General features: G+C 35.0%; 4 protein-coding genes across 5 annotated transcripts; all 4 read right to left on the reverse strand.

The window, feature by feature from the left end:
• Nucleotides 1-15,742: 15,742 nt before the first annotated feature.
• LOC111396398 lies at nt 15,743-21,549 on the reverse strand. Its single transcript, XM_023022835.1, has 15 exons — nt 21,390-21,549; nt 21,149-21,308; nt 21,002-21,053; nt 20,868-20,907; nt 19,983-20,066; nt 19,468-19,580; nt 19,312-19,377; nt 19,066-19,208; nt 18,753-18,846; nt 18,599-18,660; nt 18,021-18,125; nt 16,799-16,874; nt 16,363-16,475; nt 16,120-16,179; nt 15,743-16,030 (listed from the first exon to the last, which is right to left on the reverse strand). The coding sequence occupies exons 1-15, from the start codon at nt 21,475-21,477 to the stop codon at nt 15,925-15,927; spliced, it is 1,362 nt and encodes a 453-aa protein (XP_022878603.1). The 5' UTR covers nt 21,478-21,549; the 3' UTR covers nt 15,743-15,924.
• An 8,750-nt stretch (nt 21,550-30,299) lies between these two features.
• LOC111396399 lies at nt 30,300-31,154 on the reverse strand. 2 transcript variants are annotated; one of them, XR_002702998.1, is made up of 2 exons: nt 30,781-31,152; nt 30,300-30,564 (listed from the first exon to the last, which is right to left on the reverse strand). XR_002702998.1 is itself a non-coding variant. In XM_023022836.1 (2 exons), exon 1 carries the CDS (start codon nt 31,037-31,039, stop codon nt 30,866-30,868), a length of 174 nt encoding a protein of 57 aa, XP_022878604.1. In that variant the 5' UTR covers nt 31,040-31,154; the 3' UTR covers nt 30,300-30,564; nt 30,839-30,865. The 2 variants fall into 2 exon arrangements, 1 of the variants encoding a protein (XP_022878604.1); XM_023022836.1 differs by having other exon boundaries at nt 30,839-31,154.
• A 7,424-nt stretch (nt 31,155-38,578) lies between these two features.
• Nucleotides 38,579-41,863, reverse strand: LOC111396401 (autophagy-related protein 8f). The gene is made up of 6 exons (XM_023022838.1): nt 41,727-41,863; nt 41,210-41,267; nt 41,045-41,100; nt 40,618-40,670; nt 39,280-39,398; nt 38,579-38,898 (listed from the first exon to the last, which is right to left on the reverse strand). Exons 2-6 carry the CDS (start codon nt 41,244-41,246, stop codon nt 38,795-38,797), a joined length of 369 nt encoding a protein of 122 aa, XP_022878606.1. The 5' UTR covers nt 41,247-41,267; nt 41,727-41,863; the 3' UTR covers nt 38,579-38,794.
• A 15,835-nt stretch (nt 41,864-57,698) lies between these two features.
• On the reverse strand, nt 57,699-59,428 carry LOC111396402 (ankyrin repeat-containing protein BDA1-like). Its single transcript, XM_023022839.1, has 2 exons — nt 58,767-59,428; nt 57,699-58,645 (listed from the first exon to the last, which is right to left on the reverse strand). The coding sequence occupies exons 1-2, from the start codon at nt 59,349-59,351 to the stop codon at nt 57,824-57,826; spliced, it is 1,407 nt and encodes a 468-aa protein (XP_022878607.1). The 5' UTR covers nt 59,352-59,428; the 3' UTR covers nt 57,699-57,823.
• Nucleotides 59,429-61,653: the final 2,225 nt, after the last annotated feature.

The raw sequence follows: 61,653 nt of genomic DNA on the forward strand, positions 1-61,653 counted from the left end.
TGCATTCATAAGCTTCAATCAAAAGGTCTTTGATCGACCTTTGAATCTCTCTGATGTATAGATTCCTCACGAGCTCACGTTTGAAGTAGAATCTGATGACTAGTTGGAGACCATAGTGCATAACATCTGACTTTTCAATGTTGTATTCCATTTTTTTATTCCATGTCGGGTTCAACTTGCCGTGCTTGTCTGCTCGAGTGCGTTGCTTGGTCTTCCTGTCACTTCCTAAAGAAACTTTGCATACACTTTTGGTTTGGAAACTTTGGGGTCATTTGGAAGTTTTTTTGTAGAAACAATTGTAACAGCGAACGTACTTATGCTTGGCCATGCTTCTCTCTATCGTGTTATTTCTACAATTGTTAAAAACTTGGTGAATACCAACTTGTTACGTAAAATAACCCAAATTGCACATCAGAAACGCCAATGAACAAGTAATTAATGCAGAAAATTAAAGGAATGAGAACACAGCCAGAGACTTACAAGGATTGATCACTATGAAGACGACAGCCACAGAGGAAGGCAGAGAAAGATAGGAAACGCGCTTCAGAACCGTGTTACAAAATATAGAAGTGCTATAAATACAAAACTTTTGACAACTCTCTCACATGTATGGGTGGAGCCCACAATTATTTTAATTGTGGACCCCAAGTTTTTGTAAGAGGACTGTTAGCATTTCCTTACAAAATAATTGAAGAATGTAATACTGTTGAATACGCTATCTGATGTGTACTGAGACAAACCATACATGAATTAATAACATGAAATTAATTAGAAGGGAAGAATTAGCAAACCATGGCATGTGTAAACATTGCCCTTTGTTGAAAATTTGTTTATGAAATTGGTTTTGACTAATTTTTAATTATTTAAGTGGAAATCATCATTTGGTGAATGGAAAATTAAGTCAAATTTAAGCCACTTAAATATGTGAATTGTTGGAAATTACGTAGAATATTATGGAATATTCTGAAAAGTATTTGGCTGAAGGTATGCTTTTCTATAAGAAAGATTGTGACTTTTAGTATTACTAGTCAAAATTGAATGTACATTAAACGTTATTCTAAAAAACTTTATAAGTGATATAATAGTAATATTTGGTACCAATTTACTGGAGGTTTGATGAGTCTATGACGAATTAAAGAAAATAAAATTTAGCATAGAAATTTAAAAGAATAAAATTATACTCAAATTAAACTTTCAAAACTCAATTTTTATGATTCAATTTTTTGTAACGATGAAATACTATAAATGAGCAATATTTTTATATATTGCATTTGATTCATAAAAATTAATTGTCAATACACAAATTTAAACATTCATAAAATTTTTAAATACGTGAATATGAATAAATTTATCTATAATAAATCTAGATTCATGTAATTCAAGATTCACCACGTAAAAATCCATTGAATTAAGATTAGTGTGAATTTTAATTAATTGAGAATTAATGATACAAATTTCATAAATGACAATAATTATGTGGTATTTATTACATATCAAAAAACAGAAAAGTAAGGTATAATTGAAATAATTGAATTGTAGGGAGGTTAAAATCATCCAAAAAAATGATTTTCCCATGATGTGATATTTTAATAAATATTATAGATTATTTTTCAATAGATTCATCTCTTCAAATATAGAGACCAATTCCAATGGTAGTGTCTCTTTCATATATTGTATCTTTTGAGATAAATCTTTTCAATATCTATATATAAACCTCATTTGTTTGCTTTCATTCATTTATGTTATATTGTATTATCATATTAATGCATATTCACTTCAAAATTTGGCATTTATTTGGAGTCAAGTTTCATATAAAGATGGGTCAAAACATAAGTAGGTTCATTGGTCTACGTAATTTTGAGTGCTTCTATTGCGTGACGTGATCATTGTATTTTGGGAGACAAATGCCGAAAAATCATTAACACCCGTGTGAAACATTATCGTCTTAAGGAAAAAGAGTCGAAATCTTGCCTCACCAAATTCACATTCTTGCATTTCTCGTTTCTACTTTACGTATTCGATTTTGGTAAGTCAAAATTATGTCCGATTTTATGCATATAAAAAGTATATTATTTGAATATTATTTATGCACTTCTATTTTTCCCAACAATCTTAGGACGATAATTTCTCGTGCTAATTATATTCTATTAAATTTGCCAAACTTTAGTTCTTCCAAAGCAATTTTTATGCTTCTATCCACATATTCTCTAAGGAGAAAGGTTGTGAGTTTTCGAGAAATCATTTCACTAAAATGGTGGCTGTTCATAGAATTTTAAATGTCGAGTCTCCTTAATGAACAGGTTTAATCCATCACAGTCTATATTCTGTAGAAAATTTCTACATTATGCGATTCTCAACTTCATTTGGTGCCATGACGTTTTATTCATGTCTTTTTTAGGAAAAAGGGATGAGTTCGATTGCCTTCCTGTCATTTAGTGTAAGGCAATTTATATGTTCTGCAATGTCTACCCACTATTATTAAAAAGGTTGAACCCCAACCTTAAGGGTCCCCCACCGCCCGTTTCCTGGAGTATCGTGAGGGAGGTAAATCGCAGGTTATGCCTCCAAGGGTACAGGGTGGAAGGCTGCTTGTACACTTGCACTTACCCAAGAGCCAAATCCATATTTTAAGATTTAAACCCTTGACACGACAGCCTCAAGTAAAGCTGGATTTCTCCATCCTCCCCTTTTACCACTTGGAGATGTGCCATGGGTGCATGTCCACCCACTATTATTATTATTATTATTATTATTATTATTATTATTATTATTTTATTTTATTTTATTTTAATATCCAGGTATCCCAGCTTACATCAGACTAAATCCTGGACCCCCAAGACCCTTGCCCCTAGAACCTTGGAGGGGGTAAATCGCGGGTTATGCCTCAACTGGATCACAGGTTCCCCCCATTTCCTGTACACTTCAGCGCACAAGAGACTCTCCTCCACAGTGATTGCTCCATACCAAATTTTTGACCGCAGGTTTCCACCAGGAATCGAACTCTCCACACTGCCGCTGGAAGCAAGACAATATTGATTAATCCACCAGTTGAGTTGTGAACCGGGGGGCTGTCCACCCACTATTATTGTATGTATGCTTGATAGCATGTGCATATAATTTGTTTGAATAATTGAGGAACATGTTTCGGTGACACAAGAACCTATATTCTATTCATTTGGATATAGCTGGGTTTCGAAGCGCATGGTACTGGTTGGTACTTTATCTTACAATTTTCAAATTTTGTTTAATTTAATAGTTGTAGTATAACTATCTTTTGTTCATGGATTTTTACAGCGCGGACTTTTTTTCTTGCACATGAAGAACATATTGTTGGGCTATACTAGTTGTGCCATTTCTTCTTCATGGTAATTACCAACGGGTACATACATTCATTTTAAGTTGTTCATTTTTCATGAAATGTATGCTCACTTATCTCGTTGAATATTACACTAACTTTGATTGACATAATTCCTGCTTAATCAGGATAGCCTAAATTAATTTGATGATATTAAGTGAGATAATTTGTGCAAAGTGAAGATAATATTATATTATCACGTTATTAACATTGCACAATTGGAGTGTGTTTACGTACTATGACAATATATGATTTTGGTCCATGAATTTCGAAATGCAATTGCCATATAAAACTTGGATTCCAAACAGTTAAGTTATTTGGTGTTTATTCATTTCAAAATTATTTGATAAATAAGGTGAAGAGAAGCCTTTATTGTCTGAAATTAAATGATGCAGTATCTTGTTAAATGTCACTAGATTAATAAGTTGCATGAATTCAAAAAAGTTGCAATTGTTAGCCTTCTTCAATTATGCTTTGAAAGCATTGTTGGTCTATGTTCTAACTTTGGTCAATTTGTATTATCAAATTAAAGATATTTTGATTGAAGAACATGATGGGATGCAGTTTCAAATGAAAGTGTCTTTTCATTTGTGTTGATGCCAACAAATTTGAAAGTATTTGGACTTTGACGAATCATTTGATATGAATGAATTGAGCTTTAAAGAGTTGATGAACTCTAAGCTCAAGAATAAACTAGGTCCTGTTTGTCACCTATTATTTGAATATTAAAAAGTTTCGAATATCATTTTTTGGAAAATGTGAGGCTAAAAGTTAGAAAACTTTATTTGTTTATGTGTAGAATATTTTATTATGTAAATGTGTGATGGAGAATAATACTATAGCAAACAATTTAAAATTTTAAAAGTTAACAAACAAGCTTAAATATGGAGGAGTTTTTATTAATGCTTGTGACTTATATTAAAAGTTCAAGATTTGTGGATACAACATTACCAGTTGCACATACACTCCTAATTGCGGAACTGTGATGATAACTTATTCTAAAAGTTACATTTCTTTATACCTTATAAGTCATAGAAATTTAGCGTGTGTTTGGGAACAATTGTCAAAAATCCACAAGTGATTTTCTTATCAAATCATCATGAAATCCTTGAGTAGGGTGCATTCATTACTCAAATATATTCTCATATTTACCCTCAAATTGGTTTAGCCATCACGTGAATGCACAGAAGAATTCAATAATTCGTTGACCATTCAATGCAAAAAAGAGAGTGTGCCAACAATAGGGGGTCCCACGGTTGTGAATTTTTTAAACAAAATAAACATGTGAATACTTGGAAAAAAAATGGAAAAGAGACGTTTCTTCTTGGAAACAAACTCACTTACAAAAGATATTCATCCCTTCATTCCAATTCGATTACCACATTCAAAAATTACATGCACCCAAATAAAAGATTTACTAAAAAAAATTGAGTGAGTACTCGTAGAACATCGAACGAACCGTGAATGTCACGGTTGTTGTGCCAAATAATCTCTGAAACGATCCCACTAGTTCCATTGGATTTCTAGCTCATGTATTTTAGCAGAAAGTTCTTCACGTTCATCCGGTAGCTCGACCTCTGCTACGTCGGGGTCCGTCTCAGCTCTCGTGAATGCTTCGTCAACTACGCCCACCCGTCAAAGAAAGTTGTGAATACCCATAGTTGCTATTACAACAGCTGTTGTACTTGGAAATTATAGCTCAGCATACGATCGAGTATTTTCCAACGGTTTTTCCAAACTTCGAATGCACGTTCTATAACGTTTCTGCATGACGAGTGCCTGAAATTGAATTTCTCATGTGCATTTCGAAAGTTACGCCTGCGTCCTGTCTCTCCATCATACAATTGCTGAAAATGATACAATATATTGGCACCGTTATACGAGGCCATGTACCCAGGTCGATGGGCGAATCCTAAGACTACCAAATAATATTTTTCATTCGTCGGTTGTGTAAAGTGAATCTCAGGGTTATGTATAGCCCTAACTAAGATTCTAGCATCATGAGAAGTGCCAGTTGTACCAGCTAGCACAAATGCGAAATACAAATTGAAATCACATGCTGTTAGCACGTTCTGTGTAGGAATTCCTTTGCATTCGATGAAACTCGCTGGTCCCGTGGGAGGACGGCTCTTACGTGAGTGCCGTCAATTGCTCTTATGCAATCCTGAAACAGCGGATGCTTGTTTCAATTCGGTACGTGATGTTCGGCACCATGATTATAGTTTGAATTCGGTCGAAGTAAGCACCTCGAGAACTACTTCGAGGACGAGTTTGAAGTGCTGTTCGATAGTTTCTAATGAATGGTTGAATAACGTCTGCACTTTCTTATAGCCTTTTTCGTGTGCCAATATACATAAAAACATACCAACTTGCTCATACACATCTACGTGTTTCCGACTGCGAAGACCAGACTCGTCGCAAAGGATGTGCGCAAATGTTCGCAGCATGGCAGGATACATGCGGAACTCTGCATAACACTATTTTGGATTGCAGTTCATTGCATCCATCATGAACATATGCCCATTCCATGCGAACGAAAATCGAGATATACAACGTGTTTGTTCACGATAGTAGTTATGCACAGCAATGTTGTTCACATGATAGAACTGAAACCACTTGACAATATCCGCCTATAGCTCTTCCAGAAAAGCATCCTCACCAAGTTCATTTTCGTCATTAGAGTTCGGTTGCAACACACCGATTATATTGAAATGTGCCTTACAAATGAGGCAAGAATGTAAAACTAGGTTTTGAACTGGTGTGAAAATGTGTAAGAATGCCAACCTTTTTATAGATTGCAAGCATGATAAAAGTGAAGAAACTAAATGATTAGTGCTTACTATACGGCCCATGTGTAATTTGAAGTTGAAGCGAAAGCTATGAGTGACGTGTACTGTACTTGGTTCGTTGAGTACTCATTTGACAATTATTAACAAGCATCCAACTGCATCTTTTGTCATATTTGCCTGGTGTAAATCTATGAAAATCTCTGATTTAGAATCTACTGATATGATAGCAAACAGTCCATAAGAAAATGACATAAGAAAATGTTTCAAATTAAAAAGCAACCCAAATGAACACAATTGAAAAAGAGGTACAGTTCGAACACTCGAACAAAAAGTCACTGAGGTTGTGCTTTACGATACTCCTGCCAATTCCATTCCACCAACGTAAATTTTTCATTCGCATTGTCTTGCATATCCAACATCTCCCTATTGCGTTTTTAGGAAAGAAAGGTACATGTCCAGAAGTATAGATCCGTATTTTTCTCCAGTCAACCCATTGCCAATAACTCTTGCATGCATGTCTTTAGGTCCGAAACAGGCGATCCAATGAGGTTGTCAAGTTTGGCAGCAACCCTCTCACTGGCCGTTGTCCCTTGATCCACCGAGAATGATAGCTCCCGAGCGGAAATCTTCTTCTTATTTACCTTCAACTTTTTGGTGCATGCCTTTCGTTTGTCTCCACTGTGTCGTCTCGAGACATCCATACTTGCTGCATTCACAATACTTTTTTTGCCCTCGTCACTTGAACCGCTGCTCTCAACATCGACTGGGATCTCATCTCAATGGTCTTCATATCCGCTATCCTCAAACATTGCCAATCCAGTTCGGCATGCCTAGTAGGAGTGACTGTATACTTGTCACAGTCAAACGCATCCCCGAACAAAGCCTTGTATCCGTACACATCTCAACAGTCTCTGTCCTTAAATTCTTTGTAGTCTTTGTTCTCTTGTCACAATACAAGTGGAAAGAGTTTTACACACGTTACGTAGAAATGCGAATAAAAAAAACATGTAGGATAACGAAAGCCAAACACAATGAACATGAAATCAGGTGTATGTCAATGAAATATTTGTTCCCGTCACAGTATTACGCCAATTAAACTTGTAACAATTATCTATGCAGCAATACAAAATCCCAAAAATAAATAAAAGCAAACATGACAACAAGTTAAGGCTAATCCGCCAAACCCATAACATGAATCTGTAACACCACTGCCAACATAAACGAACAGGCACCTACTTCAACGCATCCAGATACGGCAATTCGAAGGGTTGTATGTGCAACGATGGTACCTTAATTTTTCGGACCCACCACTCGTCTGAGGCACAGATTCTACCAGTTGATGAGTCGTAGGCAATACCGCTAGAGTTTATCAACTCCTCTAATCTCTTGTGTTTCGTTCGGAGAGCATTCATCGATTTTTGAGTTGCTGCTTAGTCCAATTGTGGCCGAAATTTTTGTTAAATAGGTGAATGAGTGTCTCGCAATCGTGCTTGGTGAAGCATTTTCCATTCCAGTGTCCGTCAGCGATAACGAATTCACAGGTAGCAACGAACACCTTCATCTCGTAGTCATTCCATTGCGCATTCTAGCGAGCCGACTGACTTCTAATGGGAGGGGCATTGGAGGTGGACGAGTGTGGGTAGTTGCCCATCTGCACCAAAGCCCACCAATAATAATCAGTGACATGGTGGATAAAAAAGAAAAGGGACGTAGTAAGATCGAAAATGAGTACCGCAAACAGAACAAATGACGTTTTTCAGTTGAATGTACCGGAGAAACAAACAGATCCATGGTGTTTGACAAACAAATCATGGAAGGCTGTCAAGGACGCTAGTGAATCAAGAACCGGGTGTCCGAAGCAAGCTCAAAGTGTCCTCTCGCTGCCAGTTGGCGACAAAAAAAGCCTGAAAAGCTTCATCTTCTACTGGTTCAAAATGGTGAAAGATGTGAATGAGGAAAAGAAATAAATACAGCTGCTAGCAGCCCGACTTCTCACAGTTGGTTCAAACTGGGTATTTTCCAATGGGAGAGGACTGCATGTCGTTGACCATGGTGAAAGATGTGAATGAGGAAAAGAAATAAATCCGGCTGCTAGCAGCCCGACTTCTCACAGTTGGTTCAAACTGGATATTTTCCAACGGGAGAGGACTGCATGTCGTTGACCATGGTCAAATGTTCACGTTCATCCATTTTTTGCAAACTTTGTGGTGATTATGGTGAAAGGGAAAGTGGGTTCTGCTGAATATGACGGTGGGTGAGAGAGATGGAAAATTGATTTTGGTAGGTGGGTTATTGGTTGTATGTAATGGAAGGGCAATTTTGGAAAAGTGGAGCATTATGTGGTCTGACAATGTCAGGAGATTCCGTAGGCTTTGAAATAAAAAAATGGCTAACGGTCAAAATTGTAATTAGAAGTTGCTTAAAATTGTTCCCAAACACACGTTTACTCTATAAAGGTGAAAAAGTAGAAAGCCCTTATACTAATTTTAGATGTATGAGGATGATTCATATACATGTCATGCCCTAAACTAGAAATGATTAGAATGGAACCAAAGTTGATTATTGCATTTGTTTTAGATATGCAATAATAACCGTTAGAATATTTGAAGAATATTCATAAGTTGAACCACATTATAATTGATATTGGTTCAATGTAAGTTGAATACTCGTGGTTCGAAATCCACTAGTAAAATGTTTGACTAGTGCAATAATATGCTAGAAATCCTTCAACCATATTGGAGGATGATATAGCTTTAGATAAAGCTAGTGAGAAGCATGTGGCTTCATTAGAGAAATTTTTTTGTTGATGACAATTTGTGTGAATCGATCAATAAGATACTAATGGTAAGTCTAGACATATGCGTCATAGACACAATATTACAAGTAGTTGATCTCATTGGTATAAACTCATTGATCCATTAAGAGATTCACCAAGAGATCAATTATACTGCATATCACATAAGAACCTTTGTAGTGGTAACCCAACTTTGTTGACTGGAAATCCCAAGATCTAGGTTCAACTAAGTTTTGAAGATTCAATGAGCACTTGGAATTAACTCGTAGCTATTCCTATGAAAAGAAAAGTTTTATCTGCAGAAAGTTTTAGGTAAAGTTATACTTTTAATAATTCCTATATCTTGGACAAACCAATTAAATTATGGTAGGTACTCTTAGTAGTATATCACTGATATAATTATGAAGTGGCCACGCTTTTATTAAAGTGTTTCAAGACTTAAATTCTCTAAAGCACTTATGAAACAAAAGAGTTGTCCAGGACCAAAATGAACACAACAGTGAGAACTCGAAAATGTTGAGGAGATTATTGTGTGAGTACTATTGTCTTGAGTACACGTAGAATATTAAATAGTATTTCTTCAAAATATACAAAGGTTTCTCCTTGTGAATTGTGGAAATGAAGAAAATCAAACATTAGATGGTCTTAAGTGTAAAAGTGTCTTGCATATTGTAAGAATACAAACCCTAAAAAGATCAAGTTGGGTCCAAATGATATCAAATGTGCCTTTATCAGATATGCTAGTAATAGACTAATAGCAAATTATATAAATTATTGAATATGGAGACGATGTGATAATTGAATCAAATGACATGGAGTTCTTTAAGAATTCAATATATCTGGATAATAAATTAAGGGAAACTCATAAAGAGATTTCTAGCTCTAGTGCAATACAAGATGAAATATCTTCTAAAGATGTTAATGAATTTAGTGAACTCGAAGAAGTTAAAGAACTCGAATAGAGAAGACTTTAAGATCGGATGAAATTGATTCTCAACTTATTTCACTTTATTAAGTAGAGGGAAATGAAAAGAATGCTATAAGAACAATACCTTTTTTTTTTTACAAGTGGAAATTGATCCTGAAACGTATAGAGAAGTTATTGCATCTTGTGATACTATTTTTTGGAAAGATGCAATTAAAGATGAAATGAATTTAATTATGTCTAACAACATGTGGGAACTTGTTGATTTACCATCGGGTTTAAACTTAATGATTGTAAATGGATGTTTATGAGAAAATATAATGTAAATGATTCTCTTAATACCTTTAAAGCAAAATTAATAGTTAAAGGTTACTACATAAGGAAAGAAAATATTATTTCGATATATATGCACGGGTAGCTAGGATAACATCAATTAGGATATTATTCGGATTAACGTCCATAAATGACTTGCATGTTCATCAAATGGATGTCAAAAAGATATTTTTAAATGGAGATCTCAATGAGGAGATTTATATGAAGCAATTTGAAGGGTTTGTTTTACTCGAAAATGAGTATAAGGTATGCAAGTTAGTAAAATCATTGTATGATTTGAAACAAGCACCTGAGAAATGGCATGAGAAATTTAACTTAGCTATTATTTCATTTTGTCTCAAACATAATAGTATAGGTAAATACTTGAATTTCATATTACGTGATAACTGTGTTATATTTATTTGCTTATACGTTGACAACATGTTGATTTTGAGTAATCACATGGTGGAGTAAAAGAAACGAAGAAATTTCTATCTTCCACTTTCAAGATAGTGGATCTTGGACAAGTTAACAAGGGCAGACGTAGACACTTTGAATTAGGGGAGCACAATCAAATTTTGTACAAATCGAATACTTTGCTCTTAATTTTTGAATAATTCATACTTGACTCGAGAAAATATAGATTTACATTTAAAAAAATTCTTCATTAATATTTTGCTTATCATTTTCATCCATTTGATTTTGAATAGTCATTTTATTAATATTTTGCTCATCACAAGAAAGAGCATATTTACTTTTAAAAAATTTATAATGTATTTGATACAAACAATCAATTCAAGTAATCGAAAGGAAAAACACATAATCAATATTCAATACCAATAATCAATAATCAATCAAATAATTCATTACATATAAGTGAAATTTAATATAATCAGTTCAGACCATTCTATATACACAAATAGGATAGGAAAAAATACAAATTTAGATTCTAATTAATGGAAAATTCGATTGAAAAGTGAAAAATTATAGTAGATGTGATAATTTATAGAGAAATTATAGACAAATTTTAAAAAATTAGAGGGGTTTAGGTTTTGGCAAAAGACGTAAGGTAGATAATAAGATAAAGTAAGAAAAAAGGGGAAAATTTCAAATTTATTGTGATTTTACCTTTATTTGGTGGGGGGTCAAAATTAGATTTTAATAAAAGCTAAAAAGTTAAGGATTCCATGAAATACGTTATTAAAATTAATTGTTAATTTTGATTTAGATTAAAATTTAGATTTCAATCTATACCAAAAAAGACTTAATTGAAAAAGTTTTAAAAAACTCAAATGTTTGGGGGTCACGTGACCCCTTTGATCCGCCAATGCAAGTAGATACTATTTTAGGTATCAAAATTATTAAAACTAGTTGGGTTACTATTTAAATTAATCACATTATATCAAATATGTGAAAAATAAGTTCAAATATTTGAACATAAAAGAGTATAGTACCTCTCCTGATCCAAAATCTAAATTTATAAAGAATGATGGAAGAGCTATTACTAAATTGAATTATCCAAATGTTATAGGGAGTTTTATGTATGCAGTTCAATGCACAAAATCGGACATAACATTTGTAATTAGTAAATCTCATAGGTTTACTAGTAACCCGAACAAGGAATATTGGAAGGCTATTGGAAGAGTTCTTAATTATTTTTAAAAAAAAATTAGGTCTATAATATTCTAAATTCCCTATTATATTAGAAGGATTTACTGATACTAGTTGGATATTTAGTATTTTTGAAAATAAATTTACTTTGGGTTGGGTGTTTACTTTTGGAAGAGGTACAATTTTTTGGAAATCTAATAAACATGCATAACACATTCAACCATTGAATTTGAATACATGGCATTATCAGATACTAGGAAAAAAGTTGTGTTGGCATAAGAATACAATCAAACCATATCAGCTGAAGCATACAATTAGGTATACAACAGAAAGTTTGGATATATGAGTCTAAGACCTGACCATATAAAGAAATTAATCAAAAGTGGAATACTTTCTCTAAATTACGTTAAGTCATTGAGAAACTAGCGGATCTTTTAACTAAACATCTTAATAGAGATTTAGCAATATCTATTTTGAGTAGGACGTGATTGAAATCCTTAAACTAAAAAGATCGACTAGTAACAGCAATCCTACCTATCATTACTAAAACAATAATTCATGCATTCAAAAGATAACAATAAGTCATTAGTTAAGTGAATAGTTTCAACATTATGAATTTTGCAAGAACTCTATCCTAATTACATAATGCTGATTGTTAATTAAATGAGGGTTGAGCTTTAAGCTCTTAATAAAGTTCAGTACTAAATACAAATATCTTTAAAAGTAACAAAGATACCGGAAGGACTTTACTTAAATGAACTTCGAGATATTGCTGCCTCAATAAAAAGTTTGACTTTCTCCCTTAAAAGTTCAACGAATAGAATGAGTGCAATGCCATATTAGCGCTAAGCAAGTTTGAAGAGCTTGTAAAAGCATGACATTTGTGTGTGTTTTCATCGGTCCTATCATAGGAAGTAACTGGTTCAAAGCTATCATGCTACCTGCAATTTCGATGGTATCTAGTTAGGCCAATTGCATGAACAAATTAGAATGAATAAAATAGGCGGAAAGAGATTTTGCCCCCGTTTTCTCATACTTTTCTTCCCATTTTTATTGCCTTTCAGACTGTTGCACGGTGCATGGGAGAAGTCGCTTATGTTGACTCCTAAATATTAGTCGCAATTGTTGACAAAAAACCTTACAATGTTAAAGGGCGCGTAAGTCATTTCACATTTCCAACTATGAACGAATGCAACTGATAATTCATTGGTCAACATATGTGGCTTCTCCTAATGTACTATAAAATGGTGTGAAAAGTGATAAATCGAAGCGCGACCAAACAAGGGCTTTGCCCATGCATATCCATAGGTCATTATGTCGTGCGTACACATGGCTTGTTTCTGTAAAAACTGAGGTTAAAATGCTTCTGACATGTGTACGCATAGAGTTTACTACATAGGGTTAAAAAATACTTGTTAAAGATGGTTTTCGAGTTTTAATTCTGGTGACTTTTGGTGAAAAGTTTTCAACTTTTCATGAAGATTTGGCATAATTTCTTGAAGCCGTGTTGAAAAATTAAAAATATGTGATAGTTTTTTATTTCTAAACACTTAAAAAACAATAATTCATTCCATAATATCAAGAGATTATCATTTCTCAATACATATTCAGCGGCTTTGGACGGGGATTGGTGGCCTCTATCAAGCCAAAGCCGCCGCCCTTTGCACCTACACTATACTCAACGATGGCTTTATAAGCTAATGTTTTGGCCTTTTTCCCTGTTATTCCTTTTATGTTCTACAAGTTTTGAAGTAAAAACACTAGTGTTGAAGTGTTTTCCTCTTCAAGGTTTGATCAATCTTACAAATTATTTTTCAAGAGTTCCTTTACACACCAATGAAATCCTATAGGGGGCAAATATCGTTTGAAGACAACGATCTTGTATTTGAGCCTTTCTACCATATTTGACATGCTTGATTCTTTCTTTTTGTTTTCTTCTCCATTCCCTTTAATGACAATACTCCAACATTTACTTGAATTACATTCTTCTTATCAACATAAACAAACAATTTAGGATTCTTTAATTCTTTTTCTATCATCGAGCACTTGATCAAAATGTCATGTATTGTGCTTGTTCCACAAAAATTAGCCTTGGAATATGCCGCATGACCAGAGAAGGGGGGGAGGGGGACAGCGTGGAACAAAGGGAAAAAGGAAAAACAAACACACAAAAAACAAAAAAACAAAAAAAAAAAAAGGAAAGAATGAAATCAGTTATATTTTAATATAATATGTATATGTAGCATTACTCGATAATATAGGGGCACTATACACACACACATATAATTATATTCATTAATTGCTTTATTGAAAAGGGATTTTTTTTTATGAAGTTTATAGGACACAAAATTTGAAAGAGAAAAATTATTGTCCAACCTACATAGCATAGTTCATATAAAAACTAGAACAATAAATAAGCAAAAGGAAAAAATTGATATATACTCTAAAATACCGAAAAACTATAATCAGAATGTTGAGGCCACCATAAGTTCATTCACCAAGGTATTTATATGACATATCACTGATGCATAAGGCTTTAAAGTTAATTCAAATATTGAGGCTCGCCATGAGTTTATCCATCAACAGATTTATATGACACGCTTTCAGTGCTTAACATAAAGCAACAAAATCGAACTAAGGTAATATGTAAATTTTATCACATTACGATTTGAGAATCATCATTGAATTTCAATTTTTCTGATTACTGATTTCAGTTTGTAATTTTTTTCAAACTATAACTGCTGGTATATTACTTCCAAAGGATTGAAAATACCAAAGATCGTTATAGAGTTAGGATATTAATTATATTTCAATTAACCAAGTGTATAGTTTTCGAAATTTCGCCTATGTTTTTTTTGGATGATGGTAAATAATTTTGAAAGTTGATAACTTATGAGTCGTTTGAATTACTCGTAAAAAGTAAATAAGTCAAAACTTTAAGTCCCTCTTTGGTCCCAATTTTCTAATATTCATTTTCAATCATATATTTCATCAAATTTTATCAAAATATACTAAAATATTATTTTAAGCCAAACCAAACAAGGGCTAAGAACATTTAATAAATTATTTGAAGGCTAATTTAAGGATCATAAATTCTGAAGAAAAAATAAAGATCTTAGAAATTCTATAGTTTTTCATCGAAAACATTCATATTAGATTTACATATTTGCATGAAAAGATAAATCAATTCACAAGTATTAAAATCCCTTGTGACAAAACTCAAAATGATTGGTAAACTAATCAATGAAAAATCAGTGTGATTCAATCGTTGCATCGACTAACAAGTGATTCTGTAACACTGTGTTAATTGGTAATTGCCAACATCATACATACACAAATGTAATCAACGTATTTAAAGTAAATGTCAAAAGACTTATGCTGACCCAGCATCTAAGGGGCTGTTTTCTTCGTATTTCAAATTTTTTATTTTGAGTTTTGAATTCATTTTAGGTTTTGTGTTTTGAGCCTTTGTTTTGAAATTGTTGAAAATACCTTCCCCATTTTTTAATTTATTTTTTTTATTATTATTATTTTTTTTTAAAAAATATTTCTTAAAACATAAAATTGAAAATGCATTTACATTTTTCTCACTCTTTTTGTCTTCTGCCATGAGCGATTTTCGTCCACTCCATGAACCGTCGTCTTCTACCTCACAAACCGACCACCACCCACTACCTAGACTACCAGATCCCAGCATCACTCGAACCCCACTCACTAGGGATGGCAATTCGAAAGGTTTAATTGACCCGAATAGGATAAAAATCAAACTGATGGTGCAATGAGGTCAATATGGTATTTGATTTTAGTATCTTGGTTCAAGGCCAGGAGGGTATTTGATTTTAGTATCTTACTTCACCTTTTTGTTTTACATATTGTCTAAGACAAAAAAAAAAAAAAAAATGTAAAACAAAAAGGTAAAGTAAGAGGAGAAAATAACCATAAAAAGGAAAAACAAATTAGGCACTTACACAAAATTTCCTAACTGGTATTATTTGCTCAGATATTGTTATTTCATGATCCGATTGCAGATAGTCGTGGGTAAATTCATTCATTGAATTTACAAGCAAAAGATTTATCATCTCTACAGGCTTAAATCCCGAACTATAAGTTAGAAAGAAGCAATTCCATGGCTACCTCTTCAAAAGATGAAGTCACTCAGCTGTACATAATTCTTATTCTGGGCATGTTTCTTCACAACATAGGCACTGTCTTCAACATCTGCACTCAAACAATTCATCCTATGCCTGAGGCAGCACGTGCATTGCAAAATGTTTCAGTTCAGATACTGAAAACGAACAAGATACACATTCATGAAGGAAAAACACATACTAACCATTCAAAATGATCCTCACAACAAATAGAATTCCAAATGATTGAAAATCCAGATCCTTTCCTGCCAGCGAAAATGAGCTCAAATGAAACCAAGAACATGCAACTTAAACGTTATGAATGAAACATATGTCAAGCGAAATATCAACCTAAAAATGAACAAGGAATAAGAAAATCCAATTTCCTTGCGGGGAAGAAAATAAGAATATTTTCTCTGAAGAATAGTAAAATGAATTTCTCCCCTTACCATGTTGCAGTGTATGTATCATAGAACTTGTCAAATGCTTTATTGAAACAATATTGACAAGCTAAGAGATCCTTGATATCCGTCACCTTGCATGTTGATTTACAGCATTTGACCTGTATGAAGTATAACGGATTCTTAAAATATTTCATTTTAGAACATTACAATTTGTAACGAACCAAAAAGTTAATCTTCAACTTTTGGATGTGTTGTGAGTCCAGCTATCCTACTCAAGTGAACCCCAAAAAGAAACAAATGAAGAAGAAAAGATTTAGCCACTTCACTCCCAAACGATCCAAAGATAATATTTCCAACTTAATAACTAAATTAAGCATTGCTTTCAGATGTTCTGAAAGAACTAAATCAATCGCCGAATTCTCCCTAATTAACGAGAGACATTTACTTGTATAAAGAAGCAGATGCATGTGTAAACCATTACCAGACGCCTTAATTTATATGAATAATATTGTCGATGAGACGGGTACTCCTTGATATGTTCACTCAAATGCCCTGCGCTGCAAATATTCAGATAATCAATTAGTATATTCTTTCCAATTGCATGTTTACGAAACATAATAATTTCATGATAATTTAAAGTCAAAGTCAAACATTGATTTCAACAATAAAACCACAATCATTACCCACTTATTATTCATACATTTCGCGGGGTCCATTACTCCTCTTCATTATAATCCAATTTTAATCTCTCCCAAACAAGAACTAATTACCCAAACGAAAGTAAAAAATATCATGTATTAAGTTTATATCAGCTACAAAAGGATGTCCAAACAAATATTTCCAGCATTGACACACTGATGACCAAAAATAGATCAAAATGATGTCCAAACAAATATTTCCAGCACTGACAAAGTGATGATCAGAAATAATGTACCATCAATAAAAGATATAAAGATTGCATTTTTGTCCAGTAGTTCCATTTTAATATGGATGAAATTAGGGCTGGACTCCCCAATCTATCACATGAAGCAGAAACGAGTCCTCAAACTTCAAAAGTGAGGTTTCGGCCCTTTTGTGTCCCCAGCCAATTTTAATTGGCATATCTGGGTCCCAAGTAACTGAAACCATCAACATACATGTTAACATCGCACGTGACTTTCATATGAATCACAGCTAGAGGCGAAATTGTCAAACCACTTAACATTTATCTCTAGATCAATTGAAAATCGCATGCGAGTTTAACGTCTATATCGACGATTTTTGTTAAGTGGTGACCCAAATTCACATATTCAAATAAGTTGGGGAGTCTAGCCCCTAATTTACCCTTTTAATATAGAAAGGGCAAAGAACATACAGTGCCTTATAGTCTTCCCCGATGTATTAACACTTCCACCAATTTATCTCATTATACAAATTGACTAAATACTGAAGTAGTATCCCTTAAGTTTTTCAAACATGAGCCAGAATCTACCACCCAAAACACACCTTACTAACAGCAGCAATACAGCACAAGAACCTAAAAGGCAAAAACCAATTGAGACTTGCCAGTTAGATTAAAGTTACTCTCATACTAATTAGGACAACAGCAGATATGCAGTAGCCCTGGCAAAGAATGAGAAAATTAATAAGAGTGTAAAGCATGTCACCCATTGCATTATTTCAATTTGTCAAGGAAAAGTAAAAAAACTAATAATTTTGCTTACCTATCACAAAAGACATTATCACAGTCAAGGCACGTGGCTAAAGTTGTTGACCTACGGCACGAGTTGCACTTTGCAGCCAAGAAATTTTTTCCAATCTGGTGGCATCTGCAGAGACAAGGAGACCAGCATGAACATTTAGCACCCGTTTGAGCCCCATTAAATTTATAATACATTTTTCTCTTTTTTCTTTTTAATAACACATTCTCCAGTAAAATAATATTACACATAAACCAAAAACCTTTCATTCTTTTTCAACCACATTCTCCAAAAAAACACTATTACAAAAATTATAACATCAAATAATGGGGCCAAACGAGGGCTTAAACCGAATTCCTGATTTTAATTATTTCACATTTGATATGAATTGCACACATGTATCAATCGATTTATTTTTAGGTGTTCAAACAGATTGTTTCATGATCTCCCTCCCACCAGAATTTACAAAACAAATATACAGTAAGCAAAAGAAAATTTTAAAAAATTAAAAATAAAATATGAATTCATTCTGGAAGAGCAGCTGGAGGAGGTATTTGAAATCTATGCAAAGACATATACGGATAAACTAGGTATTGAGCAACCTTTTATATAAATCAAGTAGGTCTCTTGATACATTATTGGATTTATTTTGAATCACGGCCACCTGTACAAGGAAGTAGACAGTTATACATTTAAATTAATATTGCCCAACAGCAGATTAACTATGAACTCTTCATTGACATTTGATAAAACTACCTGATTGTGTGTTTTACTGGAGAGACTGGATTCCCCTTGAGATGTCATTGCCAAACAATCTTCAGCAAGATGCCCAGGCTTTTGACATTTCCAACTGCGACAGCAAAACGTTTTAAATACAACCATAAAACATGACCATAATCATCAGTGTTGGAACCATATGGGCAAAATCTAGCTTACCCTAGTATGACAGAAGTTACATTGTAGAACCCTTTTATTAATTCCCAAATTAGGTAAAATAAAAGCTTCTTTGTGATTAAAAAGTTGTTTTCAAAGCATACACACTGCTGAGCCAATATATACTAAAATGTACCATTTATAAGTACAGAGACCAGATATCTTCTTAGACCAGCAATGCCGATCATAATCCCAAGTGTCCCCTCCTGATTCAGGCACCTCCAATGTACATCTACGTGACGAGAAGAATTCAATGGGGGATTGGCCACTCAGGAGTCCCTGGTAAATATTATAGAGAAAGGAATTCTGAATTGCAGAAGTAGAATAAAGGATAAACATACACCCATATATATAACAATGGCCAAACACAAATAATTAAAACCTGGTGAAGTTGAAGGTTATTCAGAAGTTCAGCTTTGCAATCCATGCTGCATATATCATCATTTGTCTACATGCAGACCACACAAAATCATGATCCAGGTAATGAAAAAATTGAAGCATAAAAAGAGTATGTAAACAAAGACACCAGAGGTCCTACCTCATTGCATATGTACTCAGCATACTTCCCACATACAACACATACAGGTTCTCCTGGATGAGGGTACCTCTGCTCAGTGCGAGTCTTGATTTGATCTTTTTGGTCTTTGCTACCTGAAGATCATAGGGACAACAATATGAAAACATAATTTGCACCAAATTTCTAGCTGTCTAAGATTTTTGCAAAATATATTTCAGCACATCAGATTTAGCCAGCCCAACAGGTTTATGATATTGAAATTATGGAATCAGAAAAAAGAAGAAAGTTCAATTTGTTTATTCAATCAACACAAACTTCACTAGAAAACAGAAACGTACTCCACTACCTAGAATCTGCAGTCAACTGCAATAAATATGTTTATCTCTAAAAGAAACAATTTTCATGTATACTAAAGATAAAACAACCCAACCAGCTCTCATTGTGCTCACGGTATGTAAATTTTCATTAAGTAAAGAACAAAGGAGTAACATACAAAGCACAAAAAAAATCAGCAGGAGTCATAAAAGATAACATACCAGAAATTGGAAAACACTGTGCTCCCTCTTTAGCATCAAGTGGCACTTCCAAATTGCTAGAAGGGCCTTCATTCTCTTCACATTCTGTAAAAGTATTTTTATACTTTTCATTCACAGGACAGTAATTTAGATAGAAATAAAAACTAGTAAATAGCATGTGAAAAAAGAACGAGAAAATAAAAGCTAATCATTTGCTTGGAAAAAAGGGGGGGCACAAAAAAGGGAGAGTATATTAACATGATGAAAAATAGACGGGAAGAAAGAGTGACAATCGCCAGGATTCTTCCTATAATTTGATATAGAGAAACTATCCAATGAGAAGTCATAAAGCTCATAAACACATTGTGCTGCAGTTACAGCAACTATTTGAGTATTCAAATTGAAGCTAGACTACATCTAATCAAACTATATGTAAACAGCAAATATAAAATTTTCGAACTTAAGACCCATCCTCCTTGGCTTTATGGCTTAGTGATCGCATTTCCAATGTCAAGGTCACAGGTTCAAGAGGACTGGTAAACTTCGAACAGTACACCATCCCATGATTGATATCTTAACACATGCTCAATGCTTATAATTTCAATGAAGGAATCGGCCAGGATTCTTCCTAATTAGTTATGATTTCTTTGCAGTATTTATTTGATTTCCTTGGCCTTTGCATGTATCCCTGTATTTTGATGTACACATTCATTCACTCACAGGTCAACTACACTTGTAATTGCATGAACATGGTCCATAATACAGTTTAGTTACAAATAAGAGTTGTCCTAGCAGAAAGACTGCCAAATTCAAACATTCTATGCTTTTCATTTTTATTTCAAGAGCAAAACCTTTCGAAACTTAGTATTTTCAAGGAAAAAAAAGACAGAAGATAAATTAACTTACTTCCATGCCCCAGCACATTTGTATCTGAACTTGAAGGTTCCTACAACAATACAACACCAATAGGCATCAATTCAGCTAAGCATATCAATCTATTTGAGGTAACAAATTTATACAAAGTTGCAAACAGCCAGTACCAGTATATCTGCTGTTAACTCTTGATAAGGAGGAAAAGAGTCAGTTTCCTTCCTGTTCATCCAATATAAAATATTAATTTTAAAGGAAAAAATAATACTAAAGCTCAGGATACGTCAATTTTATAAAAGAACTCATGCTCATTTCACCTCTGCTTTTGAATATACTCCTGGTGAGACATAGGTCCAGCATTCTCCTTTACGTCATTCTCTTGATCCACCGGCGGCCGATGCTCTCGGCGACGCTTCCGATGAACGGCGGGGGCCGGTTCTTCCGCCGGAGGAGCATTTCCAGTGACGAGATTGTAAGCTGAGAGAAGAATTTATATATGCGAAACTATTTCCAGATCGCCCATAGCAAACGTGAAAATTCAAAATTAATCGAAATTACCTCTAAGATTTTGAAGGACAGAGTTCAGGTTGAACTGTTTATTGTAGGCGTAAGAAGGGTTCTTGTAGAAATTTGTTCTCGTCCCCATAACTTGATTGAAATCTTTTCTGCGATTTGTGAGAGTATTTAAAAATGAGAAAATCGCAGCACCACCCCAAACCTATTAACTCTATGACAACCGCATCCCTTTCTATCTTTTCTTTATCGTAGAGAATCAAATTTTAAAATTAGGCTCTAAATGATTCTTTAATTATTTACATTTTATCATAACATTAAATACAAATTTCAATTTTTCATTACTTGAATTATTCGTACTATTATTGAATATTTTAGCATTGATGAAATTAACCTTGTCGTGTAACTCTACCTAATGGAATCTAACAAATAAACTACACCATCGAGCCACACGAGACACCTTTAAGGAGAATAAAACAGCTAATACATATTTTCGAAACAAAACTAGGACAGGAAAATAACATCTAGTTCAAACAAATTGAGCATAGCATTTTCATTTTTTTTTTTTTTTTTGGATGCAAAACTTGGGGATAAAAAAATAGTGTAAAACAAAATACATGTGGATGTGACTGCGTTTCCTTCCCCCAGGCCCCTACAATCACTTCCTATAATAAAATAAACAGTTGTATTGGGTGTATAACACTTATTGCTGTACACACATACACCTCTCTCACAATATGGGAGATCCACAAATATAATATTCATGTGGGCCTCCTGACATTGTGATAGAGTTGTACACCATGTTGGATAATTTAGTGATTTAAATTATCAGATCTTTTATGTTAAATCATTAAGAAATACAAGAATTAAAGTGGAAGCGTACTTGAATCAGATATGGTTAATGCAATATAAATTTCGCGGTATAGTCTTCCAAATCTACACGCAGTCTCCTTTTACTTTCTGTGATGGGATGCAATAGAGAATGAATAATTGCGTGTGATCTGGAGACTATAATCTATTTATATAGGGACGCCCTTTGACCTAATTCGGCCCATTATAGAATTAGGATTTAGGTCCGGTCTCTACACATATGTAAATCCATACTTTAATTGGATACATTAAAACCCAAAATTAAAGCCTTATTAGATCACTTTAATTGAGCTCAACCGAATTCGATAGCCTATAATTTAACACACAATTATTCACACATACAAACTCATCTTTAATTAAAAATCTTTACAATCTCCCACTTGGGCTATATGTGTCACCTTATAATTGTGCATTAAACATAACCTTATGAGTACTCAGAATTTTCCTATCATTACCGAATGTATCCCCAAACAATCCCGTCCATCAATCATATCAACATAGGATCAAAGCGACTTTCGCTACTTTCACGTAGCTAAACCTATCAATGGTCACGTATATCAATATAACTGAATGACATGGATCAAGCATGGATGTGTAGCATGACAATTACATGTAATGTGATCTATAACATGCCTATTTCCAACTTGTCCACCTTAATACCTTAGTGAAATCATTTTAAACGAGTTCAGAGATAATTAACCAAATAACTTTATAACTGAAAATAATTTTAACTTTAACTTTAACTTTAAACCGTATCCAAAATAACAGTACATGTGTCCAATATGAAAAGCAAAAAAATACAAACTTCCACTGAAACTAGATATCCTCAAGAGACATTACACCCATATGAGCAGTGTGCTCATGAAAGACCTTGGGTATCAATCCCTTAGTAAGCGGATCCGCAACCATGGAGTTTGTCCTAATATGCTCTATTGACACCAGTCCACTCTGAACTCTTTCTTTAATAGCAATGAACTTGATCTCTATGTGTTTTGACTTTGTCGAGCTCCTGTTGTTATTGGAATACAACACTGCTGATTTATTGTCACAAAATATCTTAAGTGGTCTTTCTATATTGTTCACAATGCGCAGCCCAATGACAAAATTACGCGGCCATATTCCATGATTTGATGCCTCATAACACGCTATAAACTCCGCTGCCATGGCGGAAGTAGCTATGAGTGTCTGCTTAGCACTCTTCCAGGAAATAGCACCTCCAGCAAGCAGGCAAATATAGCCTGAAGTGGATCTCCTACTATTTTGGCATCCCGCGAAATCGGAATCAGAATAACCGATGATCTCCAACTGATCCGATCTCTTGTATGTGAGCATGTAGTCTTTTGTTCTCTGTAAATACCGCATGACCCATTTGGCTGCTTTCCAATGATCCATTCCCGGGTTACTTATATAACTCCCTAGCATCCCAACAATGTACGCTATATCCGGACGCGTACAAACCTGAGCATATATCAGACTCTATATAGCTGAAGAATAAGGAATTTTCTGCATTTCTTTAATTTCCAAGTCATTTTTAGGGCATTGACTTAGGCTGAACTTGTCTCCTTTAGCCACAGGGGTGTCACATGGTTTACAATCTTGCATGTCATATCTTTTAAGTACCTTTTCGATATAGCTCTTTTGTGATAATCCAAGAATACCCCGAGAACGATCTCAGTGTATCGGAATTCCTAATACAAAAGAGGCATCATCAAGATCTTTCATCTCAAAATTCTTTGCTAGAAATCTCTTGGTTTCATGCAATAAGTCTATATCATTGCTGGCAAGCAATATGTCATCGACATATAAAATCAGAAAAATATACTTGCTCCCACTGAACTTGTGGTATATACAATCGTCGACCAAATTCATCTCAAAGCCAAATGAAATGATCACCTGATGAAACTTGTAATACTATTGACGAGATGCCTGTTTGAGTCTATAGATAGATTTCTTTAATTTACAAACCATTTGCTTTGCATCGTCCGATACAAAGTTTTCTGGTTGTACCATATAAATTGTTTCATCAATGTCACTATTGAAAAACGCTGTCTTAACATCCATCTGATTTAGCTCAAGATCGAAATGCGCTACCAATGTCATTATAGTCCTGAAAGAGTCTTTCGAAGAAATCGGAGAGAAAGTCTCTTTATAATCGATGCCTTCTTTCTGTGTAAAGCCCTTTGCGACAAGACGAGCATTATACCTCTCTACATCACCTTTCGAATCTCTCTTGATCTTAAATATCCATTTGCAACCAATGGGTTTCACACCTTCAGACAATGGAACGAGGTCCCATATGTCATTGTCCTTCATGGACTTTATCTCGTCATTCATAGCATCGAGCCACTTTTGAGAGTTAGAACTTTTCATGGCTTGACGGAAGTTGATCGGATCATCTTCCACTATTCCAATGTCAACTTCATGTTCTTGAAGAAATACGATGTAATCATTTGAAATCGCACTTCTCCTCTCTCTAGTGGATCTTCTTAATGGCATTGGTTCTTGAGGCTGTAGAGTTTGTTCTTTTGGAACAATTTGTTGATCTTGAGAGGGAGGTATGACATTGTCTTGATCCAGAGTTGCTTCTTGAACAATATCAGGGATAGAAACCTGATCATTGTCAATGGCAATTGGAGGAATTTCAACATATTCCTCTTCAAAGACAAAGCCTGTAACCCTTTCTCCCCCCGCAAACCCAACATCCTCAAAGAACCTAGCATTTCCTATCTCGAAAATTGCCTTAGTTGTGGGATCATAAAACTTGTAACCCCTGGACCTTTCAGAATATCTAATGAAATAGCAACTGGTGGTCCTTGAGTCCAGTTTTTTTTTATTTGGCTTATAGAGCCTTGCCTCAGCTAGACACCCCCAAATATGTATATGCTTCAAACGAGGCTTCTTGCCCGTCCAAAGCTCATATGAGATTTTATCAATACCTTAGTTGGAACTCTGTTGAGTATATAAGCTGCAGTCTTTAATGCTTTACCCCAGAGAGATTCTAGTAAGGTAGAATGACTAATCATACTCCTCACCATGTCCTTAAGCGTTCTGTTTCGTCTTTCAGCAACACCATTCATAGTGGGCGAACCCGGCATAGTGTACTGTGGGATGATACTGCATTCCTCTAGGAATTTAGCAAATGGTCCTGGACGCTGTTTACCTGAACCATCATATCTGCCATAGTATTCACCCCCACAGTCAAATTTGACGCTTTTAATTCTTTTGTCGAGTTGGTTCTCAACTTCAGCTTTATGGTTTTTGAATATATCCAGTGACTGTGATTTTTCATGAATGAGATATATGTAGCCATATCTTGAAAAATTGTATATGAACGTTATAAAATATTGTTGACCATTCCAAGAACCCGTAGGGAATGATTTACAAATATCCGTATATATAAGTTCTAAGACGTCCAAAGTCCTATTGGCTTGAAGTCTCCTTTTATTGGTTTGTTTTCCCTTTATACAGTTAACACACAAATAATAATCTGTGAAGTCAAGAGAGTCGAGAATCCCGCCAGACACAAGTCTCTCAATTCTTCCTTTGGAGATGTGACCTAATCTCTTGTACCACAACGAGGCAGAATTATCGCCGTTTAATTTTCGCTTTACACCTCGAGTACTTACATGCAAAGTTTCATTATAAGAAGCAATTGTATCAATTGAATAAAGATTATCGTAACCTGATAAAGTACCAGAACCAACCAATTTTGAATCATGAAACAAACTAAATTTTCCATTTCCAAATGAACAAGTATAACCAAATTTGTCCAAAACAGAAATAGAAATCAAATTTCGTCTAAAAGACGGTACAATAAATGTCTCAACAAGATCCAAATAAAATCCAGTCTTTAACAATAATCTAAATTTTCCTATTGCCTCTACTTCCATTCTTTTGTCGTCGCCAGCATAGATGTATCTTTCACCATCACTTGATTTTCAACAACTCAGGCAACCCTGCATACACATACTGATGTGAGTTGTTGCACCAGAATCTATCCACCGTGTATGTTTAGGTACCGAAGTTAAATTAACCTCAGAACAAACCAAATGAAGAAAAGTACCTTTCTTTACACGCCATGTGTGGTAATTGGTGCAATTCTTCTTCTTATGACCTGCAACTCCACAGAAGAAACAATCGCCTTCAGTTGGTTCCTTATGCTATTTCTTTTGCGGTACCATACCCGCAGCTTCCTTATTAATTTTTCTTTTCTTGTTCCTTTTGTCCTTAGAGGTGGTGGCCAAATGAGCACTTTCTGTCTTCTCATGCTTCAGTCTTTCCTCTTCCTGGACACAGTGTGAGATGAGCTCATTAAGGGACCATGAGTCCTTTTGACAGTTGTAGCTCACCTTGAATTGACTGAAATGTGCCGGAAGGGATATTAGAACCAAGTCCACTAACAAGTCTTCAAATAAATCTAACTTGAGTGCCTTTAGTTTTAAAGTAATGTGAGACATTTTCATAATGTACTCTCAAATGTTTCATTTCCCTTTATACCTCATTGAGACAAGATTTTCCAAAAGTGTACTTGTTTCAGTCTTTTCATTCTTGACAAACCTCTTCTCAAGGTCCTCAAGGAAACCCTTAGCCGTAGTCACCTTATCAGACATAGTGCCCCGGAATGCTTCTGGAATAGCACGCTTCATGACCATTAAACTTATGCAGTTCGATTGTTCCCACTTTTCCATCTCCCTCTTGTCATCAGAGGTACTCTTATCAGTAAGTGCAACAAGTTGATCGATCCGTAAAGCAAGGTTTAGGTCCATGACTCCGAGAACAATCATAACGTTCTCTTGCCATGCCCTGAAGTTTGTGCCATTTAACATTGGAATTGAATTGATGCTAGCAGAGATATTAGCAGCAGAACCTGAAACTAAATTAGAGAACATTTATTATGAATAGCTCACATGAATATCTTTAATATGCAAATAATAATAATATCAAATAGTAGTAGGGCCCATCACAAGATACCAAGCACAACATCAATATCTAGTCTTTGAACAGAGATATTGACTTGTAAGCGATACTCTTGGCGTAGTGATTAAACATTGACGATAAAACAACGTGTCAATCAACAAACGTTTCTTTGGATCGATTTATTGGTCACTCATTAAACCAAATAATCGTCACACATTTATCACCACAGGTGCACGTGTATTCGGCTAAATATTGACCTTCCTTTGGGCCAACCAATATTCCCATGAATAACACATGCACAAATACCTTTTAATATTCTAAGTTAGTCAATTTCCACAAGAGATGTTGCTTTGGCAACAGGTTGCTTCAATTAACCAACTTTCGAATATTATATCTCTTAAAATAGTCCTTAGTACCAAAATTTGAAAAAGAGAATCACCAGTTTTGTATTTTGATTAGTTTTAAAATTTAGGGGCCTTAGGATTAATAATTCAAAACTTAAAGGGGGCAAAATTAATTAATTCCAAACTTTAGAGGTCGAAATTAATAAACTTGAAACTTTATGGACCATAATTAATTAATTCAATACTTTAGAGGATCAATTAGAACAAATTTTAAAACTTTAGAGGCCAAAATTGACTAATTCAAAACTTTAGGGATCAAATTTTTAAAAATTTGAAACTTTAGGGGTCAATTTGAATTAATTATGAACTTAGGGGGCTAATTTGAACTAGTAATTAAAGTTTGAGGATTTTAATTATAAATTCAAAACTTTAATGGCCCGAATTAATTAATTTTAAAACCTTAGGGACTGAATTATTAAATCCAAAACTTAAATGCCCAAAACTTAATATAACTTAAAGGTTAGGGACTAAAATCTTAATTTTATAACCCTAACCCTAATTGCAACCAGGGGCCTCAACTTTCCTAATTTACTGTGCCCTGTCATAGCCGGAATATATTAAAAAATTATTTTTTTTTAAAAAAACTGTACTGTAATCTGAATAAAAAAATCCAAATTTCAAATCTAAATTTTTTCAACCATTAATCCGAATTTCGAAAATAACAAGAATTATACCGCAAAAAATTTTCAAATTTAACAAAATATATAACCAAAAATTGTTAAATCTGAAAATTTCAAAATATATTGCAAGAACCAAACTAAAATTTTTTGATTCTCAATGATTCAACATGAAGAGGGTCTGATACTACCTGTTGGATAATTTAGTGCTTTAAATTTCCGGATCTTTCATGTTAAATCATTAAGAAATACAAAAATTAAAGCGAAAGCATATCTGAATCAGACATGATTAATGCAATATGAATTTCGCGGTATAGTCTCCCAAATCTACACGCAGTCTCCTTTTACTCTTTGTGATGGGATGTAGTAGAGAATGAATAATAATTGCGTGTGATCTGAGGACCATAACCTATTTATGTAGGGACGCCTTTGACCTAATTCGACCCATCATAGAATTAGGACTTGTGCCCGATCTCTACACATGTGAACCCATACTTTAATTGGATACATTAAAACCCAAAATCGAAGCCTTATTAGATCACTTTAATTGGACTCAACCGAATTCGATAACCTATAATTTAACACATAATTATTCACACATACAAGCCCATCTTTAATTAAAAATCCTTACACACCATGGTATACAAGAAGCTTTATTGTAAAATAAATTACATTTGAAATTTTGTCAAAGTTAATGTTTCCGTAGGATGTAATGATCATGTTACTATGAAGGTAAAAGCACACAGACAAGCGAGAAAAATGCTGCAAAGATGCATGGCCAGAATATGAATCCCATTTGTACAAGCTTGTATCATTTATGGCAGGATAACAACATAAGTAAATTCATTGTCATTTTCAAGAATCCATATTCATGTAAAATTCATACTGGCTAAAGTTAATAAACCCTCTCACAAGTGAAACTAATCAGTAATCATTTCATTCGACATATAAAATAACAGATCAGACTCACGTGTAAATTTGATGTAGAATACCATAAACCATTGTCAATATTCAAGAAAAGTTATCTTCGATCAACCATCCGCTAACTTTTAAAAAGGAACATTAAAAGTTTTACCGAAGGAACATACATAGCCCAGAAAGAAAATATTGAAAAAAATATCCTAAAATTTTATTGTATCCTAGGTGGTTATGAATGACATTATCCAAGAACTTTTAAGCCTGTTAATATGCAAAAATGGATTTTCTTGAACAGAAAATCAATGAACGAAACCCAAAATACTAAGAGGATGGATTACTAGAACAGGTGGGTTGGATCACAAAATCATGCACCACAAAGTAAAACGCATGTGTGAAGGGTATACTGAACCCATTTATCAACACTACGGCAATAGTCACCACATTGTTAAGAAGGATTTAGTACAGTGTATTGGCTAATTGGCCAGCCAATAAGATCACACATGAATTTCACTTTGTATATTAAACCCTTTAGAAACTAGATGAATATCATCACCTCTCAAGTTAAATTGACATCAAAATCACAAGCTGGAGAAAGATTCCCAGATAATTTATGGTAGTGAACAGATTATCAAATTTAGAAACTAAACAATCCATTACCAATCAGTCTTCACCAACTAATGATCTAGCAACTATGAACGGAAAAACCTTCATTGGTTTAGTTTGATGATTAGAGCATAATTTATTAATTCAACTTGATGAGTACCTAAACTGTGTAACAAACCATGGTGTCCATTTTTTCACATAATTCGAGAAATATTGATTTTAGCATGCATTCTTACACAACACTCCAGTTAAAATTACCTTTCAAAAGGCTGAAGAACAATAAATATAAGTTAGCAAAAAAAAGTGAGAGTTCCATATATACAGCAACTGACTTTCACTCTCGGTGGCAAATATTGTTCTAGGGTCAAATTCAACAAATGCACAAGGCTCCTAGGTAGTCAAATCTTTTCAAGAACAAATTCCACGAATTCATGACTATCATATCAGAAAGACATGCTTTGGTTTGTCGTAAGAGGCATTCAGATTAACAATGACTATGCTGCATCAATTACAACAGTTTCCAGCAATATTTTGTCAGTAAAGCCGACACTACATAGGGAAAAAATGATTAACAAACTTCTAAAAATTGTGTAGCAATATTGTAAAAAGCTAATCATACTAGCAGGTGCAGAAAAGGGCTCCACTAGCCTTCAAAAATGGCTCATCTTTAATTGAGCTTGTCTGCACATATTGTCCTGAGGAGAATCAAGAAATGTTAACACCATCCCCTTTTTACAAAATTAAATCTCGCCTTCACACTACCGTCCTTACATATTCTAAAAATATTACAACCCAGGTTAGCACGATTCTTCCAGCACTCTGAAACCATTGAACTAAAATACGAATGATCCCTTTTCCAAATATGGAGGAGCAAGTATAGATTCTTCTTCCCTAACACATTAACAAAGGTTATAAAAATTTAAATTCTAATAAATACATCATAGCCTACCAATTTATTGCTCATGTTAAATAATCAGCACAATCATAAAACAAAAAATTCAAATGTACGCGATTAATCCAATAAATAATACTATTAATAAAAATTCACAATAAATGCTCATCAAGTTATTGAATTCCCAATCTCAAATTTAAAAAAAGAAAAAAGACCTTCATTAATTTTCTTTCACATAAATCCCTGTAAAACGAAACACTAAAAACAACTAACGGGTGGAAGGCGGCTTCTTTTGTGGTGCTATTCATCAACGTCGCGCTTTTTAGGCTTGCGGTAATTTTCTTCAATGTGCTTGGCGATCAAGAGGCCAGTGTTGAACAGCTTCTGGACATTGGGGACGTTGTAATTCTGGGCTACGTAAACTCCGAAGGCTGTGCCCATCATGAACGAAAAGCAGCTCTTAATCAATCCCATCCTTTCTGAATTTTCTGCTGATTTTAATTCAGATTTGAATGTTTTTGAAGCAAGATTTGAGATTTTCGTCGATCTGGTGTTTTGAGGGATTTCGCGTGGGATTTTAGTGCGAGATATTTTATTGAATGGTCACTGAAGTTTATTATAGGTTACTATTTGATCATCGATCTTTAAAAAGTTACACGTTTGCTCACTCAATTTTGTTATAGATTACTACTTATTCATCGAAATTTAAAATGTTACTCATTACTCACTTAAATTTGAATAAAGTTACCGTTGCTCACTAAACTTTGCAATAGATAGCACTCATAAAACTTAACTAATTTGATTAATACCTTAATAATTAATTAAATATTTTAAGAAACCATTAATTGTGTTATAAAACCGCCAAACCCACCAATGCATCTTTCTTTTTATCAAATTACTACGAATTAATTGTATCAATGATCATTGAACTTAGGCCTAGTCTTTGATTGTTCACTAAAGTTTAAAATGTGGAGTTTTGGTCACTGAACTTAGATCCATATCTTCGACTGCTCACCGGAATTTAAAATATCGAGTTTTGACTACTAAATTTTGAAAAATATTGTACGTTACTCATTAGCATAATTATTGAATTTAAAAAAAATCGAGTTTACAATTAGTAATGTATAACATTTTTCAAAGTTTAACGGCCAAAACTCGATATTTGAAACTTCAGTGATCAATAAAAAATATGGATCTAAGTTCAGCGACCATTGGAACAATTAACTCGATTACTACTGCAAAGAATTAGGAACCAGCACGTATAATGAAATTCTACAATCTCGACAAATCTCATTCCTTCAATTTCGTCATTACCTTTACTTCCCAACTCCTTTTTCCATTCCTACAACATTTTTACACTCTTTCAATTTCAGTTCAGCAAACCATTTCTCATTTTTGCCTCTCTAATTAGAAGATACAGAAACCCTTTTAAGAGTGTTAACATTCGAGTCTCAACCTTTTCTTCCATGTCTCATTGTCCCCAGGGGCGGATTCAGGAATTTTTAGCGCATGGGCTAAAATTTAAAAGTCAATATAATAAATTTATATATTACATTAAAGTCAAATTCATTTAATTTGAAGTTGTTCTCGACGAGGTTTTGAAACATAAAATTCGTCTATAACAGAATCTATATATATCTTTTGAGCAAGTTCTCGTTCAATGAAGAGTGTCATACAATCAACAAGAAAGTCATCGTCCATTCTATTACCAAGTTCCATCTTCACATGTTTCATTGCTGAAGATGCTTGCTCAGTAGTCGCGGTAGAAACAGGTAAAGTCAGCACAAGACGAATTAGTCTAGTAACCATAATATAAGTCTCCGACCTTCTACTCTCATGTAACTGTCGACATGACTCAACAAGTGTGGATACTTGAAATCGAGATTCAGCCTTCATATCTAGCTCATAATGTCACAATTCATATTCCAAAGTACGAATATCTTGCTGAGTAAAATCTGCAGGATAGAATTTCTCAGCAAGTGTACAAATGTCATGACTGTTAAATGATTCAAATGAATTTCTAGGATCCAAAGCTGCACTGAGTTTGAGAAGTTCAACTGATGTATCATTAAATCTTGTATTTAATTCTATCAGTACGTAATCTATTGCTTCATTGAAAACATCAAAGTAATAATTATGCTCCATTATAATTGGATCGCGAGAACGACAAGGACCAATTTTATACAAACTTTCTAGGTCGGGTATCTCAATATCATGTTTTGCACAAAACTTTTTCACTTCCCCGAGAAATTCTTCCCAATCATCATCTCTCAATTTGTTAAGGAGTTTTGTTGTAGTAGAAACAAATCTCATAGCAGTCAAGATGTCTTGCGATTTTCTTTGAAGAGTCTGACAAAGAACATCGGTTATTCTCATGATGGTATGCATTAAATGCAAACTGAATACAAAATCAAAACTTTTCATATGTTTGTAAGTGCCATGAACTTCGCCCCGAGATCTTCCATTTGGACAATGAACACTAAGATCTTCAAATACCTTGCAAGTTGCATTATACATATCTATCAAGCTCTTTATAGAGTCATAATGAGAACTCCTCCTGATCGTTGTAAATTACCCACTTGATTTGCTCCACTTCCTGACTCACGCTCCCCAATAGCTAACATATGCTCAATTTCATTCCTTTGAGCAGATTGTAACTCCATAATGAATTTAGGGGAAGAAGTGACAATGTTGATAATATTTTCTAGATGAGAAAAGAACTCCCCAATAACATCAACTTCTTTAACTGCATAAATCAATACCAACTGTAATCGATGAGCAAAATAGTGGACATAATAAGCATACGGACAATCTCTAAGAAATAATGCCTGAAGTCCATTCCAAGCGCCCCGCATATTACTAGCACCATCATATCCTTGACCTCTCATTTTTGCCACTTGAAGTTCATGTTGAGCAAAAACATTTGAAATCCCATTTTTTAGACTTGATGTTTTAGCGTCACTGACACTTTTGATGTCAAAATAACCCGATCATTCACCAACCTCAAAACAATGGTCATTTGTTCTCTCTTAGATACATCTTGTGTTATCAACAAGAATACAAAAGTATCCATCCCCAATTTCTGTACGAATCATCCTTCTTACTCTATTTGTCATTATGTGTAAGATTTCTTTTTGAATACTGGAAGCAACGTATTGGGTATTTTTTGGAGCATTTTTCATCACAACTTTATCAATTTCTGTATTCGTTTTTGCCAAAATTTTTATCATTTCAAGAAAATTTCCACGATTCAATGAAGATTCAAATTCATCATGACCTCTGAAAGAACAACTTTGAAATGCTAGCCATTGAGCACTTCAAATTGAAGTTTTTAAACGTAAACGACGTTTCTCAACTTCTTCATTCGATCTGGTATGCATCACTTTATCATTATGTTGAGACGGTTTCATTAAATCTTCAGCTCTTCTCTCACACATATTATGATCCGATGATCGCAAATGAGTAAGAAACACACATTTTGATCCGTCATTAACCCTTTTCCATTGGTTATATTCAGAAGTTATCAATGCCGAACAATTGGACGAATTACCATCATTCCGAAAAAGATAACAATAGAAACAATATGCCCTATTTGTCATAGGTGAATACTCTAACCAAGGAAACTAGTTGAACCATTTTGCCTGAAAGCGACGAGATTGAGATTTTCCCTGTGTCTTAGGATACTCAGCAAGTTTTGGTTGAAAAGGCCTAGCCTTTAGATATGCCACTCTAATCTCATCCCGCAGATTAAAAAGAAATTCAAGTATCTGCTTTCTTTTCCCCGATTCCCTTTCAATGTCAATATTTGATGATGAATGATGTTTGACTTTTGGACGAACTGAAGGTTGATCTTCAGTTAGTCCATCAAAAGTTGTATTTTCAGTAGGTCGACTTGCCCTTTGGAAGAACGAAAACAAGTTCTTATTCTTCTTGATAGGAGGTTGACCTTCCATTTTCAACTTCTTAAAATTGCAAAAAAAATAAAAAATAAAAAATAAAAAAAATCAATCATCTATGATATCACTCTAACGATAATAAAAAAAACTAATTCATTAAGTTAACAAGGCAACAATAACAATTATTAATCTGACAAGGCAATAACAACAATCATTAAGCCGACAAGGCTACATCAACATGTCAACAATAAGTTATTAAGCCGGCAAGGCCACATCAACATGTCAACAATAAGTTATTAAGCCGACAATGCAACATTTGAACAATAATTAATTAACTACTTCAATATTTTGCCGAGAAGGCCACAAGTAGAGAGATGGGGACATTTACCTACTAGAGACTACTGACTAGGAAGTGTATCAAGCTTTTGCAATTTGCTTTTCCTACATGTCAGCGGCCTGCGGGAATCAAAAATATACTGCATTTTTTAAATTGAAAAATAATTCAATCAAAATTTAAGCATGTTAACAATAAAAGAATGATTATGCATTATAATTTAGCATGGACTTCCACAGTTACTTACTCAAAACAGAAAATTTAATATCAAATTATTAATATAATACTCAAAGCAAAAAATTTAAAAATGCTCAATTACTTAAAAAAATAAATAATTATCGGGTAATTTCAACAAGCTGCAAACAAAAAGTTAAAAACTATGATTTTTCAAAAACTTATACTCAATAATTCAATAAATATCAATATTAACATATGGGTCGACAAATATATATATAAAAAAGGTCCAATTTATAAATTCGAAGAAACCACAGACTACAATTGAATTTCTACACTTCGAAATGGGACATACGGCACTTACCAGTTCAAAAGCCGTTGTCTTTGTTTGTTCGGTTGTCCCGCACTTCCGCTAACATATGGGTCCCTTAATGTTCTATAAATTTTGCCGTGTCGGTGAAATGGAGACAGAGGAATCGCCTTTTCCCTTTTGTCCTTTTCTCGTTTTCGTTTGAATGGTAGACTTCTGGACCTGTCGAGTTGGTAATCTGAAATGGAAGAATTTAATTTGGGTTAGAATTTAGAATTATGTTTAATTTGGGTTTAAATGAATGGTGGACTTGGTGGTATGTTTGGGCCAATGGGCCATTTCCTTTTTATGTTAGATTAGGCTTACACATTTTTTTTCTTTGGACATGGGCTGGATTTTTTACTGGACACGGGCTGGTCACTCAATTTACAAGAGCTGAACAAAAAAATAAAAAAATAAAGAGGAAGACTTATTAGATCTGGGCATGGGCGAGCACGGGCTGTAGCTCGGTCCAGCCCATGCCTGGATCCGCCTATGATTGTCCCAATTTTCAAGGTGGCCATCATGGTGGAGCAGATCATGGCGGGGCGGCATTGATAGTGGCCGTGGCTGAGGTGGATGCTGTGGCGGAGTAGGGTCGTATCTAGAGAGTTGGGCACCTCTACCAAAAAGAAGTTGATGTAATATATATATATATATATATATCCATTTTGAAGTAAGTTGATTGTTGGGTTTATAATCAGTCCAGGACTCTCCATTTACAAACTTTCTAAGTTATAAATCTTTAATCACCTTTTCAATAGAAAGGGATGAGTTACCTTTTTATTTGTCACGTGTATTGTTAATTTTAGTTTATACAAGAAAATGAGAAACTTTTTGAGTGATATAGCCTTGTGTAATCAAATAGATCACTCGTGAAAAAAGATACAACTTCTTATACAGGAATTATATATTGAGTACGAATTAGAAAGAAAGAAAGGGGGCGGGGGGAGTTGATTTTTGTATCGATAGTACTGGAGAATATGTCCAAAAACCTATACGCTCAAATGGATGTCCCAAAAGAATTGTGGGGATTGACAAAAAGTGTGACATCGCTCCGAGTACCTTTTGGTGAATATCCTAATGCCATACCTTAGTTGTTGTTCCCCTTCTCTCGAAAGTCCCAAAGGGAAATTTTAACGAGCCTCCAAGAAGATTTGATCACAATACTTTTGAATATTTTTCTATTCATGATGCTAATAAGAAGCTCGTTGCAGAAGAACCAATGGTTAGTCCTCTTCTCATGGATGCATATTAAGAATAGGAGCAACCGCAATAATGGGCAATGAAGCTAGAGTCTTTATTAGAAGTAACTTTGCGCTATTGTACCAAGATATTTAGGCAATGCAAATCGATCGTGATTTATGATCTCATACATGACAACATGTGATGGGGTCATGTGTTTCACGTGTAACTGTAAGGTTGAGATTCTAAAATTAAGTTTTAAGTTATATGTTTAGTTCATTTTTTTCCCTTTCATTTTTGTCACTCTTTTTTTAATTTCGTCACTTTTTGAATTTTTCTCACTTTTTCGTTTTCTATCACATTTTTTTGGATCACTTTTTGAATTTTGTCCCTTTTTGATTGTTTGTCACTTTTTAATTTGTCTTTTTTAAAAAAAAAAATTCATCAATTTTTTTTTTTTGGTATATTTGTCAATTTTTCAGTTACCTTCTTGATTTTTACACCTTTTTTTAGTGATATTCATCACTTTTTAATAATGTATTTTTTTGAATAAAAATGACACTTAACTTTTAAAAGTGTTACTGTGCCCTTATTATTTATGATTAAAAAGTGACAATTTTTATAATAAGTGACATTGTGTGACTTTTTAATATTACGCAATATTTTTTCCTTTCAAAAAACTTTTCATATGATTTTTTAAAAGATAACTACTTTTGAGGGTATTTTTTCTAAGTTTCCCAAAAGAACACACACATGTTTAAGCCCATCTTTCGAAAGAATAAGTTCTGTAGATATGATTTTTTCGAAAAATATGTGATATATATATATATATATTTTAAATCACATGCAAAATTATTTTATTAAAAAATATGCCGTTTAAAATAAATTTGAAGAAATATAAATCTTTATATAATGGTATCAAACGAGAAATTGACTTTTATAAAAAATATATATATTTTTGTATGCTGTGTTTTTTCAACTTATAAAAAGGCCATTTATTGGATGGAATTGAATTTTGTACACTGAATTCATGTTTGGATATGATTCCGAGTTAATAACCTAAAGTGGTCACTAAATTTTGTAAAAAAAATTCACGAAGTCACTGAACTTTAAAAATCACCCAAATCATCACTAAACTTTACAAAAGATTTTTACAGAATAATTGAACTTTGCAAAAAAATTTCTTGAGGTCACTGAACTTTAAAAATCATTCCATTCGTCATTGAACTTTACAAAAATTTCTCAAAGGATCACTGAATTCAATGACCCCATAAAAATATTTTGCACAATTTAATGATAAATGGAATGATTTTCAAAATTCATTGACCTGTGTAAATCTTTTGCAAAGTTCAATAATGGTTTGAATGGTTTTTAAAATTCAATAACCTCATAAAAACTTTTTACAAAGTTCAATAACAATTTGGATTATTAATCCCACAATTTGATTTGAAATTTGAATACGAATGCATGAAAGATTTTACCTTAAATCTCGCAAGAATCAATTTGGAAGAATTTTTGCAATTTTTATGTTTCAAATTCAATACTTTTTTTTTTTTAATGACCATGAACGTCCGAACTAGCTCACGCACACCTCGATTAATCTCCTGGGACCTTGAAGTTTACAGTCGAATACTCACCTCAGTAGTCCTAAGAGAATTCGAACTGGTGATCATTGGGGAGTAAACTTAATACCTGACCACTGAGAGGAGCGGGTAAATTCAGTACATTTTTAAGTAACATTTCCACTCCCAAATATATTTTTCCAACCCAATAACAAAGTTAGGCATATGCCTAACTAATTATCTTATTATTGCTGGAGTAGTGAAATATTAATTTTTCTATTTATATAAAATTGTGTGGTAGTCAGAGAGAAGTTTATAAGAACTTAAACTCTATGACGATGACATTTTTTATAGAGCCATGAATATCAAGCTAGCATACAAATTCTCAAGTTTTTAAGGATTACTTTCTTATTTGATCTATGATGATGACATTTTTATAGAGCAAAGAAATGTAACCCATAATACAAAGTTGGCACGCAAAAGCTTTAACTGTAAATAAATTAAAACCATACGCAACATCAACATAGTCAGACTAAATTGAAAATCAAAATAATTAGAAATATCAACATTGTTCAGTACTTTCCAAGACTCGGAAACTATACTCAGATGCACAGTGCATATACTTTCATCAAGTAATATATTCATAAGATAGTCACAGAAACAAATATTACTAACACGATATAATAGCAGAAATTATTGCGGAATAGACTCAAGCATGGAATGTGAAAGCTATGGTAGGACGAAGTTCCCAAATGTGTTCTCTCCGCTGTAGGTTACATAAAGGAAACCATCTTCGTCTTTCTTTTCATCATATATCGCAGACATAATAGCGCCTGAAAAGAGCATTAAACCAAGGAGTTGCATCACAAAGGAAAAATTATGTCTGAGGTAGCCAACCCGGTGTTGGATGTGTGGAAGTGGAACTATAATATACTGTACACTTTTTCCTGTCTCTGTGTGCGGTTTTTTTTTTATGGGGAAAAACTTGCACATGTATTAGGTCACAATAATATTCCCCCCCGATATAAAGGCTATTAGGGCAAACCAGAGGTTATGTTTACCAATTTTATCACTCAAAACAGTACTCAGTGCACCACACCTGACTTTTAGCATAAAATTGAAACGTCTTGGGTCCAAATGCCTAGAATAATTGGTTAAGGTCCCAATCCATAATGAAAATACATGATGTTGTTGGATAAAAATATTAAGCTAACCTGTCGGTGGCAGAACATTGTCAACAAATATGAAAATAGCTTTCTCTGCACTCAATTTGATCCTTTTGCGAATCACATAAACAAATTGCCCTACAGTCAAGTCAGCTGGAACGAGATACCTGTAATTTTTTCAAGAGATAAATGAAATAATTCCATTTTTATTATCCTGAATATGAAAAAGTTGGGAATCCAAACCCCTCTGTTTGAATCAGCTATCAAGCAAAGTATCAAAAAACCAAAATCAGTAGAAACAACAATTAGCATTCCGAACCAGAAAACAAAGAGGGAAAAACTAAAAAGAAAATTCAACTCAAGCAAAAAGATGTTTCATTCGTTCAAACTCCAACAATTACGTAGACTAAATTTTGTTTCAAGGACCAAGAAATAAGAGTTTCGAATCTCCACAAAAAATGTTTTACTTTGACATCATCAAAACCAAGAAATACCATTTACCAGCGATAACATAGTAGGGGCAGTCAATCCGTATAGATATTACATAAATATGTCACAGCATGCCGTCTGGAAGTAATTGTAAAACAATTTCCTTATTTGTGAATTTTACGTCTGAACAAAGCTGCTATCCTATTAAACCGTAAGTTCAAATTTCAGGGAAGTTTTAATGCTATATCCATGAGGTCATGCGCATCAATGTGATAAAATAGAAAGAAAATTTGGGAAAAAAAAAGAAAAGAAAAGAAAAAAAGACAACAACAAGGGTTTGTCTTTTGGCCCAGCCCATATTCAAAGTCCAATTTCTGGGGTTTAAAAGCGTGGATTCAAATACAGAATCATATATTTTCACCATCGTCTAACCAAGTTATGTTTTCCACATCACTTATGTATATGGATCTCCTGATTTAGAATCTTTTTATGACAGCTAAAATTAAAAGTATCTTGACGCATAAAAGTTGGATTCAGGGACTTTGTGTAAACATCAAATTGTCTCAATTTTGTGCTTGTCACAAAAGAAAAGAGCTTAAAACAGAGCGGCGAGAGAAACTTTGATGGTAACATCAGCAAGACATTTCAATCGATCGAAGACAGATAAGGTGACAAAAAGTTCGCCAGAAAATTCTCCAGAAGTTGCAAAGCTTACAACCGATTATGAGCCAGATTTTCAAGTGCCACAGCAACATTAGAGGTATAACAAAGTCAGCCATACCCCAAGATCACTGGAAAATTGGTTATTACTATAGTCATGAAAAATTATGCCTTTTTCATAAAGCATGTTGATGGGTATATTCAGTAATGTTGAACCAACAAATTTTAGTGACAATGCAACGTCACAGAAATATTACGATAAATTTACCGAACTCCAATAGTGGAGTCAACGCTTACTTTTTTTTGTCAATATTGGGAATATCACTTCTTTCTGCCTTCTCAACAATCACCTACATTCAACAAAAAAAATATAACTTCATTTATCATAGAGTTTGCGTAAAATTACATGTACTTAATACGTAGCAACAATTCAAATAGTATTTAGTAAAGCATAACGCAACTAATGACAATCAACAAACCATGAAAATTGCAGTAAAAGGAGAAACTGAGAAATCTCACCAAATCCTTTGAACATGTAGCAACAATTCAGAACTTACATTAACAGTTGAAATTATTATCATTTCAATTTCCAAATTGTAATTCTACCAATGAGTAACTGTTACTTATATTAATACCGTATTTTTTAAGTCCACTGAATATTCCAAATTTTTATGAATAGCTTGAAATGAAATAAGATGGTTAAATCAGAAGGCTGAATTCTCACGGGAATCCTATCAGGGTACTTCTCCCTTATCCTAGCAGCTTCAGCACGCCTCTTCTCTGAAATAAATACAATATAACAGCTTATATTTCCCCCCATAAGATATGAATGAAGAAAAACTAATTAAAAAAAAAAAAAAATTCCAATTCATCAAAAGGAAGTACAAACCAAGAACATGTTCTTGCTTGAATGAACTCTTTGCCATTCCAAGTTTCCAACTGTATCACTGCTCAAAGCAGAAAGTTACATTCTTGAATTACTTATTAAAAAAAAAAAAAAACTATCATATCATTAACATTAATAAGAGAAAAATTCCTCTGTGCTCTAAAAATTCCACCAATGGAATTATAAATTAATTAACAAATAAAACTATCCGTGATTTCTCGGAAAATCCCATCTACACATTAATAGAACACACACACAAAAAATTAAAAAATGAATATATATATATGAAAAACAAAACTCTGGGCTCTATAAATTTCATCAATGGAATTATAAAATAAATAATTCACTGTCTAATGAAAATTCCATCAAGATATTAGCAAAATCAAAACCCAAAAACTATATAAAAAGAAACGTATCTTGATGAAATCAGAATCTTGAATTAGCTCTAAAAGCAAACAAAAAATCATAAACAGATTTCACTAACATGACAATATAAAACATAATCTTAAAAAAGACGAACCTTTAAGCGAAGAATTGGAGAATGACGGTGACGAAAGAAGAGGAAACAAGACACAATTTCTGGATGTGATTTTGGCTTACGCGAATGATGACTTTGCTTTAACTTTTGTTTTTAAAACGGTGTAGAGTGTGAAACCTAATCTAAAATGTATCTAACTTTTTAGTTCAAAAATAGTAGCGGTGTGCGCGGGTCGGTTCGATTCGATTTTCTGGTTAGAATCGAATCGAATCAAAATTTTCGAATATCTAATAAGTGAAATCGTCGTGTCCAAATATAATTATGGAACCGTTCGGGTTCGGTGCCGTTCGGGTTCGGTTCCGTTCGGTTCTGTACTATGATTAAATTTTTTTAACATTTATAACAACATTATATAAATACAACTAATGACACATTCAATGACTTTGAAATGTCAGAGACTAGTAGATTACCTTATTCAAATGATCGGTACGGTCAAAGATTTGGTCTATAACTATCAACTTTCTTTATGGTGGCTAACTTGTTGTGGAACTGTCGTTTCTAACTGTTGCCACTACTCTTTGTCGTTTAACCGTCTTCAACTGAACTCCTTGAATCGTGGAACGTGATAGGGTTACTCGATAACTGCACTTCTGGATAACCATAACATCTTATGTTTGCTAAGATCCTGGGCGATTTGAAGATTTAGGTGAGAACGGGATCATAGCTCTGGGCGACTGTAAGGCACTTCATTCGCTCAAATCTTAGGCGTCTTGCAAGCTTAGGCGATGATGTTACTGTGTTCGTGGGCTTCAACTACATTCATTAATAACCCTATCTGGGCTTTTATCCTGAATTACCCAGTTGGGCTTCATTCTTTGGGCTATTTGATTTGGGGATTCCTCAATTGGGCTTCATTCCCTGGGCTATTCGATTTGGACTGCACTTTTAGTGTGTCAACAATTACCCCCCACTATGGCAGAATTAATACCAATTATTAATCTTTGCCATATTTACCTTGTGTTTCCCAGCAACATTTGAAATTCTCAAGAATTTCAATCATTATTTCCTTCTATAGCCTAAAAAAGTGCGACGCTACAAACCTTTATAAACCCCAGAGACACGTCATCTCGCCATACCACTGTTCATCTTTTTCCTTCTCTGCTACGTTTCTCGAGCAAACTTTAACAAAACTGTATTTCGTTCCCAATGGCTGCTCCATAAACCCAATCTGATGACTCTTTTAGCTTCGATGATTTCCAGAAAATCCTCACTCGGTCATATGTAAATCCAAACTTTCTTGCACCAGCTAATGTCGAACTTAATGAGTTCTACCTGGGTCCTTCATTCAACAACGCCGAAGCCGTCGAACAAGTGGTGGTGGGCCAGCTGTTTCCTTGTACTCAAGGCCCTCAATTCCAGAACTCTTTGCCGCTGAGGCCTATTCGCGAAAAATGTATTCGCACTTGGCCTAAATCTTATGTTATTTTCCGTAGATGGTATGCTCGCCTTGTGGGCCATGGTCCTACCAAGGCAATTTTTGATCGTGTTAGGATTTCTGATTTATTAGAAATCTTTCTTCAACCCCCAATATTTGACCAAGCACTTTTTTCTATTGCTTTAAGTTTTTGGTCTTCTGAATATAATACTTTTGTTTTCCCTCTTGGTCCCATGTCAATCACTTTAAGGGATGTTGGGGCCCTGATAAATCTTCCACCTTTGGGCGACACCATTTTTCCTGGTATTTTGATTTTTGGTGTTGTCCTAAAATTTGACAAAAAACTCACTGAGTCCTATTCAAGCTTGCAAAGCTCTCATAATCACTTAAATGCTGAGTCTTCCCATGCTGAGCGTGTGGCCTTTTTTCAGATATGACTTTGTAAATATATTCTGTGTGTGCCCAGTTTGAAGCCTTCTATGAGCTGTTTACCCATAGTGCACGAATTGGCGCGTGGTAGGTCTTTGAATTTGTGTTCCTTCTTTTTGGCTGGCCTCTATAGAGACATGACTTCTCTTCAATTTCAATTGAAGAATGGTGCATCTTCCACTGGCAGTGTGCCTCTCTGGTTCGCTCAACTGTGGTTGAGAGCCTATTTTCCGTCACTTGGTGCTCTATCTATGTCCCTTCGTTCTGCTAACTGCTATGGGCTAGCCATTAACCCATTGAGCCCTGTAAATATGTCCAGAAGGGACATTTTTTTCATTCTTTTATACTTTAAATTCTATTCCTTCTTTCTTTCCTTTTCCCGCTCATTTAACTCCAGACTATGTGCAACCTACATCCACCCTGGACAGTGCGAGCGCCTTTCTGCTCATTTGGGTTTAGTTTTTGACTGGGAGGGAGTTGTTCCATGATATTTTAACTGGAACCAATGCCAAAGCTGGGGTTGAAATATATGCTCCCCAATTTTTTGCTCGCCAACTTGGTTTTGGCCAAACTTGGCTTGTTCCCCCTTGTTATTCAAAAAAATTGATAGACCACTTTCACACCATTAATAAGGTAGAGGCACAAGCTATAGATGCTCGCAATATTCTTTTGACGAGTAACTTTTCATTAGCCCCTTCAATCCTAGCCGTGCTGTTCACCTCCTTTTTGAACAACTCTGGTCATCAGTGAAGCGCAGATTGTTTGCAATTGATGTCAATCGTGCTTTCTATTCACTGGATCAGCTGAACATTCCTTCCACTTGTCCTATTTTGGTCACCCCTGTGTCCATTAGGAATCCTTCCTCCCCCGCTCGTGCTAAACAATCTGTTCGTCCCTCTACTTCTCTACCTGCCAAACTTACTGCAGCTAAGAGCGCCCCAAGCCACAAACGGCCAGCTTCAGCATCTCCCATTTTGGAGGAGGATGATGATGGTACTCCTCTCATCGTCAGGAGAAAGGTAATTGAATTGAATTCTATTTACTCACAAGCATACCTTTCTATGTGCTAATGGTTTTTTTGAATTTCTCAGAAAAGTTTAGCCTCTCCTTTGAAGGCTTTGGTGTTGGCAGCTCCTACTCCATCATCCTCTGTTGGAGCTGCTTCGTCCAAACCAACTGATGAAGGGACCACGCTTAAAGAAAAACATTCAGTCCCAAAACCTTCATCACAATCAATGGACGAGCCACCTTCTTGCCAGGGCGCCGACCTCCCAAACGTCGAATCAGAAGGTAATACATTTTTGATGTGTCACCTTTGCTTGTGCTATTGGTTTCTGATTTGTTGCTTCTTTAATCATGCAGAGGCTCCCATAGGTCTGCCACTTGTGGCAGAGTCTTCTCACCTAGACAAGGGGAAGTCTCTCCTGGTGGTGGGGCCACAGGTGGTGGAGCCAACTGGTGATATACCACCCCCCAAGATTGCTGATGAGGTAACATTTTGCTTCACTTTTATTTTCACTTTGTTTATTGTAGTGAAAACCTTCAATGTTGGCAGTTTTCTTTGCAGGATGCTGATGAGATTGTGCGTTCCATCCAGGACTTGTTCACTTCTTGGGGGCAAGTCAAGACGTCTCGCCCTGCTTCAACATGTCGTCCTTCTGCTTCTTCAGAGGAAGACATGAAGTTCTTCAAGCAGTCGATATTTAAGTATGTATCTTTTATGGATATGGACATCGGTCAGGCTAGTGCTGCCAAATATAAGGGTAAACTTGAGCATTTGAGTGCGAAGTTGGCGCAAGCACTGACACTTCTGTCGCTCAACATTTCTGCTGATCTTAAAGCGACGTTGAAAGTTGTCCACTCTGACATTCTCTCTTTGCTAGCCAAAAATATTGAACTGAAGGCCAAGAATACTCAATATCTTCGCGCTGCATCTGAAAGAGAGTCTTTGCTTCAGGAGATCAACAAAGCTGAGGACGAATTGAAAGAAATCTCTTCCGAAATTATGATTGAAGACTCTTTGATGACCAGTTTGGCTGCACAGATGAAGGAGCTTCTAGCAAGGATGGATGACTGCAAGGCGAGAATGGCTGCTAAAAAGTGTAATGTTTCCCAAGGAATTGAGCGAACCAAGTCTTTGGTCGAGCAGTACAAGAAGCTGGAGGTTGATGATGATTATGTAGCTGAATTGAATGTCACTTCTTCTCAGCAGAGCGAGGATTGGGGGAGACTTAGGGAAAGAATTCGTTCGGTCTGGAGAGAATTGTAATTAAGACATCTAATGCCTTAACTTTTGTTTTTGTAACTTCGTATTAACTTTCATCTTGTAACCTCGTACTGATAGCCTTGCCAATTTTGGATGTAACAGCAGCCATTGTCATTAATGAACAACTAATTTGTCTTCTTGTGTATTTATTGACGTTTGTCCTTAATCGTCAAACCCCCCAAGCATTTAACTGCTTTATGATAAGATTCATGTACATTCTCTTTTGGTATTTCTATCTCTTTTCCCAAGACTTTAGGCCCTTTGACTCCAATTACTAGGCACGAATATGGCTGTTCATATTCTGTCTCTTCACCTTCACGTCCCTATAAATGTACGTATATTTCGCACTTTTCATTTTCATTTCCATTCTTTTCTTCAAAAACTAATTTGTTGTCATCATTTGGCATCTCAACTATCGATCCAAAATTTACGTCTTCCACAGAAATGGATCATTTGATCTGCCCATTTTGCCACCTATTTTGATGTCACTTTGGTATGGGAGATATATGAAATATTCTTTGGCTAGCAAAATTCTTCCCATCGTCTCCATGTTCTTTACAAGGAGTTCAATGATGGAAGTCAATTTTTGAGGATGCCTGTCAAGCCACCATGCTTGCTGAGAGTGCTTCTCAGTCTCCTTGCGTTATTGTAGCGATGCATTTAGGCAAGCGAGGTGGGGTGCTTCTCTTCCCTTCTACTTGCTGAGAGCGCTTCTCTGCCTCTCTACTTGCCTTTGCATCAGTTCGATCAGGATGACAATTAAGGCCAGTTCACCCTCTTACTTGGCGATCGATCAGGAGATTAGTTCGCTCTTAATTGTTGCTTATAGAGCATTAAGTATTTTGTATCTTGCAACTTTGTAATGAACGTTTGATAATAAATGAATTTATTTGAACGTATTTCGCTCTGGCCCTTTTTTATCTACGATCGTTCAACGTGATTTGATTACGCTTTTATTTGTTCACTTTCCCATAAGGAAGGAACATATTTTTTAAAATATTTGCCATTAATGAACCTCATGTACTTGGTGCCATCTAAATCTTCCAAATGATAGGCTCCATTAGGCAATACACTATTTACTTTATATGGTCATTCCCAATTGGGCGACCACTTGTCATACTTTGGATCCTTGCTATCCAAAGGGAGTATTGTTTTTCAAACCAATTCGCCCAGGCTGAATGACTTGGCTATAACTTTTTTATTATAAAATTTAGCCATCCTTTATTTTTGAACTTGCAATCTATCTAGGACGTCCAACTTTAATTCGTCCAACTCCAATAAGTTTTGAACTAGTGATTCGGTATACTCATCATCACTTAACTTATGTTGTAAACACACTCTGATCGATTGCATGTTGATTTTCATAGGCAAAACGGCCTCCTGTCCATAAGTAAGTTGAAAATGAGTAATTTTGGTACTTAATCGAGGTGATGTCCTATAAACTCATAAGGCATTGTTTAGACATTCGTGCCAATTTCTAGCATTTTCATCTATCATTTTTCTTATGATATTTTTTAGAATCTTATTAGAAGATTCTGCTTGTCCGTTCGATTGAGCGTAATATGGTGTGGAGTTTACTAATTTAACTCCAAACTCGCTCAAGAATTTATTCACTTGATCTCCATTTAAAGAAGTTCCATGATCTACCATCAAAGTTTGTGGAATTCCAAATCTATAAATAATATGATCACGGATAAACTCTATGACACTCTTTTGGGTGATCTCCTTTAAAGGTATCGCTTCTACCCATTTAGTAAAATAATCAGTTGTAACTATAACAAAAGTATGTTACTTGGACGATGGGGGATAAATCTTCCCTATCAGATCTATCGCCTAACCTTTAAACGGCCAAAGTTTGATAATAGGTGCCATCTCTCGTGCTGGCGTCCTTTGTATTGGACCATGCTTTTGGCATGCTAGACAACTCTTTGCATACTGAACGCATGATTCTCCCATGTTTGGCCAAAAATATCCATTCCTAATAATTAACCATCTCATCCTTTGGCCAGCTTGATGAGCTCCACATATCCATTTGTGCACTTCAGCCATGATCGTCCTGACTTCTTGCAAACTTACACATTTTAGCAATATACCATCAGAGCGTTTCTTAAACAACTCTTCATCTATCAGTGTATAGCTTAGCAAACACAACTTCACTTTTTTACTATTTCCTTTATTAGGTTCTTTATGGAACCTTTTAATCTCTGCCCTCTAATATATTGCATCTCCATCTTGTATGCAATGAATTTCAATCGTTATCGCCTTTCTTTGGATCACGGGCAATATTGTTCCATAATCATAAGTAGACTTTCAATTTAAAACCTTCGAGTACCCTAAGGCCATCTGGGCCAACTCATCTGCCACGTCATTATATATCCTATTAACGCATTGAAACTCTATTTGGTCGAATTCTTCCAACAACTCTTGGGTGATTTCATATAGACTTATAATAAAATCACTTTGGCACTTAAAATCACCAATCAATTGGTGAATGACCAATTGAGAATCGCCTCTAACGATCACATTCTTTACTTCCATATCTATCATTAATTCTAGGCCCACGATTAAGGCTTCATATTCGGCTTGATTGTTGGTGCACATTCTATCCAAAGTGAATGCAAACTTGTAGCAAATCCCTAAAGGATTTATCAATACTACTCCTACTCCTGCACCTTTAGAGGTTTTTGACCCATCGAAATACAAAATCCAAGGTTTTAATTCGAATAAATTGATTTTTAATTCAATTTCTTCAGGCATGTCAAGGTATGGATGATCAGCTAGAAAGTTAGCCAAAGCCTGATTTTTGATTGCCTTTTGGGGTATGTATTGTATTTCAAATTTTGATAATACTGATGTCCAAAGGCCTACCCTTTGGTGTAAAATAGGGCGAGAGAACATATACTTAACCAAATTTACTTTGGAAATCAAATAAACAGTTACGGGCCGTAAATAAGCCCTTAATTTTGTACATGTGAAATACAATGCAAGACATAATTTTTCAATGACAGAGTAATTACATTCACATTTTGTTAACCGTCTACTCAAGTATAAATCGTCCTTTATTCACCAAATTGGTCTTCTTGCGCGACCATTCCAGCAATTGATTCTTTTTCAACTGATACATACACTTTCATTGGCCGTCCTTGGATTGGTGACACCAACACTGGTGGACTTGATAAATATGTCTTTAGGCTTTCGAAAGCCTTTTGATGCTCTTCTTTCCAGATGAATTCGTCATGATTTTTCAACTTTAAAAGCGGCGAAAAAGCTTTAGTTCGCCCTGCATAGTTAAAAATAAAGCGTCTTAGAAAGTTTACTTGGCCTAAAAACCTTTGCAATTGTTTTTTGTTGCAAGGTGGTTTGGCCTCTAAAATGGCCTTCGCTTTATTTTTATCAAGTTCAATCCCCCTTTTGTGTACTAAAAAACCAAGGAAATTTCCTGCATTAACACCAAATGCACATTTCAAGTGATTCAATTTTAGTTTATATTGCTTCATTCGTTCAAATGAACATCTCAATTGTTCAAAATGGTCCTCTTCTTTAATGGATTTGACCACTATATCATCTACATACACCTCAACAAACTTGCCTATCATATCATGAAAAATCAGGTTCATCGTCCTTTGATAAGTTGCTACTACATTTTTCAGGCCGAAGGCATAACTACCCATTCAAAACACCCTAGAGACCCAGGGTATCTAAAGGCAGTTTTGTGTATATCTTCCTCAACTATATAAATTTGATTGTATCTTGAATACCCATTCATGAAGGAATACATTACGTGTCCGGCAGTTGAGTCTACTAAAGAATCTACTATGGGCATTGAATATTCATCTTTGGATGTGGTTATGTTTAAATTCCTAAAGTCTATGCACACCCTTAATTTACCATTCTTTTTTAGCACTGGCAAGATATTGGACAACCAATTCACATATTTGGCTGTTCTAATAAAGCCTGCTTTTAATAATCGCTCTATTTCTTTCTTAATCTCAGGAAGTATATTAGGAGCAAAATTCCTAGGAGGTTGCTTATGAGGCTTAAAATTTAGCTTGGTTGGCAACCTATGTTCCACCAAATCTCTATCTAAATTAGGCATATGTTCATATTCCCAAGCAAAACAATCTTTATATTCCTTTAATAAAGCGATTAATTTATCACTAACCTCTTGATCGAGCATTTGGCTGATGAATATTGAGCGATCTTCTCCTTCATTGCCAATATTCACTTTAATCAGAGGGTCTTGTGCTTGAGCGTATCCAGGCTTGCTGATCCTCATCACTTCATCGTCCAATTCCCTTGTAGGCACTTCTTCTTCTAAATAATCCACCTTGTTGATTTCTCGGCCAATACTTTGTTCCAACTCGAACACTGTCAATTTGTCTCTCAATGCTTTCAAGGCTGCTTCTTCTTTCGTCTTGTCCTTGCATTCTTTATTGAAAGCCATTAATTTGGTTTTGAAGGTCTGAATATCGACCATTTGCCTTTGTTGCTTACAACTCATTTAAAACTCCTTGATTACTCTTTTGCCAATTACTCGCTCTTCTAGGGCCACTATGTTTGGCCTCATTTGACTGAAAATTTCAGTGAGTGCATCCACCGAAAACGGCTCTTCACTCTGCGCGACAATTTGAGTTTCTTCTCCATCTTGGACTACTCTGACAGGTCCGTAATTTCCTTCGTACATGAACCTTTCCACTGAATTTGCTTTTGCGACAAAAGGTCTATGATCGGCCTGCACCACTTCTGTTTCGCCTTTGTCATTCCAAAAAACCAGGCATTGATGGAGCGATGAGGGTATACAGCGACTTCCGTGTATCCAATCCCTTCCTAATAACACATTGTAACTAGTAGGACCATCTATTACAAAGAAGACTGTGGTCCTAGTAGTTGTCCCTATAGTTATGTGCAATGGCATAACCCTTTTAGTTGAAGTTGCTCCTCCATTGAAACTCGTAAGGACGACTTCTGTTGGGATCATATCGCTTTCTGTCTTTGCAAATTTTCTCATCACCCTAGATAGAATGATGTTTATAGCTGCTCCATTGTCGACAAGCACTTTTGCCACAGGTATGCCGTTAACTAAAGCTTTAACGTACAATGGCCTCAAGTGTTTAGTTAGCTTCATGGCTGGCTGCTTAAAAATAACCTCTTCGGCAGCATCTATTTCCACTTCCTGCTTGTCCTCTGTCGAGTTATCCTTTTGTGATAAGTCAACGTGCAGCATGTCGTACTAAGCTTCCGTTTCCTGCATTTCCCTTTTATTGTTTTCTAATGCTTCTTCTTCAGTTATCCAACCTATGGGAGGATGCATTATTCTTGGAGGTGATCCATACTTTTCAGAGCGAGGAACTCTCTTTTTCCTTTTGGACGTCCCGTACAGCACGTAATAATCGAAAGAACGCCCAGACGGCTCCCCCAACAAGTCCACTTCACGAACCCCCTCTCGATGTAGTTGCTTCAACAGAGTATTGTACGATACTCCTCTTTTTTTCTTTCTGCTTCCAAATCAATTTCCTCTTCGATATCCGTCATACCATCATCTTCTTTATCATCGTAGGCCCCTCTAGAAGTTTGGTCTTCTTCATATTCCAGCACGCATGCTTCTTCTTCGTTATCCTCCTCCTTTTCTTCTTCTTTCTCTTTATTATTGAACTCATTGGCTAGCAAATAGTTATTAGCCATGACAGGAGGTAACGTACCGAACTGGATAGTAAGGGACTGATCTGGATCTTCTCCATCTTTTCTGTCTCACTCAAACTTCGACCTTCCAGAAGAATTTTCTGGCAATTCTTTCATCGATTCGCCTGTACCGGTCTCTACACTGTCTTCGAGAATATTTTGATTGGCCACCTCGAGTAGCTTAGGCGCCTTAGGATGTGGCATTCCCTGTTGTTGTCTTATCATTCGTCCATAGTTCCGTTGAAAACGTCTTTGCTGGGTTCTAGTCATCTCGTTGAAGGGTATCGCCCTCCTGCATTATACTAGAACGAATGCCATACATTTGGTTGGCGAGGCTGCGGCCTGAATGTTTTCCCATTATTCACTGGCCTGAACTGCCTCTCAAAAGACGGTCCCCTATAGAACGATGTACCTCGCCCTCTACCAGGCTGAGCGTTTGGGAAAAAACTAGGGCGACGATGGTGCTGCCATGTCCCTGGTTTCTCTATATTCCCACTCACTTCTCTTTTACATCTTGCATACAGGACGTCTTTATCCTTTTTAGGCTCTTTCCCTTTGATACGTTCAAAGACACTGGGATGTGGTCCAGAGTCCTCTTCCTCATCATCTATAACTAACTTGAATTTTGCAACTTGGTTTTGAAACCAGTCGTCACCATGTTCACCCCAAGTGGCTGTGGAAAAGGGTTTTCATCCACTGCCATCTTCCTTTTATCCTCGAACGTAATTCGTCCTGATTCAATGGCATCCTGTAACACATAGCGAAAAACCAAACAGTTATTAGTCAAATGTGACCATGCATTATGTCACTTACAATATTTTTTACCCTTAACTTGTTCAGGGCTTGACAATTTATATTTATCACTCAGATTTATCTGCTTATCCTTATATAGTTTATCAAATATAAGGTCATCTTTGGTTACATCGAACGAGAACGTTCTAGCCTTTTTGTTTTCATCTTTTATAGGATCATCCTTGCCCGACGGTCTAGGCTTAGCCATTATAGGACAAGTATACGTGTCTCCTTTGATTTGTTCGGCCAAACACATTTCGGTTTGATCGTAATACTCGTCATTAATAGTATGAACATCAAAATTGAGGTCTTTATAATAAGTCCCTTTGCTAGAATTTTCATTTGCTCTTCTTCTCTTATTAATCGTTCATACCTAATCACGTTCGCGCTCAATTGGAAAAGATCGGGAAATTCCTTGTCTTGGAACTTCTTTTTCAAATCAAAGTTTAGACAACCTTGAGCAATTTTGACAGACTCCTTTTCGGGCAAAGGTACAAAATATTTACTTCTCGTTGTTTTGAACTTTTGAAGGAAACCTTCTGTCCAATCATTTGGCATTTGACGTAGATTCGCCAAATCGGCCAAAGTAACTTCGGACCCAATCTTATAAAACTGAGCGTGGAACAATTGCTTCAATTGTTGCCATGTTTGAATAGAGTTCGCTGGCAAATTGATGAACCAGGAGAAAGCTACTCCTGTTAATAAATTAGGGAACAGCCTCATTTTAGGGTAATCAGTTACGTCACCACTTTGCAGTGTGAATCTCCCTATGTGTTATAGAGTAGACACCTCTCCTAAACCGGTAAATAGTGAAAATTCTGGCACTTTATACCCTCTAGGCCATGGATATGCTTGGTCTACCCAATCAGGGTATGACTTTGTATAAGTCGGCCTAATGACAGGACGTACCCCAAAAGCCATCTGATCCTGTACTATTTCCATAATTTGATTCTTCAACATGACGTTGGGGTCATATGAAATTCCTACAGGTTGGTTGACCGATTGATTTGCTTGAGGCCTGATATTTGGTCCTTAGTTGGCAACAAAGTTGCCATGATTTGGGTCATTGTTACCATTAGCCTGAATATTTAACCCATCATTAATACGTGGGGCATTCTGTCCATTATTTAGGACATTGTCTCTTACGTTTAAGTTACCCCCCAAGTTAGATGTACCATTACCACCATTCTGATTTGGCATTACACCATCCCCTGATTTGAAGTAGAGGGACCAAAAGGTGATTCTACCCCTTGATTTGGACTTAGGACTGGGGGATTATGTCCCACAATTGTCCTAGTTTGGAAGTGATTTGTAAGAGGTACGACTGGCCGACAAATTTGGCCTACTAACTTATTCATTATTTCATTCAAAGTATTCAGTTGTTTGGCCATGTTATCATAATGTGCATTTCCATTCTGGGTAAGTCTTTCCATATTGTGAATATTTCGTAGATTTACCTGTTCAACGACATCCTATGTGAGTTCTTCAAGTAATGCACGCAAAGTTCGAGAACTCAACTCTGTCATTGGTTCGTAACGACTATGACTGCTCTGATTCTGTCCATCTGTTCGTAGAGAGCTAAGCTGCTCCTCATATCGCTCGATCACAGACTGGACTTCTCCCTAACTTACTTCTTTATCAGATTTCTGAGGTATATTGTTTCACCTTTTGTATCTTCAACACCAAACACCAAGGTCCCACTGGGCGTGCCAAATTGTTTCGCGCTGGCAGTCGCTAAAAATTAAAAAGGGATCAGACGATTGTGTAAGGAACAAACCTCTTGAGACAAAGTCCCAAAAAGGAGTGTTTTATTGGCGATGACTTTACAATTGGAACTAAACAGAATGCCTCCAAGGGGAGCAAGCACACGAGTACTGAAGAGAAATGTTTAAGTCTAAACTAAGAAATTGAAATTACATATTTTCTGTTTGAGAGTGTTTGATTTGGGGTCCTTTGCTCTATGTCTTTTCTTCCTTTTATATTCCCTTGATGATTTCTTCGTGATCAACCGCTTAGAAACTATTTGATTGCTTTATAACTACCCACTTTCTTTATGGTGGCTAACTTGTCGTGGAACTGCCGTCTCTAACTGTTGCCACTACTCTTTGTTGTTCAACCGTCTTCAGCTGAACTCCTTGAATCGTGGAACGTGATAAGGTTACTCGATAACTGCTTCAAAAACTACACTTCTGGATAACCATAACATCTTATGTTTGCTAAGATTCTGGGCGATTCGAAGGTTTGGGCGAGAACAGGGTCATAGCTCTGGGCGACTGTAAGACACTTCATTCGCTCAGATCTTGGGCGTCTTGTAAGCTTAGGCGATGATGTTACTTTGTTCGTGGGCTTCCACTACATTCATTAATAACCCTATTTGGGCCTTTATCTTGAATTGCCCAGTTGGGCTTTATTCTTTGGGCTATTTGATTTGGGGATTCCTCAATTGGGCTTCATTTCCTGGGCTATTCGATTTGGGCTGCATTTTTAGTGTGTCAACACCAACCTCTTATTCTATGACCGTAAATGTATTTTTTTTTTTCAATCAATATATAAGATAGTATTTCTATTCTAACCACCATATATTAAATTTCACTCATTAATCAATGGCACTTTTTATGCATGCTCAAAATATTGCAATTATCTTTTATAGAAATAAATAAACTCTTATTAGATATTAAATGGAGGAGGGCCCACGAATATTTTATCGTCTATGGACCCCCTCCACGTAAGGGGGTGTAATGTTTTGTGTACACATAGAACAATCCTAAATAACATTGAAGTGTTTATCTTATTACAGAAAAGTCCTAATGCTTTTGGTTACATGTCCCAACATTATGAATATTAAAGAAGCCAAATACGAACTTTCTTTATTTTATTGGAGCTTTTAATCTAATTAGGTTTTAGCTTTAAAAATTAACAAGTTTTTGTGACGCTACACAAAATATTTTATCTGAAGTGTACTATTCCACTAGTTTTATGGTGTTCGAACTTCTTTATATAATTGTAAGGGCTTTTCATAAATACAAAATGACTCCGATTTTAGCGAAGTATTTTATGGAGTTAAAGTTTAAAAAATATTGAAAAAACTTACCTATGTTATTTCCTTTAGTTTGAATCATGGACCCCGATACAATTTATCAGGTACAAAGTATATAATTGATCAGATTTTAAAAGCTTCAACTTTTAATATTCATATTACTTATATAAACTTAGAAGGAACTTTATGTGAAATATATTAAGTATACGTAGGAAGAACAGGTTCAAATGTTATTTGAGTACCCTTTGCTACTACTCCTCCCTCTGATATGGAAGAAGACGCGCTGAAATATTAAATATATTTGAAGGCAGTTAATACGTATAGATATGATGCAAATGCACTAGATTATGCCCAATAACAAAGTAATTAAAAAAATTTCAAAAGAAGTAATTGAATTCTGGCGAAAGTACGAATAACGATGACCAGTGATTTTTGCTATTGCAAAAGACCTCCTGACACCTTTAGTTAGCACTGTAACTCCGAAGTTTGCTTTTAGTGTAGGTAAGAGGGTTCTGTTCGATGTCAATAACCAATTGAAAAAGATATTTTAAAAACATTAATGTGCCTAAAGGATTGACAAGATGGTCATTTTTGACTGCAAGATAAATATGTCGAAATTGCATGTGGTTAGGTAAGTGATATTTAATTTAACCATATTAATCAAAATTTCTTATTTTACAATACTATTTTCATGTTTTTAAAAAATTGTACGCGTAACAATTCGTTCGTGTACAATTTTTAACCCAGCCAACTCGAAAACTTAAGTAACTGATAGACTGGAGAAAAAGAGGGGGTCTTATCTATTACAGAAAAAAATAAATTCACGAGCCGAGCATGGCCCCTAATCAATGAGCCTCCACTTCCCTCTTCAATGCTTGCTTGAGATATAAGTAGAACGACAATCGAGCTCGTAGGCTCGAAAAAAGCTCTAGCCCTCTCGGCTCGAGGCTGGGGAGAACTGACACGACCCATCCCGAATTATCCGAGTGGATCTGAAACGTGACGTGCGCTGATGATAAATGCTGACTATATGTCAATTCTATCACCAAGACTAACTATGAGTTACCGCAAAAAATGCATCAAAATCAAATGCTATGTAAAATATAATGAGATGGGCCAAAATTATTTACTTTTTACTTCATCAATATGAGTTATAAAACTCAGCATGTCGTGTGGCTCTTATTCCAAAATCATTAGACTCTTCCAACTAAAAAGAAAATCAATTACTACCTGTAGGAAAAATTACAGAAAAATATATGAGTTGATAGCTCAGTGAGTGGAGAATGAAAAATCGTTTGTTTCTCATTTTTGAAAGAATGAGAATGAAAAATATAGCCATTACGAGCTCTACACAAAAGATAGAAATTTAAATTTGATGGTTTGATGTGATGGATAATGGTCATATTTTTCATTTTAATGAGAAAAAAATGAGAACCAAACAGGGGCTAAAATAAGTAAACACAATATTTGGTTGAGCTTTTTAGCAAAATCTACCAAATTTTAATAAAATTCTTTTTCTTTTCAATTAAAAAAATTTAAACATAAAATATTAAAGTTAAAGAAGGGGGTGATTATATTGACACCACATATCTTTATAAACTAGCACTACGCTTCTCGGCTAGATTCATATCCACATCCTGTGCCATCGTATTTGCTACTTTTTGCGGTATGGTCTCGAGAGGGCCTTGTGCTTTGTGACATTGATTTTAAGGGTCTGTTAGATTAAGCTGAGTCAGGGGAGAGAAAAAATTATATTTTTCTGAAGCTAAAGTGTGGTTAAATTCTCTTAGCTACACCATTCATTGTCCATAATTTTGCTGTTTATTTGGTGTAAATGAGTGAAATGTGTAAGAGTCAAGATCCTTCCACCCCACCCCAGAATCAAACTGTTGAGTTGAAGATAGAAATGTATCTGCTGCCAAAAACAAACATTTGAAAGTATATGGGCTACTTTGGATGGATATGGGGATTTCATAAATCACTTGTCCGTTCAAGTTATTGTCAAATTTGCAAATGAATGGTCACCAGCCACAAACTTGAGTTTCAGCCACTTTAATTGAATGGATATGGGGATTTCATAAATCACTTGTCCATTCAAGTTATTGTCAAATTTGCAAATGAATGGTCACCAGCCACAAACTCCAGTTTCAGACTAAGTCATTATTCTTATTTTTACCAATGATACAAACAAATGAATAGATTAAAAAATAATAATAATAATAATAATAACAAGTGAACGAAGAGCAAACATTAAAGCTTTGTTTGTCTACCATTCTACCACATTATTTTTTTCTACAGTATTCATTTTCAATCACACATTTTTCATTAAAATAATATTACATGAAAATAAAAAACTTTTATTTCTTTTTTAACCACACATTTCAACATCAATCACTATTTCATAATACATTATTTGCAAATAATGGGGCACAAACACCCGCTAAGAAACGTCACTAGTATTTGGGGGTTTTGGCTCCTTGTCTCCGAATACTTGGGCTGAGTTACTTTTTGAGCACTAGGTATTGCATTACCATTCTTCTTATGCACTTTATCATATAGACTTCTTGAGGAAGTTTGTCAAAAAGGTTAAGTATGCTAGACCGATTCCTGGCCTCGCACTTAGCCTTCACCAGATAATAAAACATCTTCAACAAGAAAACAAGGACCATAGTGCACCAAGAAAGGGAGGATAGAATCCGAGAAACATTAGAAGAATTCGATATGCATACCATTGCAATGAGGTAGCCATATGCAAGAAATATGAGGCAAACATCCAAGATTATCGTGTAAGCGCGAGCTTGCAGCACGAAGACTATCACTGAAAGAGAGAGAATGAAAGCCAAAGTATTCGCTGGCATAAATATGTTGTATTTTAGCTTCGGCATGACCATTGTACCAGTAAGGCTATTTTTGGGCTCCCACGACGGATTTATAATTGGAATATTGGTGTCTCCAGCAACTTTGTTCACAGTGTTATTAGTGTTGGCATCTCCTTGATAGACTCCACCTGGAGGGCTCAGTACAGCTTGATATGTAGCGGTAGCTATCAATACAGCCACCAGTAACACAAAATTGCGCATGTCAATAGACAAATCCTTCCGCACAAGAATAAAATTTCTGAACACTTTTTCAATAATTCCCGGTGGTGAGCACAAATATTGTGTTAGGGTAAACTCGGACAGTTCCCGTGCCCTTTTGGCTTTTGCACGAATTAAAACTTCTTTAACATCGTTGTTTTCTTTGCTAACAGCAATGTCTATAGGAGTCATATCCGCATAATTCTTTTTATTTATTCGTACTAGGTTGACCAACCTTTTCACTACCTGTATATATATGGTAGAAGAATCACAAACGAAAAAAATTAGTCTGTAATTAAAGCAAGCAATGTAGGAAGTAGACGAGACCTAAAACAAATTAACTTGAGCAAAGAAACGATGATTATACCAGGACTTGATTCTTCAATGCTGCAATGTGCAAAACTGTATTCCCTTCCACGTCCTTCCATCCCAGCACATCTTCTCTTCCCCTCCTTCTGAGCCACCCGAAGACGAGATTAAAAGCCTCAAAATTGTTATCTTCCAATGCAACATGAGCCACAGATTGGAACCTGTTAGTCAAATCCTCGATGGAATCCGGGCAATCATAAATAAACTTTGCTAAATGATCGACTCTATTCGTTTTGGCAGCATAGTGCAATGGAGTCATCCCTTCCCGTCCTTTAACACGGATAAGTCCCTTGTCAAGTCTTATCAGAGCTATAACGGTTTCAGCCCGGTGTTCTTGTAAGGCGAGATGAAGCGGGCTCAGACCTTCGGTGTTGAGCGTCCTTCCAAAAGACGGCATTAGATTCATGATTTCAATGGCATAATTTGTATACCCTGCTGCAGCCACTAAATGCAAGGGAGTATTCACGAATTGGATTTCGTTGAAACTCTCCAAGTATTTAGGATTCTGCTGGATCATGAAATACAAACCGCTGATGTCTCCATTTCTAGCATACTCCAGTAATCGTATCTCTGTTTCATCCATTTAAACTGGTGAAATATTTTTTCTGCCGAATCTCAACTTTTCGTGAAGAAAAATTTGTTGTTCTACGTTATGTAAGAGTGCGAGTTCTGCTCACAAGATGTTGATTTCTGTTGTCTTGGACATCGTTGATCTCTGAGTCGTCAATAAGATTTGATCTAACGGTTTAGAAGTTGGTTTACAAGTTTCTAGTCAACGTCTCCATTTATTTTTCTTTCTTTTCTTCTCGTTTGCGTGAAATTAAATTAAAATAAGCAAACACATTATTTGGTGGAGCTTTTTAGCAAAATCTATCAAATTTTAATAAATTTCTTTTTCTTTTCAATTAAAAAAATTTAAATCTAAAATATTAAAGTTAAAGTAAGGTGATTATATTGACACCATGTATTTTTATAGATACATTACATTTTAATTCCATTAAATATCATTAACCTTTATTCATTACAATACTTATATCCTTAATTTTTTCCTTTATTACATTCTTATTTTTAATATTTCATTGATTAGGAAAATCTTGTCTTTAATCAAAATGTTGTCCAAAAATATTATTAATGTGCTTTAAAATGAGGCTCAAAAATTTAATCTGTTTTTACATTGTTATTTATTTTATGTATTTAAAGATACAAAGGGGGTAAATGAGTATTTTTAATCTATTTTAAAGAAAATTTTGAATAGAAATCATAATGAAATTGATGTTAGTTTGATAATAAGAATATGATGAAATAAAACTTTGAGACGTAAATATAATAATGTGAAAATGCTATGAAACTTTTTTTGCAATTAAAATGTAGTAATTATTAAAAATTGTATTGTGAGTATATTTAGTCAACGGTTGGCGTTTACGAAAGCCCCCGTTTGAGCCCATTATTATGAGATTGGACAATTTTTTTTTAATAAAGCTTGGCGGACAGAAAATTTCATACAGAAAACGTACAGAAATTCAAAAAATCTTATGTGAAACCGCGCATTAATTATTTCCTGACACTCCCAACCGCCCAACTTTTACCCACACCACGCCCCTGCCCCTTACCTTTTTCCCCCCCTATTCACGTCACAAATTTCGGAATTATTACGGGAATGTTAAACGACGTCAAAATATTGCATTTTTAACACCATTTCGAAGTGTTCACAGTCTAGTTTATCGCAACCTTGACCGTTTGCGAAATGACCAACCGTAGCGGAAGTTACCACTCGTCGAAATAGGCCGTTCAAAATATATAAATGATTTTCTTATTTTGGTCTAAATTTTTGGGATTGTTATGTGATGTCAAACTAAATCGAAATATCGGATTCTTAATATCATTTCAAAGTGCTCACATCCTAGTTTATGGCATCCTTAACGGCTCGCGAAATGGTCAATCGTAGCGGAAGTTACTACTTGTCGAAATAGGCCATTACAAAATATATAAATGATTTTTCTTATTTTTGTCTCAATTTTCAAAATTAGCACGGGATGTCAAATGAAATCGAAATATTGTATTCTTAATACCACTTTCAAAGTGTTCAAGGCCTAGTTTCCGCCATCTGTAACGGCATGCAAAACGACCAACCATGGTGAAAGTTATCACTTGTCAAATTAGGCATTTTCAAAATGTATAAATTATTTTCCTTATTTTGTCTCAATTTTCGAGGTCATTATGGAATATCAAACGAAATTACAATATTATATTTTTAAAACCATTTCGAAGTGCTCATGGTTTAATTTTCGATTTCCTTAACGGAGCGTAAAATGGCCAACCGTATAAAAAGTTAACACTCATCAAAATAGGCCGTTCCAAAATAGGAATTCAAAAATGCAATGTTTGCTACTATTGGCTACTTCAATGCGTGACACTTTTGCTACGGTTAGCCCTTTTTCACGCCTTTAAGGACGGAGGAAACTAGACCATGAGCATTTCGAAATGGTATTAAAAATGTAATATTTCAATTTCGTTTGATATCCCGTAATGACCTAGAAAACTGAGACAAAATAATGAAAATCTTTTATATGTTTTGAAAAATGCCTAGTTTGACGAGTGGTAACTTTCATTACGGTTGGTCGTTTCAAACGTCATTAAGGATGGCGGAAACTAGGTCGTGACACTTTGAAAATGGTCTTAAAAATGTAATATTTTGATTTCATTTGACATTCCGTAATAATCCCGAAAATTGAGACAAAAATAAGAAAAACTATTTATATATTTTGGAACGACATATTTCAACGTGTTGTAACTCTTGTTACGGTTGGCCGTTTCACAAACCGTTAAGGATGTTATAAATTAGGTCATGAGTACTTTGAAATGATATTAAGAATACGATATTTCGA

The sequence above is a fragment of the Olea europaea genome, chromosome 6 (assembly GCF_002742605.1).
Source record: "Olea europaea var. sylvestris chromosome 6, O_europaea_v1, whole genome shotgun sequence".
NCBI classification, from domain to species: domain Eukaryota; kingdom Viridiplantae; phylum Streptophyta; class Magnoliopsida; order Lamiales; family Oleaceae; genus Olea; species Olea europaea.

Excerpts from the sequence above, each read along its gene's own strand:
- LOC111396399 (XM_023022836.1), bottom strand. The coding sequence starts at position 31,039 with ATGGGATTGATTAAGAGCTGCTTTTCGTTCATGATGGGCACAGCCTTC.
- LOC111396398 (XM_023022835.1), bottom strand. The coding sequence starts at position 21,477 with ATGGGGACGAGAACAAATTTCTACAAGAACCCTTCTTACGCCTACAAT. Across the intron at positions 19,378-19,467 it reads CTGAGTACATATGCAATGAG|ACAAATGATGATATATGCAG; the intron begins GTAGGACCTCTG and ends GTCTGCATGTAG. Across the intron at positions 16,875-18,020 it reads GATAATGTCTTTTGTGATAG|CGCAGGGCATTTGAGTGAAC; the intron begins GTAAGCAAAATT and ends GAATATTTGCAG.
- LOC111396402 (XM_023022839.1), bottom strand. The coding sequence starts at position 59,351 with ATGGATGAAACAGAGATACGATTACTGGAGTATGCTAGAAATGGAGAC. Across the intron at positions 58,646-58,766 it reads CATTGAAGAATCAAGTCCTG|GTAGTGAAAAGGTTGGTCAA; the intron begins GTATAATCATCG and ends ATATATATACAG.
- LOC111396401 (XM_023022838.1), bottom strand. The coding sequence starts at position 41,246 with ATGGCAAAGAGTTCATTCAAGCAAGAACATGTTCTTG. Across the intron at positions 41,101-41,209 it reads CAAGCAAGAACATGTTCTTG|AGAAGAGGCGTGCTGAAGCT; the intron begins GTTTGTACTTCC and ends TATTTATTTCAG. Across the intron at positions 38,899-39,279 it reads CAATGTTCTGCCACCGACAG|GCGCTATTATGTCTGCGATA; the intron begins GTTAGCTTAATA and ends TGCTCTTTTCAG.